The following is a 72,089-nucleotide window of genomic DNA, read 5'->3' as shown; positions in this document are numbered from 1 at the left end:
AAAAATCAATCCAGGTCTGGCATAATGCTCTAATCAGGGAATCAAGATCCTTCTACCATGCAAATTTTCCACATTCCCAAGATTATCTTATGGTCCAAGATTATTGTTGGAGCTCCAGTGATTATGACTACCTTCCAATCAGTAGGAAAAGAGAAGGAAAAAAAGATGGCATGGCCTTTCCTCTTGAGGATGCTTTTTGGAATTTGCACACATCACTTCTGCTTATACCCATTGACCAAAACTTAATCATATAGCCCAATTGGCCTGCCTAAAGAACCTGAGACACAAAAGTTTTATTCTTGATGGCACTGTGCCAAACTAAAGACTGGGGTACCATTCCTATGGAAGAAGGGGAGAACATGCCATCAGAGGCAATCAGCAAATTCTGATACAGCAGAATATGAGGAGTTCACGGAATTGAGAGGAAAACTGGAGAAGCTGGCATGGAAAAGATAACTCTGGAAGGCTAGGTGAAACCATGGGAACGGTTTCCTAGGAAGGGTGCAGTGGGATTCAAGTAAGACTTCCATCCATGTCTCCCCTGATCAGGAAACAAAGCTCTGGACAAGAACAGCATGTAGGCTGAGCTTGGGTCGCATGCTGGCCCAATAACTATGTGGAGGTGATGAGAGGAAGTGTCTGCCTGTTGGGTTTCTGTGATAGGAGGCAGCACCTGCATTTGCCATCCCACTGTGACTACACGTAGTGAGGGAAAAATAGTTTCCCAAAAGAAATGTGGCACTGCTGTGTGAAGAAGGAACGTTTCAAGGCCAATTAATAATAATGTCAATTATGACAATAATAATACAAAAGTTTTCTGTAGTCTCAGGAAGGTGACCTGAAGTGACTTTTCAAAGAAACGCAGATAGCTAGAGGCAGAGCCAGGAATAGGGCTCAGTTTTTCCAACATCCAGTCCAGTGCTTTTCCCAACTCTAACCTCTTCATAATTCATGGAGGAAGCTAAAATACTACTATTTCTACTGCTGCTTTTTAAGAGACAATATCTCATCTTAATTCTCTATTTTTGCTCTTCCAAGAGTCCTAGGATCTAAAGAGAACATATCCCAATATTTTTCAGATGAGGAGACCAATTTTGGAAAATGACTTGCAGGAGAACTTGAACCCAGATCTTTTGATTCCTGTCTCAGTGCTTATTCCACTTGGACAGTGGTTCTCGGGATGATTTTGCCACCCTTCTCCAACCCTGCTCAGGGATATTTTACAATATCTGGAGACATTTTGGTTGTCACAACTGATTGGGAGTTGGGTAGAGGCACTGCATGGTGCTGCTAAATTTCAGTTGAGTACAGTGCACAGGACAGTTTCCCACAACAGATGAATAGAGGCAACGTTGAGAAACCCTGTACTGGGACAGTGGAAGGAGAATGGAATATTTATTCTCTGACAGTTTTTCACCCAGAGAAGCTACTCCAATTCTCTTTACTGGGTGAGGGGTACAATTTATTAAGCAACTGATTCCATAAAGCGGCACTCCAGCTGGAGTTCCCTTTATCTCTTACCAGGTGATTTAGGAACCCAGGGAACCCCACTGTGTCAGTATAGAGTTATACCTTTTTCACCTCCCATTGGAAGGTAGCATAGGCAGCCTGGGGTTTGAGTGCTGGCTCTGACATTGTCTATCCATGTGACCTTGGACGAATTATAACTTCCCAACCTCACTGGCTTAACCTATAAAGTGGAAGTAATATTTTTTTACCTACCTCAGATGTGCCATGAAATTTAAATTAAATAAAACCTGTGAAGCACTTTGCACAATAAGTTCCTGATAAAAGTTATATATTTTTGTTTTTCAATAAAATTGCTTTTTCTATGTAGAAGAACATAAAATTAAACCTCTGTTCCACACTCTATGCCCAAATACATTAATGTCCATCTCCCTGTATCAAGTCATGATTTTCTTCCTGGTCTCTATAGTTCACTGCCTGATCCCCAACAGGTATATGACATAAAAATATTGCAATGTTACTATATTTTGTTGATTTTTAAAATGTATTTCTGAGGCTAATAAGCTTTTGTTGGAAGTTGTGGGGGGACACAAGTCTCATGAATGAAATCAGACAAGACTCTGTAATGTCTATTCATTTGTCTCCTTCAAAAGTGGGTAAGAGTCTCAGTGTTACCAAGCAGATTTCCCCTTAAAACAGAGAGTAGGGCTTACTGCTTTCAGAGCTTCCTATTTAACACATCAACGCTCTTTGAAGGTCTAGCCTTAAATCATTTTCAACTATAAGCAAAGATAAAATGATAGGTGAATATACAAACACTTAATTGGAACTGACACTGCTGGGTGTTGGGGCTTGTTCCCAACCCCGAAGGACTCATGGTCATGTGTGTGTAAATAGATAGCTCTCTTATAGAAAGAGCATCACTAAAACAGAAGTACTATATATAAAATAATGATAAAGGAAGACCTAGCTGAGTTTTATTTTATTTATTTTATTTTTATTTATTTTTTCTTCTTTTATTGAGATACAATTGACATACAATAAACTGCACATATTTAGAGTGTACAATTTGGTATCTCAATCTCCCAGTTCATTCCCCCCAACTCTCGCTGCTTTCCCCACTTGGTGTCCATATGTTCTTTCTCTATATCTGTGTCTCTATTTCTGCCTTGCAAACTGGCTGATTTGTATGATTTTTCTATATTCTGCATGTGTTAATATACGATGTTTGCTTTTCCCTTTCTGACTCACTTCACTCTGTATGACAGTCTCTATGTCCATCCATATCTCTACAAATGTCCCGATTTCGTTCCTTTTTACAGCTGAGTACTAGCTGATTTTTAAAGTAGATTGGCATTTAACATGGATCTTGATGGATGAGGTGACATTTTTCATGCAGAGAAGATGGCATAGGTCACACAGACAGAGGACAATCCCATGAGCTGCTACAATGTAGACTAGGCTTGGGCAGTGGCAGGGGTGAGGGTATGCAGCTAGATATAGCTTTGTGTGGTTGAGTTAACAATCACAGGGCAGTTGAGAAAGGAATGCTAGGGAGGGAAAAGAAGGGAGGGGTAAAGGCTTCTTAAGAGAAACATCATATATCATTTTGCTTCAAGTGCCCTGGAGCACCCATGGAAACTCATTTTGCATGCATGCATGCAGCATGCTGTTCAAAACTTGAGTTCAGGACTCAGGGGCTGGTAAACAAAGAGTAGGCAGGATGAACTCCACCGATGATTGCCATGCCCCTTAACTCTGCGTGTGAGTGGTCTCAGTCTTATTGTCTTGTTTAAATGAATGAAAATAATCAATAAAACACATTAGATCAAAAAAATGGATGGAAATAATATAATTTAATGTAAATAAAAACAGCATCCTTCTCTAACTTCATGATAGAAATACTTTGATTTATTTAATTGAAATAATGTGATTTAAAAGGATGGGTTAATACATGCACTTATTCATTAACAAATGTTTGTTGAGCATTTACTATATTCTGGGCACTAAGAACAGAAGAGTAAATAAGAGATAATGTCCCTGCCTTCATAGAGCTTAGATAAGTTTCTGAAAGGTGAGTACAGGGCCTTATGGAAGCATATTAGTTCTATACTGTTGCATAATTACCAAAAATTCAGTAGCTTAGAACAACAACCACTTATTAGGCCACCATTCTGTAGGTCAGAAATCCAGACATGGCAGGACTAGGTTCTCTGCCCAGGGTCTCCTAAGATTAAATCAAGGCACCGCTGGCCTGTGTTCTCATCTAAGTTAGGATTCTTTTCCAGCCTTACATGGTTGATTCAGTGACTTACAGCTAGAGGAAGAAGGGGCTCATTTTTTGTTGTTGTTGTTGGCTGTAAACTGGGGCCCCTCTCAGCCCACATGCTAGGCCATGTGTGTGGACTCTTCCATCTTCAAAGCCAGCAGTGGATAATCTCTCATGTTGAGTGTCTCACATGCTTTGAGTCTGTTTTTTTAGGAAGAGCCTGGTCCATTTTAAGGGCTCTCCTGATTAGGTCACGTCCATTCAAGATAACCTACCTTCTCAAAGTGGATTGTGCCCTGGAGAGAGCCTCATCACAGCTTCTCATGTTCAAAGGTCCTAGGGATTATTCATGACATATATGTCAGGATGAGAATCTTGGGGGGGCATCTTAGATTTCTGCCTGTTACAGGGAGTATATAGACATAAGGTCTAACTTCACTTGGAGGGCAGGTCTGGAGAGAGGGCTCATCGAAGGAGAATGATAGACTTTAGCTGTGTGTAGGGTATGTGAGTTAGGCAGAAAGCAGTGGCCTGAGACACTGCCTTCACATTTGCAAATAAGAGAAGCAGAATTAGCCAGTCTCTGACTTATCCATTTTTCTGCCACCTTGCTCTCTGCTAAGGCTAGCTTAATATCAATACCTAAATCCTCCAGATAATACTGTCCCCTCTCTTTACCTGCTTAATGTATCTGAAAACCTCAAAGGGAGACACATAATGAGGAAATCCCAAGGGAGACTGCAGAGATTGGGGTTCTCTTCCAAATCCCACAATGAGTTTGCTTTGATTCCATTTGGGAACATGTCCAAGTTGGTGCCAGTTGAAATCCTTTCCCCTGACCAATGCTTGGCCTGTGAGTCAAGGCCTGGCTGTGTCTCCTCTGCAGAGAAAGTGTCCAAATGACACAGATGCCTCAGAATTATACTCATGAGCAGTCAGATCTGACACACCAAAGCCTCACCATGCACCCAGGTCAGAACTCCTCTTCCTAGTGTTTCCTGGGTCAGTTTGGTTTGGGACACACTGGTCTGTAGAACCATGATAAAATGCCATTTCTCTTGTTGCCATATTCCATAGATGGTAGAAGGTGTACCTGCTTCCAAATGACGTCATCGCTTTAAGGAGTGTAGTGTGAGGAGTGAAAACAGAGGGAAAGGTCCTTTGTACATTTCTTTTCCACAAGGCACAGGCAATTAATTCACTTGCATTTGACTACGTTTCATAAACTCAGCCAAGAAAATGAGATGAACACAGGTGGCCCCTTTACTTTGGTGCCTTAATATACTTGGCTGAAGTACTTGCCAAACCAGCTCATATTACTGGGAGACCTTTGGAAGCATTACCTTTTGCTTTTAACTTCAGGCAAAAAAAAAAAAAGAGTAACATTTCTTTGAATATTTCCAATAACCTTAGGGGCAAAAAGGCAGTACATGATTAAAGTTTATTGTTAAATGCAGAGCAGAGTGTACCAAGGCCTTCTGCCACAGCTGGGGTGTGTCTGTCCCTTCCTGGGGGAGCTCACACTTAACCTGACTCTTTAGTTATGAACTCAGTCCTCAATATCTCATTTAACCTTCTTAGAAACCTGTGGCATAAAAACTGGATTAGCTTATCTGAAGTTGAGAAGATAGGCGCTCAGAGAGTTTACTCTGACCCTGCTCTGTCCCCTGATGTTTACCAGATTGACATCCAAAAAGCAGCTGAAATCTGTTGACTATTTACTACATGTCAGGTAGTAAACAGGACTTTACAGATATTACCTCATTTAATCCCTGCAATGACCCTTGAAATTTTGATATTCCTCTTTTTTTTTTTTTTTTTTTTAGTCATAAGGTAACTGAGTTACATAAAGGATAAATAGCTTATCTAAAGTCATGCAGCTTAGAAGCAGTGGAACTGAGTCTTGGACTCAGATAGTCTGGCTCAGAGTCTCTATGCCCTCAACAATTGTTTTGCTCTGTTTCACCCAAAATATCCTTGCTTTGGTAATTCCGAAGATCTAGGTTAAGAACTCTTCTGGGTCTCCTACGATCACTGTGTTTCAAGACCTCAAGGGACTTTAGAAACCCTCTACTCCAGCCCTACCCCAATCCTCTTGCACTCTTCAGAGCCCCTTCATTCCCTTGCTGGATTTATCACTGTTGTAGTTTCTACCTTCTGTTAAGAAGAAAACAAAGGCATACATGCAACCACTTTAATTCAAAGTATTACTCAGATAGCCTTCCAATAAAGGTAATTTCTAAGTGTATTTTCAGAGTAGTTTTATAGTAGAGATGATGAGATTTTTTTTTGTAAGTGTGATAAAACCAGATACTCTTCTAACTGTTAATGTGTTTTGGAGAATTACAGTGATATTCGATTATGCTTATTTGAACACTAATTTAATTTTAATTAGAATGCTCCCATGCCTAATTGCTTAGGATATCCACCTTTAAGTAATAAATGATGTTTGGGAACATTATTGATAATAAGCCAAATATCCTATCAAGAGCATTTTATATTATGTAAACTTAAATGCTGTGTGTCATTAAATTAAATTTAAAAAACTTATTTAAAATTAAATAAATTTACCTCTTAAAATTGAACAAAAGAGATAATATTTACTTTACTAAGTAAGCATCGGGGACATTTATGAAGTGTTTTATTCCTCCTAGTGTGATATACTGCTCTCGGCTTTTCTTTCATATTCCTGAAGAGGGTTTTCTGAGGCACACCAACTGCTTTTTTTCCTTTGAATGGCATATGAGCTTAGCTTTTTCCCTGAAAGTCTCATTTCTTCGTTCTCCTAATTTCCGTTTGTTTTTCTTTCAACTCTGTACACCCTGTTTAGATACTGCTTACTTTGCAATTATTTTTATCCAGGAAGATAAAACTTGCAAGCATAAATCCCTCTGGAACTCAGTTGAAAGAAAAACCTTAAGGTTGGGAAGCTTTTATAAAAATGGCTTTGAATTTTTTTAAGCCTGACTATTCTTCTGATCTGGTAACCTGGGGAAAACACTTTCACCAGTATATTTGGTATCAAATGTCAGTTTTGGTTTCAACTCTGCTGCCAAGTATGAGTTGAGAGATTTATGACACAACGGAAAATAATAAAATAGCAGTAGCCATAGAATGTAAGAGATTAATGGGAGTTTTTGATGTAGTGTACAAATTGAAGCTACTAAATTTTCCACAGGCAGATTCCAACAGGTAGAGTGGGTATTAGGCATTGCTGAGAGGATGGGGAAAAAAATAAAAGATCCCTTCCCTCACAAAACACATTCTGGTCTGAGCAGGCTAATGTTTGAAATGTCTTTACAGACAATGCCGCCCCCTTCCCCATGACCCCCAGCCTTCTCTTTCACGAGGAATGTAGAGCATTAGCCTTTGCCTACCTAAGATGGAGGACAATCAGAGATTGCAAATCAAAGTGATAATAATGCATTTCTTCCCCAAGGGTATATTTTCTTTTCTTTTCTATAAATTGAAGTATCATTGACTTACAAAGTTATGTTACTTACTGCTCAGTTATACATATATATATATATATATATACATTCTTTTTTATATTCTTTTCCATTATGGCTTATTCCAGGACACTGAATATAGTTCCCTATGCTCTGCAGTAGGACCTTGTTGTCCATCCATTCTCTATGTAACAGTTTGCATCTGCTAACCTCAAACTCCCAGTATATCCCTCCCCCCATGCACCCCTGCCCCTGAGAGTATATTTTTAATGGGAGAATAGTGGACTCTCCATGGAACAGGGGCAGCATCATGAAAGAGAGCACCTCTTCTATCCAAGTCAGCGCTCCAGCTTCCTCACACATAAACCTCAACATAAACTGGGAACTACTCTAATTCTCTTATGTCTGTCCCCCACAATGGTTCTTTTTATGTGTCAAGTTGTCTGGATCATGGGGTGCCCGAATGTTGGTCAGACATTACTTTGGGTATTTCTATGAAGGGATTTTTTTTTTTTAATATTTATTATTTATTTGGTTGCAGCAGGGTCTTAGTTGCAGCAGGAGGGCTTCTCTTAGTTGTGGCACGTGAACTCTTAGTTGCAGCATGCATGTGGGATCTAGTTCCCTGACCAGGGATTGAACCCAGGCCCCCTGCATTGGGAGCCTGGAGTCTTAACCACTGCACCACCAGGGAAGTCCCTATGAAGGGGTTTTTGATTGAGTAAAACATTTAAATCAAAGACGTGGCACATATGTACAATAGAATATTACTCAGCCATAAAAAGGAATGAAATTGAGTTATTTGTAGTGAGGTGGATGGACCTAGAGATTGTCATACAGAGTGAAGTAAGCCAGAAAGAGAAAAACAAATACAGTACATTAACTCATATATATGGAATCTAAAAAAAATGGTACTGATGAACCCAGTGACAGGACAAGACTAAAGATGCAGATGTAGAGAATGGACTTGAGAACATGGCAGGGGGGACAGGGGAAGCTGGGACAAAGTGAGAGAATAGCATTGACATATATACACTACCAGATGTAAAATAGATAGCTAGTGGGAGGCTGCTGCATAACACAGGGAGATGAACTCGATGATGGGTGATGACTTAGAGGGCTGGGACAGGGAGGGTGCAAGGGAGTCGTGGCATGGAGGGGATATGGGGATATATGTATAAATACAGCTGATTCACTTTGGTGTACAGCAAAAACTGGCACAACAGTGTAAAACAATTATATTCCAATAAAGAGCTGAAAAAAAATAACTGAGTAAAGCAGATTGCTCTCTCTAATCTTGGGTGAGCCTCATCCAATCATTTGAAGGCTTGAAAAGAGCAAAAGACTGACTTTCCTTCACATAGCTGGGAATATAGGGAACTCCTCGTGCCTGACTACCTTTGAGCTGTGACAGCAATTTTTTCCTACCTTTGGACTCTGGCTGAAACATCAGCTCTTCCTGGGTCTCAAGGCTATTGGCCCTAGGACTGAAAGTTATATCTTCAGCTCTCCTGGTTCTCAGGCCTTCAGATTTGAACTAGAACTACCCCATCAGCTTGCCAACCGACTGCACATCTTAGGACTTGTCGCTTGTCAGCCTCCATAATCACATGAGCCAATTCCTTATAGTAAATCTCTCTTTTCATCCCTCTCTCTCTACGTGCACGGACGCACGTGCGCGAGCACACACACACATCTTATTAATCCTGTTCCTAATACATCCCCTAAAACATCCAATATTTTAACCTATTTTTGCAGAGAAATCTCTTGCACTGAATGGCATCCTATACAACTGGATTCAAAATTGAAAGGAGGGAAAAGTGAGAAAATCATGAGGTTAAATCTAGAGACCTATACTGAGATTTTGTGTAGGGAGGAGATTTTATAGCAGGCATAGGGCTTTTCTAAAGCTTCCCTATAGTTATAATTGGCTCAGTTGGTGTGTGTGTGGGGGGGGGGGGGTGTTCCTCAGAACTCCTCCCAGTCATTAGGGCTATTTGTTGTGTTCAAGAATTTTGGGATAGAAAGTTACTCTAGTTTAAACCTTATTCTGTTACATCAATTTCATTTTTCAGAATATACTCAACAAGTATTTAATTAGAATCTTAATGTCTTCATTTAATTTTAAGATAGCTTTATAAGAATGTTTCTGTCCCTCTTCCCTTGTGGAATTAATAACTTTTATTCATTGATTTGTCAGCTATTTATTAAATACTTTTTGTTGCCAATAAGGGGAGATTTTGTTTTATATGCAAGATTCCTTAGGATTTTAGAGTAATACAGAAAAAACAGAGATATTTGTACAGCTTAGAAGACTTTTCATGAGAGCAAACAATGTGATATCATGAGCCTTGTTCAGAGGGGGAGTTTCAGGGATTTAAAAGAGGTGTTCACATTATTACAATACCTTCTCCAAGTCCTCCCAGTTTCTGTTAGGACTCCCAAACTTGCCAAACAAGCCTTTATCCATAATAAGAAGGTATATTTATTGCAGAAAGAAATAGGAGAGTCTCCTGGTATTTTCAGTTTTAACGATCTTAAATCCTTAGTAGAACTTCTTGAGATTCTAATTATGTACTTGTCTTCAGTCCTTGATCAACCTGTTCTCTTATGATCAGTTTTCTCGGGGGTGTCATCAGAGGTGAAACACTGATGAGGGCACAGTCTTGCATGTGGGAGTGAGATGGATCCTTGCCTCCAGGTCATAGACATGTCATCCTTTTGAGGCACTGAATCGTATTGTCTACTTTGATATCTCCACTCCATGCCTGTGGAGGTCTATTGGCTTCCTGTCAACTGTGTTCTCGAAGTGAAGCCCTTGATATGGATAACTGACTGTCAGTGATTCTCGCTCCAGTACTGTTATGCTTAGTTTGTAGATCTCAGAGCAGAAACTTTTATTGTTGCCTAGTAACACTTTATGTTATCTAACACTTGGAAGGCATTGATTCTGTAATCAAACCAGTGAACTATTATTCCCCACCAGATCCCATTTTATACTTTGGCAAATATTTTCTTTTCTAGGATATCAATGCTGAACAGCCACTTTTACTCAGAATAGCTGTACAGATGGCTATCAGTTCATTAGAAACTTTTCCACCAAGTGTATAGTTAAATTATTTACTCTTTAAATTAAGGTTCTAGCTCATGTTACTTCAACTTATCCACAAGGCTAAAATAAACAGTCCCGTCTAATGTCTGGCTAAAATTCAGATGCTCCAAGTTTACAGAATTAGTCAATCAATACTATTATCTTAAAAAATGAAGTACAACTTTGGGGTGCAGAGGGATACATTTTTAAAACTTTGAAAGAAGCCCACAATGATAAGGTCTGGCTGCACCTGGTTTAACTCAGACTCAATTTCATGAATGTACATCTTCATACGCCATCAGGCATGGCACCGGCCAATTTTTCTAAATTGAGATCAGTAGAATCATATTAAAAAGATATTCTTCCTGGATTCTAGCACTATGATATTTATCTTAAGTTTTAGTATTATTGAGAGTTTGTGTCTTTTTTCCTTGTTTTCATTGATGTTGTAGTAATAATTTGGGACTGGTTGCATTGGTGACACCATTCTGACCCAGAAGTACAAGTCTCCATATTTTTCATGGTGTGGTATCTTATTATGAATGGTTCTGCACAACAGAGTCAGATGAATGAGTGTTTCAGATACTAAATCTAACACTTATTGGTGATATTGAGTAAATTAGTTCTCTTGTCTAAGCCTCAGGTTCCTCAAATGGAGCTAATATTCATTTCAACCTTATAGAATCACTATATGCATGTGTGTTTGTGTGTGTGTGTGTGCACATGTGTGTGTAAGAGATTTGATTCAAGGTTCCTAACACACAGAAAACCTTCAAAACGAGGAGTCCTCAATCTGCTATTAAGTTTATTATAATTTCTTAACTTGGCCGTCAGGATTATCCTTTTGATTCAGAAAAATGACCTTCAGGGGTTACACGGAGAATCTTTGCAACATGCATGAATGCAATGCACAATGTGTGAATTCAGCAATCATTGTCCTTCTGAATATCCTTGGGTGTTTTGGAATTGGAAAGAGCCCCAGTTGCATTGCTACACTGTGGGCTGTGATGCAGTGGAATGTGCTGACTGCACTGGCTGTGCTGTCAGACTTTCTTCTCGACTATACATCAACTGTGCTGAAGAAAGCAGAGATCCTCTTGGTTGAGTAGCTTTTGGATATCACTGCATTTTGTCTTCAATTTTAGTGTCATTTCCTAAGCACACTTTGCAATCATTCATGAAATAATGGCATCTTATAGTTGTAGAACATGTCTATACATTTTTTTCCACAGTGCTTTCCCATAATTCTTATTTGCTTCACACAACATTGTTTAATAAGTTGTTATTCATTCGTTACAGATGAAAAAACTGAGGCTCTGACAAGTTAAATACTATGCCACAGTCACATCATCTGATTTTTATTGGAGATAGGATATGAAGTCTGGGCTGCATCCAAACACCATGCCATCTTCCTTCTTATTGTCCTAGGTCAAACTCCTTCAAATGGGGGGACAAGACTTTGGTAATCGGGCTTGTATGCCTGTGCCACCTTTCTACCCTCTCCCACTCTATTCTATGTTCTGAATATTTTGACTAATTTTCAATTCTGGGAATCTTTTAGCCCTCTTTCACCTTTTTTGGATCCAAATTAGATATTTTCACTCGAAAGTCTTCCCTGAACTTACAGTCTGTTAACTTTGGGTTCCACACTCCTGCCATGTGCTCTCAGAATACCCTGCACATTCCTTTTATAAACACTAGTCCAATGTATTGCAATTGTTATTTATTCTCTGGCTCTCAGACAAAGCCATCGAGAAGGGGCTATGCCTTGCTCACTGCTCTATGTCCAACACTGCTATTGTCTGAAAGTTTGTGTTTCCACCAAATTCATATGTTGAAATGCTAACCCCCAAATGTGATGATATTAGCAGGTGAGGCCTTTGGGAGGTGCTTCAGTCATCAGCGTGGACCTCTCATGAATGATATCAGTACCTTATTAAAGAGGATTTAGAGGATTTCCTGTCCCCTTCTTCTATCATATAAGGACACAACACAAAGCTAGCAGTCTGCAGTCCAGAAGAGGGCCTTCACCAGAACCTGGCCATGATGGCACTCTGATCTTGGACTTCTATCCAGAACTGTGGGAAATAAAATTCTATTGTGTGGGCTTCCTAGGTGGCACAGTGGTTAAGAATCTGCCTGCCAATGCAGGGGACATGGTTTCGAGCCCTGCTCTAGGAAGATCCCACATGCCACAGAGAAACTAAGCTTGTGCGCCACAACTATTGCTCCTGCGCTTTAGAGGCTGTGAGCCACAACTATTGAGCCCATGTGCCACAACTACTGAAGCCCATGGGCCTAGAGCCCATGCTCCACAACAAGAGAAGCCACGGCAATGAGGAGCCCATGCACCTCAATGAAGAATCGCCCCTGCTCGCCACAACTAGAGAAAGTCCGCATGCAGCAACAAAGACACAATGCAGCCAATAAATAAATAAGTAAATAAACAAACAAACAAATAAATAAATTTATTTAAAAAAATTCTATCGTGTTAAGATACCCAGTCTGGTATTTTTTTTTATAACAGTCTGAACAAACTTAGATGAGGACCTAGCACATGGTGGGTGGGTGCTGTGTACAACAGATATTTGTTGAATGAATGAATGTTCTGCTTGTCATTACTCCACTTACATTCTATTGCCTTTGCTCTTTCTCAGTGCAAACTAGTGCCTTGAAAGTAATTAACCTTTAATGAGGAGTGCAGCCGATATATACATAAGGCCAAATAGTTGGAAGATATGAGAAGTACTCTTATGCAGCTCTCATCTTCTATGATTAGATAGTGAACAAATGTGATGGCATATAGATTGTTCTTTAGACATCTTTTTTATCTTCTTTTCCTTCAGATTCACAGACTATTGGCTAAACTGTTGAAGCTGTAGTTTTGTGTATTGGCTATTCACATTTCAAAGATAAAATGCTTCTTTTCATTTGAGCTCTGCTGATCATTTGACGTTTATGTGCTGAAGGCCTAACACTTTGCCAGGCCCATATTATGTTCTCAATTAAATATCAGTTAAAGAAACAAAATAATAGTTTGAAAATTACATTTTCTTTTCTTAAATTATCTTCACATATACTCAATTTTTAACGTGCATGTTGAGTTTGCCTTCCATGATGACATTTATCAGTGTCCAGTTAGATATTTCGTAACACGCACCCATGTTTGTGACATTTTACTTCAGGACAGTGGAAGTGTCGCTATGATAGATTGGGGGATGGAATTTGCCATGTATTCCTTATCTTTTCACTTAGATTTTTGTATGTCTGTGTGCCTATAGTAGGGGTGGCATTCCGGTCTGAATATCAGGTTAAAAGAACTTTGAGGGCCCTCTTTATGAAAAGGGACACAAGATGTTGGAAGTAATTACAGGGCCTTGGGAGGGACCAGGGGTGGGGTGGCGATGAGGAGCCCTTCCTGGCTCTTGTGCTCCTGCGTTTCATTAACCTGAGCCTATTGCCTGTGTTATTAGTTTAACCTTAAATCCTTTATTCACTTGAGCAGAGGTATTGACTGATGCATTAATTTGGCTAACATTAAAAAATGTATTTTTCCAAGGTGTGTTATCTAGTACTTAACCTCCATCTTTAATGTTGCTTCACATTTTGTTAATTTTTTAACATCTGTTTACACATTTAAGCTACTTCTTAAGTGCAGGTCTGCTGTTATTCTTGAAACATGAACCAAGATGCGCTACATGATATCTTATCAGCAAGTGAATGGAGGTGGAAGGCTCCTTTTCCGAAGGTCAATAGACTTCTAAAAGCCTCAGTGGTATCTTTCAGAAAATTACTGTTTCAGTACAGCTGCTGGAGCCCATGGTGCCCATGAGTGGACCGGAAGCTATTGTTTTAAGTGTCTTCACTTGACACAGTCTATCCTTGTGGACACTGAGTTAACAGATTATATGAAAGAGTGTTTTCTGGTGGAATTTGGCCTGCATAGTAATAACTTTTAATGTTTCTCTGATTATTAAAGCTAGATGATTTTTCACCGAAAAGTGACTAGGGACTTCTGCCTAAGGTTCTCTGGCATAAGTAGCAAGTCCTTTTGGCTGAACAATTACTGACTGCCCCTACCCATGGTCCTGTGCCCCCTTCCCATCTATCAGCTTTCCCATTTGAAAGTACACTTCTAATTCTTTTCTGATTTCTGAGTAAAAGTTCTTTTGTGGGGGATATTTTCAAGATAATGTGCTAGCCCCCCTTCTATGAGGTACTCAGGTGGTCCTCAGCAATTGTACACATTTGCACCATTCTATTGGAAATATAATAGCTCACTTCCCACAAAGCCCTGGTTACATTTCCTCTCAGAAATCACTGCAAAACAAAAAGTAGAATGGGAAGCAGAAGTAAAAATTTAAATTTAAACAAACAAACTAGGTGACACCTGCAACCATGAACACCAATATATAGAGAAAGGCAGACAAATTCAGAAGAGATCAAACAGGAGTAGCAAGAATGCCAAGGAGAGTAGATGCTTTGATATGCTGCAGAGGTTCCGCTTCAGGACTGAAGGGCCTGTTTGCCCCAACTTCTGGAAGATTGCCATCAGCTGTCAATGCTCTGTGGTCAGCCCTTGAGCAGAATTAGCTGCCTCATCTAAGGTCGTGGCCCTTCCTGGGGAAGCTGGCATCCAGTGACTGATAGACCAGTGAGTATAAAGGTCTGGCTTGCACATTGCAAAGTGAGACAACTTTGATGCTCCAGCTTAATTTCAGATCTCCCTGCTGGGTTGGCTAAGTCCTTGTTGTACCTTCACCATAACTAACTTCTCCTTCTTCCTTCTCTGTGTGTACTGATCCTGAGTTCCAAAGCTAATCTCAGGCTCAGAATCTTTTGCTAGGAGAACAATCCGTGGCCCAAGAAAGAAATATATAAAACAGGAAAATGACTGATCTCATTTGAGGGGTGCAAGAGCTCCAACACCAAAAGTATCTTGAGAAGTTACTCCTTCTAAGACTCTGTACACTTTATTTTTTTCACTTCATCATTATAAAAGAGTATTTCTCTACTGTCTTTTTTTTTTTTTTTTAAGTTATTTTCTCTTAATCTCACTTCCTTTTTCTGTTTCTGCTCTTTTTGCTCGTTCCTTTAGAATCGGGCATCTTGAAATGATTTCTTATGCTCATCAAGTGTTCCTTCTTATTTTGTACTACAATATTGCTTTTGCCCCTTCACCATTTTGGAACAACTCTTTGAAAGATGAGCAAGGCCTGGGAAGCCACAGGGTGTTTATCAGTCTGTATCTTTCTTTTATTTTGACTGCATTTAACATAGTTGAACATACCCTATCTTTAAAATAAACTTTTATTTAGAACAGTTTTAGATTCACAGAATTCTTGTGAAGATAGTATAGACGTCATATCCAGTGTTCACTATTATTAACATCTTTCATTAGTATGACATACTTGTTATAATTAATGAACCAATACTAATACATTAGTACTAGCTGAAGTCCATACCTTATTCAGGTGTTTTTTCAATTATTCCCTAATGTTTTTCTGTTTTATGATCTCCCCCCAGGATACCACATTTTATTTATCTAAGGTGACCCCTCTTAGCTGTGATGGTTTCTCAGACTTTGACAATCTTGAGAAATATAGGTCAGGGATTTTGCAGAATGTCTATCAATCGAGACTTCTCATAATTAGAGTGCGGTTATGGGTCTTTGGGAAGGTCACAGAGGTAAAGTACATACTATCAATATGACTTATCATTGTTCATGTTGGCCTTGATGACCTGGCTAGGGTACTGTTTGTAAGGTTTCTCTACTGTGAATTAACTCATATGTTCTCTCTTCTCATATTGTACTCTTTGGAAGGAAGTCATTATATACAGTCTATACCTAAATAGTGAGGAATTATGCTTGGCCTCCTTGTGGATGGAGTATCTACCTAAATTATTTGGAAATCTACATACAAAGTGTTTCTACTTTCTACCATTTACTTAATTATTAAATCATTCATTTATATCAATATGAATTTATTGATATTTGTTTTATACTTTGAGTTACAACTCAAAACTACTTTATTTTCTTACTTAAAATCGTACATCTTTGGCCACTGGGAGATCTTTCAATTGTCTCCTGTATCCTTTTGTCATGTGCTCATCAGTGTGTGTTTTTTTAAATAGCTTTCTTAATTTCTGGCACTACAAAATGCTCCTGCATCATCTTGTGCATTGACTGTCCCTACCTTGCGGTCAACCATTTCTCCAAGAAGCCTGACTCTTTTTGTTGGAGATGGATATTAGAAGCCAAGATATAGGCTCTAGGTTGCCTGGCACTTCTTTTTTATGAAATATAGTCCTCTTGGTTTCTGTGGCAATATGCATCCCCTCTTTTTTTCTTGCCTCTCTGATTCCTTCTTTCTAAATCTCTTTTGGATCCTTATCTTCCTCGTGCAATCTTTAATTACTGGAATTATTTTTCTTGGTTCCCTGCAGGATACTCTTCTGTTGTCAATCTGCAACACTTTTTGAGTTATTTCTCTTAACCGTCATTCAGTTGTCCCTTACACCCTTTTAATGTGTTTTCCACAACGTGGCTAGAATGATGGTTTCATTTCCTTTAGAGTAAAGTTCAAAATCCTTAAGAGCACATAGGTCTTTCATGATCTGGCACCAGGGACCTGTCCAAGCTTGTCCCCCTGACATCACCTCCCACAATGGTGAACTTCCTTCAGTTCCCTGCACAGAGCTGATGGGTTTTCTATCCTATTATCACACTATTTTATATTTTTGACCTCTCTTGTGAACATGTTTCTTTCTTCGTCTCTTTCCTGTTTGCTGGGAAAAATCTAAAATGTCCACCAGAAAGTCTTCCTTGTTACCCTGTGTTAAATTAAATGCTCCATAAATTTGTTTCCCAATCATATTCCCCCTATTAGGATGAGGAGCCTCTTTTATGAGATCACAAGACTCCAGTTCCCTCATTAAACTGTGACCTCAGATCTCATGTTCCCTGACATTTTCTAGTGTCTAGGACACTGACTTATGGTGGCAGGTTGATAATAATTGAAAGACTGAAAGAGAACAGATGAATATGGTCAGAGATACAGCTATAGCTAGAGGCTATTGCATAGTCAGAAACAGGCTAGTAAGCAACGTAGGGATTCAGAGAAATATAAGGAGTGTTTGCCTTCAAGAAGCTTACAGAGCTTACAAAGCACAATCTACTTGTAGGAACCAAAGATCTCTCCATTTATACAGTCTGCTGTGTTCTCATGAGAGGTGCATAAGGGTTTAGAGAGAGCAGAGGTCTCTGTGGGTTGTTTATGGTAGGAAGCACCTTGAGGAAAGAGATGAATCTTAACCTTTGTCATAAAAGAGGACTAAGATTTGAGTAGATGGAGCAGGGTGAATGAGAGGAATGTAGACAAAATTTGGGGGACCATGCTGAGCTTCAAGGTCAGTAAGAGGACTGGGTTGATGGCAAGAAGGGGTCCAAGTCTGGAAAGTATTTCTGTTTGACTATTTCTTTTAACTTCCTGCAACATATTCTTAGCCTCTTAAGAAATCTCAACTTGAACATTATTTCCACATTTATAAATAATGCCTCTAATAACATTTTTTTTAAATTTTCCTTTCTTTGTTAGTGATAGAAGTTACAACTCTTGTCCCTCTGGAATAGCAATTTATCTTTGATGTTAAAAAAGGCTGATATGTGTATATGTACAACCCAGGTGTTACTTTTAATGCTTTTTATTAAAATGCAATAGTGGACTCCCTTGCATTGCTTTTTATAGATTGTTTATTCTTTTCATTTAGATGATAAAATATTTTGTGACAAGGATAATTCAAATTTGTGTCTCCACAAAGTAAGGTATGAACATATTTCATTTGGATGTGTGACCTTAAGCTGTTTTAACCTACTTTGGGGAATTATATTTTTCTTAGAAGCATTGATTGGTCACCTTAATTGCCTGTGATGGATTTGATTTCAACTCTCCTGGGAGGGATGATTGCTTAGTCCACTTAAAATTATAAATCACAATATGGAATGTTTTGCTTTAGACTTGAAGGTAGCCAGATTTTGCTGTAGATTTTGTTGTGGTTCATCAGTTAATAACATCACCACATTTCAAAAGGCTTTTCAGTTAACATTGTTCAGTTACTATGCATCTTTCATAGTTTAAAAAGTTGAAACCTGATGCTGATTTGAATGCATCTATTTTGGCATGCTTCATGATATTCATGAGGTTAGGATTTTTATACATCTGAAATTTTGGCAGAGAAGAAAAACAAGTCTGAGTATATGTATTTGTCTATGAATTTTGATAGAAAAGAGTAAGGAATGTTCAAAAAAATCACAGAAGTGATTTTGTTGTAAGCTATAAAGCTCTATATGTCTCGTTCATTCTAGAGAATAATGTATTCACTCTATTTCTGGTATAATGAAATAAATCTTATGTTTGTATATACCTATTTCATGACTTATTGAGAAATGTATATCTATTTACATATTACATTTATTTAAATATTGTGTTTATTTACATTATATATTATTCATTATTTTATGTTATAAAAATAAAATCTATAGAAGATATGGAACTATTAAAATGCGAAGAACAAGAGTTAAAAAAATCCCAGCAAGAATGCATCACAGATAATGCTTAAATGTGTTATTTTCAGTCTGTTTTCTATGCTAATCAGTGATGTTCTACTCATTTTTATCTCAAAACTCAGTACATTGTTTACTTAGTTTTATATCCTGCTTGTATCCAGTTTCGTTTGAACATATGTTCTACTGTGCATTTGTAGACCACCTACAAGACAGATGGACAGAACAAAAATTCCTAGGATTTAAGAAGTTCTTAGGACTGGAAATGCTGAGGGGAGATTTATACTTATAGCAATTATTATATCATCTATTACATCAGTAAGCATGGTGTAACTGAAAGAATGGGAACATAAATGTGGCAAGGGGAAAAAGTATCAAGGATATCATAGTTTAGTAGAACAAATGACACAACAAAACAAAGGGTGTTCATTTAATATAATATGTTAAATTTTTCAAATTTCTTAGAGAAAAAGTAAATGGATGCAAAATTAGTAGGTTGGCCTAACACAGGGTAAAATAGGTGATTGTGGGAACCATATGAGCTTTGGGCCGAGTTAGGTTACATCTGGGTTAAAGAAAAAAACTGAGAAAACCACTGGCCACCCTTGACTATTTGCAGAAGAATTCAACTACAGTAAACAGTAAAGTGCCAAGCAGAGTTAAATATTTCTAATCAGGATGGAAAATGAAAATAATGATTACTGTAGATGAGGAAGGTAGGTTGAAAGTTTATAGCAGTGGAATAAGGGAACTTCAGACCTATAAGTGCCCTTACTGTTGATGGGCTCAGCAAGCTGAAATTAGGCTCACCCAAGGGCCCATTTGCATGAAGGATAGCTTTTGTAAGGAAATGGAGGTCGTCCACCCATACAGATCACCCAAATTCAGCCACCACCAAAAAGAAGTGGGTCAATAAAATCAGACTTGCTGTTGCTTTGTTTTCTTTAATTTGCTGCTCAGTCTATTTTGTTTGCTTTCATACATTTTGGAAAGGTATATATTTATTTTTAATGTCAGTTAGGGTTATATAAACAATTTTTGTAGTATTATCATATGTAAGAGTGATCGCAACAGTATCTTCTAAATCCATCTATTTACAATGAAGACATTAGCACTCATTTCTTTAACCTCTTATCTCGATTCCAGATATTTTTTAAGCTGGGAATTTAGTATTAGATCAGTGTTCTTAAATGATTAGCTTTTTTATTATATAAATTTTCTTTTGTGCATATTCTTTATTCATATTCATTCACTTTTGAAACAAAACTTTATATTTTGCTTCTTAACATGGACATGGACCAAAAGAATTCTAGTGTGGTGAAGGATGTACCAGGAGAGCCAGTTAGGACCCCTTGGGATATTTTAAGAAAAAAGCCTGTAACAAAGGACTGGAAGACACATCTCTGCAGGCAGTCTCCTCGATTTCCCCTAGTAATTTGTGTGCCTAACTGGAAAGAAGTTACTATAGTAGATGCTTTTATTTCAGTGTTTCAGCTTCCCTAATTGTGGTGTCAGAAAGAATCTTGGAAGCACAGAGATAAATGGGAAACTAATGTGAAGGGAAGCTGGTTAATTCTTGCAAGTTCCATGAATTGAGTTTGGAACTAGTTTTTTATTTGCTACAAAAGCACACAGTGGCAGCCTGACTTCCAGGAGCAAATCCTTGCTCAAATATAAACTCAAAGAGCTTTGGCTGCCCTGAGGGATGTGTCGCCACATCATTACCCAGAATTTCACTTTCAGTATTTTGCTGCATAAGGTAAATTACTCCGGGTTGGTTGGGGTGCTCTTTGCCCCTCTATTAGGATAGGTGATTATATATGGATGAATTTGAGGAAACTCCAGGGGGCCAGTTCTCAAGGAAGAAAGGAATAAAGAGAACTTTGTAGGAAGAAAAAAATTTTTCTTCTTCCCTCCTATGTTCTTTGTCTGGCGTGATAATCAAATTGTATAAGATAAATGGGAGAAAAACAAATTTCATATGTATGGGAGTCCAAAGATATGAAGCCCTCTTATAGTCAGGCAATTGAGACTTATATGCCATGCTGAGCTAAAGGGAGGGGGCTGAGGTCTGGCGTTTCAAAGGGGAGGAAGATAATTCTAGGGAGCATGGGAAGAGCAAATATTTGGTAAACAGATGTTTGCTGTGACATGCAGATACTTCTTTCTGGTGTATTTCTGATATTAGCTTTCTTCCTGGTACAGGACCTCTATCTAAATTATTTTAGGCAGTTAAGAGAGAGATAAAAAGCAAACAAATAAAGAACAAAAACAAAATTCTTTCTGAGTTTGTTTGGCCTTGATTATCTTTAGCTCAAAATAATCCACATGACAAAGTGGCATATTTTGGGGTCATGTATTCTGCTTCCTCTCAACGTCAGTTAAAGGTAAAGGTCCTATCCGTAATGTTTTAACAGATCACCAAAATCATGTCAATTATATTCTTTGCTTATGAAAACCTCAGTCCTCTGTTCTCATGTATCTGTGAGAGGACTTCAGTTACAATACTTTGAGTCTTCTCTTTGTTTGTAACTCATGGTTTCTCAAGAAAGGAGAATTGACTTACTGGATTGCTAAAACTAGCAAAGGGAGCTATCAGGCTTGATTCAAGTATTTCTGGATTTTTCCTTTTGGAACTGTTGCCTTGAGAGGGTGTGCATTCCACCATATTCTAATGTCCCTGCTTCCTTGCAGTAAACTAACATTTAGATGCCTGTCCTCTTACTCATGTAAATTTCTCAATTAACTGAGAACATATAGTGTGAGGGATGTGACTTATTTGGCCTCTCTTAACCTTAACATTTGTCTCAGAAATATACGGTTGCCAGATCAGAGATATGTAGTTGCCATGTCTAGAAAGTTCTACCTAGAGTATTGTTCTTGTCTTCTTTGCTTTATAAAGAATCAGTACTTACTGAGCTTACTTGAATATAAAAAAAATGAAACGAGATCTGGAAAGTCATTTAAGGTGGAGAAAGTTGTAAAAACTTCTGTCTCCTCCACTCCCTACATCTTGCTCGCTCTTATTTACCTTTAGATTCTTTCTCCTCTCTGTTCCTCTTTCCATTGAACAGATTCCTATGTTTCCTCACAGTTTCTACTAATTTGTAGTTTAAACTTCTGCATAGCAGGGATTAATCTCAGAAGGTCAGATTGATCACATGCTTATCTCCAGAACTACTGACACTGGGACAACACTATAGAATGTTTTAACTAAAAATGTATGATGTCTGTGATCATGCATCCATGATAAAGCTGTGCCAGCCTGTCATCATGATTTAGTTCCAATAACTGGATTTACCACTTGGGTCGGGCCATCTCAATCGTTAAAACTGGTCAGATAGCTCATTCTAAGAGATCTCCTTGTGTTGACTTTGGGCTTCTCGGTGGTGAAGCGCTTTGCATACACATCAGTAATGGTTTGGAACCAGGAGACAGACTGAGTTCTTTGCAACCCAAATCACAAAAAAGAGGGCAAAGAAGCCTGAATCTGAGCTCTGCACACCCCTCCCAATGTATATTCTTCTTCTGCTGTTGCTGACCTATACTTTTTGCCTGCAGTAAAGCTGTTGTGTGAGTATAAACTCTGTGACTCCTTTCAACAATCAAGCACTTCAAGTGATTAATGTGCAATTAACACAGCTTGCCATGGCACAAAACTCTCCTTCACAGCATCTTCCACTTTACATCCTATTACTAATGGATCCAAGTATTCTTGGTTCAAATTTACAAAGAAGCCTGACTGGCCCACATCATTTCTTTCCCTTCCTCCCTTCCTTCCCTCCTTTCTTTCTTTCTTTCTTTCTTTCTTTCTTTCTTTCTTTCTTTCTTTCTTTCTTTCTTTCTTTCTTTCTTTCTTTCTTTCTTTCTTTCTTTCTCTTTCTTTCTTTCTTTCTTTCTTTCTTTTTCTTTCTTTATTTCTTTCAACATGACATAGACCATTATTTTAAATAAAAACAGACTGGATTGGCTTTCCTTGGATAGGCTTTGGGTAATTGCTTGTGCCCGAACATCCAAAGTCATGCTATGCAAAACGCGGCCTCCTACGAAGCAGGTGTTGTGAACCAGGCAGTGTCTCCTGATGTACAGATATATCTCTGACAGTGTTCTGAGGCTGGGCTACACAATTCAAATACCTGTCTGTACATATACATCTAATGTCAGATGCCTACCTCTTTAGCCAGCAACTGAAGGCTCATTGTCCTTTAATTTCTCATCATCTAGTTGGTTTCTTGGTTTGATAAATATTTATCAAATGAGTGAATATGCTTATTTTGTATTGTACAAAGGTCAAATGGTCTCATAATGAAACTAGATAGTCCAAGATGAGAGAGAGGTGGTCAGAGCTCATTGATTGGAGATTTAGTTTAGTTGATTGGCTGGTTCCAACGCTAAGAATTTAAGATAAGTCTGGGAATGGACAGGGCATAAGGCAAAGAGGAATGTGGTCATGGATGAAGCCAAGAACTTCTCACATGGGAATTACTAAGGGCTTTAGAGGAAGGTCTGAGTTGTTTACTGTTACAGATAAAAAGGAAGTGGAATTTGTGTGACTTAGTAGGTAACTGTGGTTACTTGGTAGCCAGGGAAACCATGTAGATGTTGAAACAAGTGGCCAAGATAAGAAAGAAAAATGAAAAGTTGAAAGTAGCCAAATAGAATAAGCATTTACTATGTGTCAGGTACTGTTCTAAGAGCTCTCCTTATATTAACTCATTCAGTACACAAAAGGGCCACCTATGATTATGGTTTCTCTTATTATTGGGTTGGTCAGAAAGTTCGTTCGTATTTTTCTGTAACATGTAGAGATCGGAATGAACTTTTTGGCAAACCCAATATATTCCTCATTTTTAATGAGGAAACTAAATAAGAAAAGATAGGAAAATTGCCCAAAGTCATATAGTCAGAAAGTGGCAGAGTGAGCACTAGGCATAGCAAATTTGGAATCAGAGTCTGTGCTCTTAACTGCTACCCTAGACTTTCTCCTAAGCCTTCTTGTAAGATGAGTTCAACTGACACATATTTTGATAAAAATAGCTCAAGAATTTTTGGTCTTAAAGGGATCCTGTCCTTTGGGCTGGAGGTATGGCAACAGAAACTTCCTTTTGAGACTATAGCAGCCTGCCTTTCACTGCCAGGCTGTTACCACACAGAGTCCAGTTATGCTCTTCTTTTGAGCCAGGTATTGTCTTTTCTGTCAGTCCTCCAGTCCTTCATTACAGTCATGTTGCCATGGTAGAAAAAAAATGGAATATTGTTGATTTAAGATAATTATTTTCTCTTGTAACTCATGTGTTTATTCTGGCTGTTTTTGCCAACAATCTTAAGTGATAAGGCTTCAGGTTTCCCTAGAGTGAGCATATTTTTCAAGATCAGTTATGTGTTTTTATTATCATCAGGTTAGACTGGTTGATTCCCTAATGTAAAGGAGGATAATATTTTTCCTCTACCCTCCTAGATTATTTTGGCTGCTTTAATAATTAAATTGACATAAGACAGATTAACAGGTTAAAAACAGATGTAATTTCATACATATGAGAGCCACACATAGACATGAAAGGGTCCTGGAAAGTCAGGCAGTTGAGGCTTAAATTCTATCCCGTGCTAAGGAGGAGGGAATAGGGGTTTAAGACTTCAAAGGGGAGAAAGACAACTCCTAGGAAGATGGGGAGAGCAAATGTTTGGTAAACAAATGTTCCTCATGCCATGCAGAGACGATGGGACACAGAGAGGAATTCGAACAAGACAGACCTTCCCAAGTTTCCTCCAGCTCAACACACCTATCTCATACCTTTGTGGTTATCTTTGGTGATAGCTCTCCTCCTGAACCAGGCCCTCTATCTAAATTCTTTTAGACCTCTAAGGGGAAGAAAAAAAGTCTTCTTGAGTCATTTGGACCTTGATTGTTTTCAGTTCAAAATAATCCGCAGGCTGAATTGGCACACTGCAGGGAGGCTCATTCTGAACCCCTTCACTAAGTTCCTCAATGACAGGGGTAATAACAGGAGGCACCTAAATTCTTAAGTCCATTCTGCTTCACTTAAAAGAAGCAAAGCTCCCAATAGCTTTCCTGTGAAGTTCAGTATTTCACTAATAAAATGATGACCTGCCTTACTTTCCAATCATGTTTTCTCTTATGATGGGGTGATGACCTCAGATCAATTTTACTGGATGAATGTGATAATAACAGCTGACCATTAAATAAGTATATTAATACTTATAGTATTCCAGACACTGTGACAGGCATTCCTCAAATTCCTGAGTAATATTTTGAGGTAGGTTTTAGTAGCTATCGTTTATAGATGATAAAATCGCCTTAGAGAGTAATGTACCCAAGGTCACACGAGGATTAAACAATGAAGCTGAGATGTGTTCTCAGGTACCTATGGCTCCAAATTCCATGATCTTTATTAAACTGCTTTCTCACCTATTTATTTATTGATGCTGCATTGGCTTGTAATAACAAGACATAAAAAAGCTAAAAACATTGTTTTATGTAGTCTCTAAAAGAGTTTCAACAATAGGCAGGGTTCATAATACAACTAAAAAGTTCTTGCTCCACTGCCTTTGGTACTGTGGGTTTAGTATTTCTATTAGAGTGCAGTCATTATGTGGAGAAACTTGCCAAAGCCATTTGCTGAAACCACAGAGATACTATCAGTGTGAAATACCCAAATATTTACAGTATTTCTTCTTTTCCTTGAATAAAATGTTGTCATAAAACATCAAAATGCCCTCCTAAAGATAGAAAACAACCCCAAAGAGGGATAATTGGACATATTATAGCCGTAAACACCTCAAGCCTAATCCAGAAGATGAGTAATAAACCATATTTTTCTCTCCTTTGAGATTTGAAAGAGTTAATTGCTTTTCAAACAGGGAATAGTTTTCTCCTATAGAGCAGAGTGATTAGATGACAGTGGATTTTAGAAGCTTTTATGCTTGAAATACTTGAATGCAATGGAATTTTATCTTCCTCTTACAAATGTATTTTTCCCTCTTTTTTTACTTCTCTCCTTAAACATGAATGATGGGCTATTAAAGGTTTTCTTTGGGGGAAAATATTTTTGACTTGCAAGGCTTTGGAAACTTGATTTAATCAACAAGATGCCAAGCTGATAACCACTCTCATTTCCTTGTCATAGAAAATAAGAGAAATACATTCAAAAGAGTGGGGAATTATAGGAGAATTCTTCTAGATCCTTTGTCAGTAACATAGACATTTTTAATAATGTTTAACAGTATCTCCCATTAGTGGTTAGAATCGAGAACATGACTGTACACAATGTTTTCTAGATAGATTATTTTATGCAACCTGCCTCTAAATAGTCCCCATCCTTTGACTTATTTAATTACCTAGTGGGATTATTATTCTTCCAGGCTAAGAATTTATTACTTTTAGGAGCTGAAATTGGTATCTCAATGAGATATCTGTACTCTCATGGTCATTGTAGAATTATTCACAACAACCAAGATATAGAAACAATCTAATGCCCATTCAATTGAGGGATAAATGGATAGAGAGAATGTGGTATAAACATACAATGGAATATTATCCAGTCTTAAAAAAAGAAGGCAGTCCTGCCATTCGCAACAACATTGATGGACCTAGAGGACATTATGCTAAGTGAAATAGGCCTGGTACAGAAAGACAAACATTTTGTGATCACATTATACATGGAATCTAAAATAGTCAATCTCAGAAGCAGAAAGGATGATGGTTATTGCCAGGGGCTGGAGGGAGGGAAAAATGAAGAGGTGACCGTCAAAGGGTATAAAGTTAAGTTACAGAAGATAAATAAGTTCAGGAGATCTACTATATATCATAGTGCCTATAGCTAACAATACTGTATTGTATATTTAAATTTTGTTAACAAGGTAGATTTAATGTTAATTGCCCTAACCACACACACAAAAATAAGTGATAATAATAATAAAGAGGATGGAAGAAAACTTTTGGACATCATGCATGTGTTTATGGCCTTGATGGTGGTGGTGGTTTCACAGGTGTATACATATTCCTGAACTCACTGATTTCTATTCATTAAGTATGTACAGCTTTTACATGTGAATCGTACTTTAGAAAAGCCATTTTTAAAAATATAATGTGTTAGTTTTACAATATCTCACATCTGTGTTTGGAATCTCCTACTCCTGAAAAGCATGTTGTGTTCCTCAGTGTGAATTTATTTAGTGGACAATACCGAAGGCTTTTCATAGCACAAGACATAAAGCAAGTGTTCAATATATACTTGCTGAAGAAATTAATGTAAGGGGCTTGATGGTCAGGCAGACAGACAGAGAAAAGGCAAAACAAAAGCGAGGCCTGAAGGCTCTGCCTAATTGAAATGTCGCCTGGGTCTAATTCTATTTCTTATAATCACTCTAAGGATACAACTCTCTAAGCATTTAAAAGAAACAGATAGGACTAAACCCTGGCAGCATTTCAGTTAGATAAGGGCAGACTAAATACAGGGAGATAAGGACAGAGCCAAAGTTATGGAAAGAGTGACCCCAGACATCCAAAGTATTTTTATTTCTTTAAGATTTATTTATTTATTTATTTATTTATGTATGTATGTATGTATGTATGTATGTATGTATTTTTGGCTGCACTGGGTCTTCATTGCTGCTGGTGGGCTTTCTCTAGTTGTGGCGAGTGCCCCCACCACTCTTCGTTGGGGTGCACTGGCTTCTCATTGCTGTGGCTTCTCTTGTTGTGGAGCATGGGCTCTAGGCTCATGGGCTTCAGTAGTTGTGGCACACCGGCTTAAATGCTCCACAGCATGTGGGATCTTCCTGGACCAGGGCTCGAACCCATGTCCCCTGCATTGGCAGGTGGATTCTTAACCAGTGTGCCACCAGGGAAGTCCTCCAAATTATAATTAAAGGAAAATTGTATCAGATCGGTTAAAAAGCAAGAAAAACATTACTCAAGATGAATAGAGGTCAAGACTATTTCAGTAGGGGAGAAAAATTTAACTCTGCTGAAACAAAAGAAGGGAACATTTTTAAATGCTGGGGCAAGTTAAAGGAAAAGTGCTGGGGGACATTCATGGGGAGGCTGGTCAGTGGGAATAGGCCGTCTGTATTTGCAAATTGTCCCTCATCAAAGTTCAGCTCCCACCCTCTCTCAGAAGCTGGTGGATAGTGGCCCTAGCTTTCTAGATGATTGCATTTCAAAGGGATGACTATCAGCAGCTTGAGAATGACGTTGCCTGGGTTGTAGAAGATTTATATCTCAAAAGGGCAAAAGAAAGAACTTGAAACTACAAGTTATCTAAAGTAAATGCTCTAAGAAAAGGGAAATCAGGGGCCTATAGTCAGGAAGAGCTTGTGTAAAATTTAGTCAAACTGAAGTTATCTTTAAGATCATCTTGGTTTCCTCCCTCCCTCCCTCCTTCCCTCTCTCCTTCCCTTTCTTCCTTCCTTCCACCCATCCTTCCTTCCTTCCTTCCTTCTTTTAAATTGTAAAGTTACTTTTAAGTACCCATAATGTAAAAAGAAAATTTTACTAACAAACCAGAGAGGAATGGATACCACATTGGGTCCTCAGACAGCATTGGCCCTTGGATTTCTGTTCTCCTTCATTGCTTGGTAAGAATCTCTTTACATTCAATAGACATGGTCTTAGAGGCCCCATGCTGTGCCTCTACAGGACCTGTTACTAAACAAGGGCCTTAACTCATCATTACTAAAAGTAATACATTTAGTTTACAGGTGCAAAAATATTAACTAATCTCTTCTCGCCCTTCTTTTCTCACTACCACCAACTGAGACAGAAAGACGGGAGTGTAGCCATCTTGGTAAAGGATGGTAACAACCTGGAGCAAACAGGTCTAATAAGCCCAGTAAAACAAAGTGTGGACAGGCCTGGGCTTCTGAGACAATAACCAAAGACCCACAGGAGGAAAGGATTAGCTCTCTGTTCCACTGATATATGTTCAGTTTCCAAAGGAAAAGAGTGGGACTAGAAATCTACCACATAGCAGATCACCAAATTCCCAGCTCCCTGAAAGATATAGGGAAAGGCCTGAAACACATTCCTAAGTTGTTTTTACAGGAAGCAGACCCCCACCAGATGAAAACTGCTGACTGCAAGCACGTAGACCCCAGACCAGTTAAAACCAGAAGGTTGATGATGGTCAAAACTTTGCCTTGATTCCAACCCATCTGAGAATTGAGCACATTAATGAGGCACCCTGTGGCCACTTCCCCCACACTGCCTTTAAAACCCCTTTGCTGAAAGTCCTTGGGGAGTTGACACTCTTTTCCACCTCCTCCCTTGTGCACGAGCTGTCCTTTCAATACAAAGCTTTGCTTGCCTAAGAGTGTCGTGGGAGCGATATTCATTTCCATGGTATTGCTGTCCAAGAATCTGGAGAGGACCTTCCCGCAACACACACCTACTCATTGCTACCTCCCCCTCTGCCTTGAAATGTACAAAGTTTCTCTGACTGAGTTTGGACAAATTCTCCTACCTCAGTATCAACAATTTTTATCCATTCCTAGCCTTGGAGCAGACGAGGCAGCTCTCTTCATTGGTAACCACAGTTTATTCTCATGCTGCTGTCGCTGCTATTTGTAATCAGTACTCCTTGAATAATAAACAAGTATAAATGGCTAAACTTCAAAAACTCAAATAAAAATGTGTGTCTGTTCATGTGTACCAGGGGGGATTCAAAGAGAGAAAGAGAGAGAGTGAGGGGAGGGAAGGGGGAGCAGCAGGCTTGGGCTGCTTGTATGCACATGGCAAAAGTAAATCATGAGGGTGAGTCAAAAATCATCCACTCCCTGGTTATATTAGAACTTCTGTTGGCCACAGTGTCTTATCATCACTATCTGTTCAAGGCTACTGTCTCCCCAGTCACTTCTGTGCAGGTGTGAATGTGCTACATCACTTCGTTTGTAATTGCGGTGCAAGCAAAAATGGATGCCCCACTTGTGATAGAGCAGCATGCAGTGATTCGTTTTTTGTGACCACTATTTATCAAAGACTTTGTGCACAGTATGGAGAAAGAGTTTTGACAAGAAGAAATGTGTATGAATGGATAGAGAAGTTCAAGGAAGGTTGCACAAGTGTTAGCCATCAAGAAGGAGCTGGACGCCCGTCCAAGTCCATGGCTAATGACAACATTGAGCGTATACGTGAAATGATTCTGTCAAATAGATGAGCAACAGTGAATTATGTGACAAACCATTTGCAAATGAGCATGGCTCTACCTATGAAATAATCCATGACAGACTTAGGTTTTGAAAAGTTTGTTCTGATGCCTAAACTTTGGATAAAATGCAGAGGACTGCTATCCAAAGGCAATGTGATCCTGCATGACAATGCACGTCCGCACACTTCTGCCCACACTGTTGACACTGCAAAAACTTCATTTTGAGGTGTTCAACCTATAGTCCTGATCTTGCTTCATTGGACTTTTCCTGTTTGGTCCCCTGAAAGCAGCCCTACAAGGATGAAGATTCACTTCTGATGAAGAAGTGAAGACAGCAGTGTATTCATGGCTCACAGCTCAGCCTAAAACATTTTTTAATGAGGGAATATGAAAGCTTGTTGACAGATAGACAAAGTGTATTGAAAAGCAAGGAGATTATATCAAAAAATGATGTATTTGTCTTTTCTGAAAATTAATTAAAATAAATTCTACAGCCAGATTGTGGATAATTTTTGACTCACCCTCGTAAAAGAAAGATCAAAAACACACATGAGTAACTCTGTTTTATTTGGTCTTTGGAAGTAAAAATCAAACAACATGAACAGTAGCAAGCTATATTTTTCTGGCTCTTTATTTCCATCAGATATTGCTGAAACTTTCAAAGCTCCCCTCGACAACCCCTATTCTCTTTAAAGGGATAACTTTGCCTCTTTGCCTTCACTCTCTTTTCTTTGTCCTGATGTTGTGGGAACTGTGTGCACTGGGCATCCCTGTGTGGCCTGCACCCCTTTTCCTCCTGGGAGCTGAGTTCCATCCTGGCTGGAGCTGAGCCACTTCAGCCATTGGTGTGTGAAAGCTGAGTATTACAAGGCTCTCTGCTGAGGACTGAATCCCCAGTGCCAATGCCAATGCTCCAGTTTATGCGTCCTCATGTTTATTTCCTCTGAAGAAGTCCGACATCATTTCATTCTTTTTGGAGCTGTAGCTTCTTCCTCTCCAGAACCAGATCCTAGCCCATGGGGCTGGACCAGAGCACAGATCCAGTGATACCTTCCATCCCATCATCAGAATCTCCTCTCTCCTCAAGCAGCTCATAGCGAGCTCTTCCCTGAGGATGACTTTTTACTAGGAGGCTTCTGCATCTTTCCTGCAAATACATTCCTAGCAGAGATTCTTGCAACAGTCCTTCAGATACTACCAGCAGGGAAATTGGTTAACACTCAAGATAAGATTCCAAGGGCATACTTATCCTGAATTGTTCTATAGCCAAGTTAACAGACATAGGTCTGCTTTTGTGTTGGTGCAAAGGTCACAATTTAGCAGTTATTGTTAATGATGAGATTCAAAATGGGGACAGGGAGGGAGCAGGCCATGTGCTTGAAATGTACTGTTTCTGGTGTGTGCAATACCACTCAGGGGTGCAGGGAACAGAAGAAAGGTTGAGGATACCTGTTCCAATGAGTCTGTTCTGGAAATTTTAGAATCTCTCAGTGATTTTATTATTAGATACCACATCTTGTTCTAAGAGTGGTACATATAATAAATTCTTCAGAACAGAAAGAAAACTTGAATATTAAGCAAAATGAAAATCAAATATTAATAGTCATATGGCAGTAAATGAGAACTACTTTCCTGGAAATTTATTTTAATGGAAGGATATAGAAAATGGAAAATAAATTTATGTTTGTCTTGCTGACAGAAAGTTCTCCACATTTTTTTCTTTTACATTTAAATAAATTGTAATCTTCTACCCTGGATCCTGGTATAAATATGTGTCAGAACTCTTAGGACTTCCTAGGTGGCGCAGTGGCTAAGAATCTGCCTGCCAATGCAGGGGACATGGGTTCAATCCCTGCTCCAGGAAGATCCCACATGCCACAGACCAACTAAGCCGGTGTGCCACAAACATTGAGCCTGTGCTCTAGAGCCCGTGAGCCACAACTATGGAGTTTGTATACCACAACCACTGAAGCCCGCGCACCTAGAGCCCATGCTCCACAAGAGAAGCCACTGCAGTGAGGAACCTGCGCACCACAATGAAGAATAGCCCCCACTTGCCACAACTAGAGAAAGCCCATATGCAGCAATGAAGACCTGAAGCAACCAATAAATAAATAAATAAATTTATTAAAAAAGAGAACTCTTTATGCAAGACATTCTATTGGTTTCTTTTTGTTGCTGTAACAAATTACCACAAATTTAGTAGCTTAAAACAACACAAATTTATTATTTTAGAGTTTTAGAGGTCAGAATGAAACCAAGCAGGACACTGTGGGGCTCCTGGGTATTGGAAGCTTTTCTGTGTCACTCATTTCTTGTTTGTAGGAAATAGACTTCAGCCTCCATGAATTTCCCTGAGTTCCAAAGGGCAGGTTCAAACAGCTGATAATCAAGGAAGGGAGAGGATGCAGAGACAAAGGAGGAGCAACCAAGAAACAATAGTGCAGCCTTGGGGCAGGATCCTGGTTCCCCCTTAAGGGATACACGTAACAATAGCTTTGAGCTCTTCTGCAGAACTAAAACCCCCAACAAATGAAAGAAGTTAACTACTTGATGAAGCAGTTTTCATTCCAGAGAGATGGTCACAGCTTGATAACATTGAGACCCAGAGAAGCTCACCAGGAGACCACCTGAGGACAGATTAAAGGAGTGCAGGCCCTACACACACCCTGATCCTTATCAACAACCCCACCCTTGAAACACTGCTATAACACTCCTCACCAAATTCCCCAGGTGTTGGGACACACAGGTTTTGAAGGCAGGAGCCCTCTGTGTCCCCCTTTGCCTGGCAAAGCAATAAAGCTATTATTTTCTACTTCACCCAAAATCCGGTCTCTGAGATTTGCTTTGGTGCCAGTGCACAGAGGCCAAGTTTTCAGCATCAAGAAGGCTAAAATGTATTGGCAGGGCTCCTTGTAGTCTCCAGGGGAAAATCCATTTCCATGCCTTTTTTGGGCTGCTCATCATCCAACATCACTCCAACCTGTTTTAGTCATCACATCTTCTCTGACTCTAACCCTTTTGCTTCCCTCTTATATTCTTATAAGAATCTTTGTAATTACACTGGGATCACCCAGATAATCTCCTTATCTTAATCACATCTCATAAGTCTCTTTGGCCGTGTAAGATAACATATCCACAGATTCTGGAGATTAGGATCTGAACATCTTTTAGGAGGGGGGGGACCATTTTTCTTGGACAAGCCTAAGACCCAAATGACTCTAAATCAACTGCAGATGGAATTTAATGGCCTTACGTAAACTGATAGATCCAAAGAAAGTGTATCTTAACTAGGAATCCAAAATAGCTCGCAGATCCAGTTTCAGCCACCTTCTTTTTGTTCTGTATCTTACCTCATTGTTTTTACACTCAACCTCACATGGCAAGATGATAGCAGCAGCTGCTCCAAACCTCATATCCTCACACATTCAAGTCCAAGGAGAAAAATAAGTTGTCTTCCCAGGATTCCCAACATCTCATCCTGTTTCATTGGCTCTGACTGCAGCACCTGCCCTTCTCTGGACTAGCTCCCATGTCTAGATGAATGTTTTGTATTCTTTGTCTTCTGTTGCCTCATCTTTAAGAGGAGCATAATATTCAAGTTTGGATCCCTATGCACAAGGGAGCACAATATTAAATAGCAAATTGAAAAAACACCATGGCAAGGCGAGAGAGAGAGAGAGAGAGAGAGAGAGAGAGAGACATCTGCCCTTCTTGAACAAAGGGCTCTGCATATCCATTTTGCATTGGGCCCTTCATATTATGTAGCCAGACCTGATAACAGTTATAAAGATTAGTGAAAACTAAAAGAGCTAATAGAATTAGAATATTGAGAAAAGTGTTTTGTGCTTCACTCAATAAATTCTAGTTATTGCTGCCATCATCATCAGCATCATCATCATCATCAAACAACTTAGGGCCTTTGTAAAGCAAACATCTGATTGGAATTTTCTCAGGCCCCACTTGTCAGCATTACTTAGGCTGTTTTCTTTCCTTGGGTCACGTTAAGTAAAGGAACTCATTATAAATCTGAGAGAAGGGGTTTAGATTGCAAAAGAAATTTTACTGTTTCCTCAGTATCCAACTGTCAGGCCAGCTGTTTTGGTTGAGGCTACCAATGAGAAGCTACTTAATGAAGTTGCTTATGGTTTAATGATTTGAGTGGCATAAATTATTTGTCTTAATGTCGTTCCTGGGGCATTTTCCAATTGTTTCAGAGAATACACTGAAAAAAAAAAAAAAAACACAAAAAAAACCACAAAACAAAAAAAAAAAACAGGGGAAAAAAAAAACCTACATTGTGATTCCATAGTCCCATAGCACCTGGTGAGAAATAGTCTTCTGCTTCAATTGTGGTTCCATCACTTGTTTTATCCCAAATCTCTTCACAGCAAGCCTCCTCCGTGCTTATTTACTTATTTCATATATGCTAAAGATCCCAATAATTGCACATCCAGCAAACAATTGATTTTCCTCAGAACCCTCATTACACCTCTCCAAGTTCCAGTAATGAAAAAGTTAGCATGAGCTTTAATAAGCATTAGGGAGTCAAGCTTTCTTGGGGAAATAATTTAACTATTTATGGAAACAAGTTCAAGTGAATGATGCACAAATACAGCATGATTAACCAAAGAGCTGGGGATTAGAGAAGATGAGTGCATCACAGGGACGTGGTGAAGGAAGCCATTATGCTTTAACATGACAAATAAGATTAACTTGCTCTTTAGGACTTACAACACTGATATTCCTTGTAATAGCTGTTGAATTCTAGGATTTGTTATGCTTGACCCAAAACATAAACTTGTCGGTGTTCTTCCCTGTTCATTTTGTGGCAGGTCATTGACTTGATAACCGAGAGAATAACATATTTGCAGTATTTCACATTGTACTGGTAATTATGCTATAATTATTTTGAAAGACATTTTTTTTTGCAGTTAGTATATGGACTATATTGCATGTTCTGATTATCTGATTTCACATATCTTATTGGTTCAGAATTGCTTTTCAGATTTTCTTCAAGTATGTTTTATTCCTGACTAGCTTACGTGCTTTTTCCAGGCAAAAACAAATGTCATGTTTTCATCTACATACTGTGGTAAATATAGCACTGGAGACTGTAGGTTAAAAAGTGCTTCATTGAAAACACAAACAACCCTTTATAAAACACTGGTCAGATATTCAATCATACTTCAGTGAAGGAAATAGAATGAACTCTATTAATATATGCCTAGCATATCTTATTAAATTAGAATTCATTACTTTCCTGAAAGCCTTTAATTTTTTGAACAATAATGACTTTCATATTCTCTCACAAGTAATGAGTTCTACCTTGCACAAAATAAAAACATTAAAATTCCCCTCATTTTAGCCTTTAGAAAATAAATTACTAAGTACCATTAACACTAATACTTTATAAAGAAGCCTAAGGCTCCTCAGAGAGAAGTTCTTTCTTTAATTATTTTTCTTAAAACTCAGTCAAATGTCCAGGAATCCCTGTTTACAAAGCAGAAATATCTTTTCTGCTGTTTCTTTTGACAGCATAGCAGAACAATAAGTGAAAGTTCTTTTGGAACCAGGGAGGCCAGATTCAAACTCTGATTCTATCAGCTGTGAAAGGTGGGCAAGTTATTTAGTCTCCCTAAGTCTCCTTCTCCGTCAAGCACAAATAATCACATGAATGCATTTTCCTATATGTGTGTGTGTGTGTGTGTGTGTGTGTGTGTTTATTAGTGAAATAATGAATGTAGTATCTACAATATAGCCCTGGTCATTATTACTAGTTCTGCCTAATCACAGGTTGGAGTGGACTGAGTTCAGAACTTTACTTTCTGGGTAAAGAAAGGTGAAAATATGACACAATTTCAGTTCACTATTTTACAGGTGCTAAAAAGTGAGGTGAGAAGTAAGTCACAGAAAGTATATTGTTGTCCTTTTAAAAATATTTTATAGTTTTTTTTTTTTTTTTTTTTTTTTTTAATTTTTGACCACATTGTGCAGTTTGCAGGATCTTAGTTCCCCGACCAAGGATTGAACCCAGGGCACCGCAGTGAATGTACCAAGCCCTAACCACTGAATCTCCAGGGAATTCCCTAAATATATTTTAGATTATCAGAAAAACCTCAGAAAAAAGCATTTAACTTTTTTTTGTGTGTGTAGATCCTGGGCCAATCATTTTATCATTTTTCTTCAATTGAAAAAAAATGTGTGTGTGTGTGTGTGTTTTCTCCAAGGCTGGAAGGAAGAAATTGAGATGCTCTCAAGGATGCTTGAAAAGGCCACTGGTGAAGATCTTTTCTGTTTAATCACTTGGATCTCCCTGTCAATCTCCCTTTCTTTATCATCAAGATTATTATGGGCAGAAAGATATGCCCATGGGATCTTTAGCCCCCTTCCCTTTATGCAGAAGAAGAGAGGGCACTGGATCGCTTATATCTGGTCTTTAAGGTTAAAAAACTTTGTGGGCTAAGGGCTCTCTGTTAACAAGCAGATGGTCTGCTGAGTGAATCTCTATGCCAAGGTGGCATATCAGCAGTTACTGTCCTTTCTCAGTGCCTTTGCTGGGACCTGAGGACAAAGGGTTTGCCCAGGGCTGAGGGCTTTAGTGGGATTCTTGTAAACAAGCAGAACTCCATGGGGCCTTCCTGTGATGAACCCCTTCCACCATGTCCTCTGTCAGATTTGTGTTTGTAGAAAAGCTGTAGTCTCCCAGGCCTCCCTGAATCACAAAAGCCTGGCTCAAGAATTGATGACTGAAAGGATGTGAACATGTAGTGACAAAAGTAGCAGTTGGGCCAGAACTGGTAAAAATTCAAACAGTAAAGGAGCCATATGGCAGACAGAGAATCTTTAGTTCCTCTCTGAAATATACAGATAACAGTATCTGATGCACATTTCTTGAGTTGTTTTATGACAAATGCAAGAAATTAACTACTCAATGACCATGGCCCATAGCCCCAAGCCTAACTGGAGCCTGATGATTGATAACGTTAACTCCTGTGACACCACCCTGTTACCACACCATTAACCAATCAAAGAATTATATACCAGCTGATCACATACCCTGTGACTCCCCTCCCTCACCTGCACATTAAAAATGCCTTCCTGAAACCCATTGGGCATTTTGGGTTTTTTGAGCATTAGCTGCCCTGGAACGCTTGTCTGGTGCCCTGAAATAAATGCTGCATTTTCCTTCACCAAACCTGGCATCAGTAGATTAGCTTTACCGTGTGCTGGTGAGTGGACCTAAGTTTGGTTCGTGACAGTCTCAGTGCAAAAGCTATGACAGTCCCCACATTAGTTTTGCCTTCACTTTCCTTGGTTCATCAGTGTGAATTTGACATTTTTTTTTTTTCCTTTAGCTACTGGCAAGTAAAAACCTGTTTCTCTCCCTTGTCAACTTCTAAGAAGGCACATGAGATTTCCTTAGAATGGTAAAGCATTCAATGATGCTTTATGGAATTCATCTACCTTCCTTTCATTCCTCCCTTCACATGTGCAGAATATAAGAGTTATTCTCAATTATATTTTCTACATCTCATATTCCATTTCTCTGGCCATACAACAGTTCTTTTTGGAATATAAACATGGAAAATAATATATTTCGCTTCCAACTTCAAATTGGTTGCATCAATCATGTTCTTACTAAAATGATTTCTGACAATCTTTTCTTCTACTTTCATTTAGCTTCTTGCTACACCTATTGATGAAGCCAAATATGTTTTCATGGCTCTCTTCTTCAAACATCCTGTGATTCGAATGAATTCTCATTTAATTTTATTCCCTTTCCTACTTTGGTTATTGCGTTTGAGATAGTGCATGACTTCTAATGCTTTCTTTTCCTTACATGGGGTCTTCTTAGCTTGATGATGATGATTATTTAGCTTATTATTGTTTGCTTCCTTAAGTTATTTATTTTTGTTTGTATCTTTTCCTCCTTCTTCACTGGTAACTCCATGTTGGCCTCCTTTCTCCTTTATTATCTTTGACTGTCTTTAGCATTCCTCCCAAAACTTCTCAATGACCAGAGTTACTGCAGACATAAGTTAAATGAGTCTAGGTAGCTAGATTTGCCTTCTTTCCACTTGTAAAAAGTTCTTTGGTTTATTTTAAATCATAAAACATAGAGGACTACTGTGAAAATTTCAGAAAATATAAAAATACACAAAGAAAATATATCATTTGTCATCTCTCAGATTGAATAATAATCTATTGAATTAGAGATTCCTACATACTCTGAGACTGGCAAATAGCAAGCACTTATTGGATTTTTGTTGTTACTACTATTATTGTTGTTAAATAGTAATGATAAAAGATGATTTTTGAAAATTTTACAATTTAAAATGTTTTTTTGTGAATAAAAGATGAGAGATAATCTTTATTTTCATGGTGCATCTTTTGCTAATAATGATTTGATAGTTTAATCACAAAGTTCCTATTTTTTATAGAAAGAAATTCCTATATTATTACTTTACATGTTCAGTAGTTTGGGGTTTTTCAGTAATAATAATGACTTTGCTTAATTATTCAGACTGTCTGACTCTTTTTATGTTAGTGGCCAAAACTCGCAAGAACTCTGGCCACATAGAGTAATTATTGTTATTTCTAACTTCAGTAACTATTTTTCAAATTAGGACAATATAAATTGATACTTTATGTACCAATGTCCCTTCTGTAAGCAAAATTCTAACAGCAAAAGCTGATATTTTCAAGACCCAGATGCCAAGATTCTTTCCTTATACCCTAGAAATAAATTTTTTCTTTAAGAAACCAGGTAGTACAGTCTCTGTCACAACTACTCAGCTCTACTATTGTAGTTTGAAAGCAGTCATAGATGATACATAGACCCTGGACTTGGTTGTCTTCTAATAACACTTTATTTACAAAAGCAGATTGGGCCAGATTTCTTCTGCAAGCTGTCATTTACCAGCCTAGAGAACCCTATCACCATCATGATTTTGTTCAATTATGGGGACTATTTATTAAGCAATTCTTTTATACCAGGTATTGTGTTATGGTGCTTTACTACCTTATAAATGTGAATCTTTACAACAACTCTATTATGTAGGTATTATTATCCTCCTTATATTGTTAAAGAAACCGAAGTACTGAAGCCTAAGTTAATACTAAGTGGCAGAGCTGCCCTTGGAATCAGGCTTCTAACCCAAGTCTCCAAAGCCTCAGCCTTGCTCTTTGTTCCTAAAAAAATGTTTGAGTCCTTCATTAGTAAGATGACTACTCACTAAATCTGTTACCATTTCCAAGGGTATTTAAATGCTTAAACGATTTAACATTTAAAGGATTGATGTTCTCACTCATATGTAATTTTAGCAGTAGTGAAAGAGCAGGGTTTCTTTTTTGCACTCTTAAAAGTATATTATGGAATCTGAGACCCAGACTGATAGACAATCTAGTCTATCTCTCTGCAGTTTATAAAATATCTCTAAATGATGAAAATAATGAACGAATTTTCTTTTATTTTTATTATTTTCTGGCTCTTGTGAACATCAGACAAAGTTTTCTCAAAAAGGCTAGAATGAAACAGAATTTATAGCACACCTGGATCCAATTGAAAAATAGGTTAAGTATTCACAGGTTAAAAATAACTAAATTCAGAGAGGGGAAAAAAGATGGCGGCAAAGTAGAGGGACGTGGAGTGCATCCCTCTCCACAGATGCATTGGGAATGCACGGAAGGAGCAGTGATTCCCACAGAGAACCAGCTGAACACCAGCAGACGGCCTCGGACACCAGAAAGGACCGCGGGGAGCCCGACATAGCCGGTAGGGAGGCATCTACGATGGCTCAAAGAGGGTGAAGTGGCGGAGCTGAGGCAGACGGGAGGGAGTGAGAAACATACGGGGTCCGCAGCGCAGCTCAGCGTTCCCGGACCCAGAAGTCGATCCGGCTGAACGGAGGGTCCGGGAGCGGGAGCGTGGGAACCGGAGAGCTGGTTCAGGGTGAGAAATATTGTTGCTGGTAGGGTGACGGACCAAGAGGACAGGAGGGAGGAGGTCCATGGAGTGGAGTGCCCGTCCCTGAGAGCTGCCCGGCCAAGATGGTGGCTGGAGGCTGCAGGCTCACGGGTGGGGGGGTGGGGGGGAGCCGCGAGCATAGCCTTTCTCTCTCTTTCTGTGCCTCTGCAACAGGCAGTGGAGAGACGCCCGTGGGCCACCTAAGGTGCTCAGGGATAACAAGCACCCTCAGGCGCTCGGGCGGGACTAGATTAAAACCCCTTGCAACGCCAGCAGCAGGTAGGCTGCCAAGAGAAAACAACAACAACAACAGCATCAAAAAGAAAAAAACCCCGAGAGAGGCCCAACTCTAAGACTTTCTGTTTACGCCTGAGCCACCAGCATCCCTCTGCAACAGGCACCTCCAAGCCTGACTGAAACAGTGCGCCACTGCTCACTCACTCCCAGGAGAAGGAGCCAATATTGTACCCTCTCCCTCCCCACACACCCACGCTTACAGACGAACAATAAAGCAACCTTGGCTGGTCACAGAATAATGCAAAAAAACCCAAGGCGAGGAGAAGGACACTTACAGCTGAGACGCTAAGGAAACAGAAATAGTAGTATCAATACCTATTGAACTGGTCCATTCTGGGATCAGTTCTGGATTTTTTTTTTTTTTTCTTTTCCTCTCTCTCTTTTTTTTTTTTCATTATTAAATACGATCTTAGCCCTAAGGGATCTACAAGTTTTATAACATAACTTTTTATTCTTTTTTTTTTTTTTTGCCTTTTTATATACTTCTATAGCTAAGTTTTTGGTAGTACGGACAATATATCTCTCATACTTTCCTTTCATCCCTATCTTTTATACATTTCTATTCCTTTCTTTTTATTTGCATATTTCCAACCATATTAGGCTCTTCTGTTCCCCCTTCTTCCAGCCTTTTTAAGTTTATTTTATCTTAACATACTTATAAGCAACACTATCGGTCTGCTCAGACTCCTTGCTCTATTCTCCAGATGATGCACTGCCTTGGTATTTAATATTAGGCTTTTGTCTTTATCTTAGTTCTTAGTACAGTTGTCTAATTACATTCTGAGAATCTCCATTCTCTCTGGTGGTACTCTGGCTCTTTTCTATATTTGATCCTAGCTTACAAAATCTCCCTGGATTAATGTTTGTATGTGTAAGGTGTTATTTGTTTGTTTGTTTGCTTTTGCTTTTGTCTCTGATTTGTTCTGTTTCAGTTGTCAATTTCTGTTGGGTTTCTCTTTGAATATCTGATAGCACACTGGGGTTCCGTCAGGTCTTTCCAGAACCTTATGTCCTAATGGATTCAGTAATTGTGTGTCTTATACATGTATGTGTTTCCTAGATTTAATATTTGTGTAATCCAATACTTGGACATTAGTCTGAGGCTTGGACAGTCTTCTATAAACACCTCTATCACCAGGACAAGCAACCCCAAAAGTTTGGACAACCATGAGGAAACAAAGAAACATCATGCAGGCAAAGGAGCAGGAAAAAAACCCACAAGACCAAATAAATGAGGAGGAAATAGGAAAAATGCCTGAAAAAGAATTCAGAGTAATAATAGTAAAAATGATACAAAATCTTGATAACAAAATAGAGAAAGTACAAGAAACAGTTCATAAGAACTCAGAAAAACAAACAGCAATGGATAACAAAATAACTGAAATTAAAAATACTCTAGATGCTATAACCAGCAGAATGACTGAGGCAGAAGAACGAATAAGTGAGTTGGAAGACAGAATGGGGGAAATAACTGCCACAGAGCAGGAAAAAGAAAAAAGAATAAAAAGAATAGAAGACAGTCTCAGAGACCTCAGTGATAACATTAAGCATACCAACATTCGAATTATAGTCATCCCAGAAAAAGAAGAAAACAAGAAAGGGTCTGAGAAAATATTTGAAGAGGTTCTAGTGGAAAACTTCCCCAACATGGGAAAGGAAATAATTAACCAAGTCCAAGAAGCACAGAGAGTCCCATACAGAATAAACCCAAGGAGAAATACACCAAGACACATATTAATCAAACTAACAACAATTAAACACAAAGAAAAAATACTAAAAGCAGCAAGAGAAAAGCAACAAATAACATATAAGGGAAAACCCATCAGGATAAGAGCTGACCTTTCCACAGAAACTCTGCAGGCCAGAAGGGAATGGCAGGATATCCTGAAAGTCCTGAAAGAGAGAAACCTACAGCCAAGAATACTCTACCCAAAAAGAATCTCATTCAGATTTGATGGAGAAATCAAAAGCTTTCCAGACAAGCAAAAGTTAAGAGAATTCAGCACCACCAAACCAGCCTTACAACAAGATGCTAAAGGAACTTCTCTAAGTAGGAAACACAAGAAAAGGAAAACACCTACAAATACAAACCCAAAACAATTCAGAAAATGGTAATTGGAACACACATGTCAATAACCACCTTAAATGTAAATGGATTAAATGCTCCAACCAAAAGACACAGACTGGCTGAATGGATACAAAAACAAGACCCTTCTACATGCTGTCTACAAGAAACCCACTTCAGACCAAGGGATACATATAGACTGAAAGTAAAGGGATGGAAAAAGATATTCCATGCAAATGGCAGTCAAAAGAAAACTGGAGTAGCAATACTCATACCAGACAAATTAGACTTGAAAGTAAAGACTATTAAAAGAGACAAGGAAGGACACTACATAATGATTAAGGGATCCATTCAAGAAGAACATATCACAATGGTAAACATCTATGCCCCCAACACAGGAGCACCTCAATACATAAGGCAAATGTTAACAGCCATAAAAGGGGACATCGACAGTAACACAATAATAGTGGGAGACTTGAACACCCCACTTACATCAATGGACAGATCATCCAAACAGAAAATAAATAAAGACACACAAGCTGTAAATGACACATTAGACCATCTCAACTTAATTAATATTTATTGGACATTCCATCCAAAAACGACAGACTACACTTTCTTCTCAAGTGCACACAGAACATTTTCCAGGATAGATCACATCTTGGGTCGCAAATCAAACCTCAGCAAATTCAAGAAAATTGAAATCATATCAAGCATCTTCTCAGACCACAACGCCATGAGACTAGATATCAATTACAGGAAAAAAAATGCAAAAAATACAAACACATGGAGGCTAAACAATTCACTCTTAAACAACCAAGGAATCACTAAAGAAATCAAAGAGGAAATCAAAAAAATTGTAGAAACAAATGACAACGAAAATACAACAACCCAAAACCTAAGGGACGCAGCAAAAGCAGTTCTAAGAGGGAATTTTATAGCATTACAGTCCTACCTTAAGAAACAAGAACACTATCGAATAAACAACCTAACCTTACACCTCAAACAACTAGAGAAAGAAGAACAAAGAAACCCCAAAGTGAGCAGAAGGAAAGAAATCATAAAGATCAGAGCAGAAATAAATGAAAAAGAAAGGAAGGAAACCATAGCAAAAATAAATAAAACTAAAAGCTGGCTCTTTGAGAAGATTAACAAAATTGATAAACCATTAGCCAGACTCATCAAGAAAAAAAAGGGAGAAGATGCAAATCAACAGAATTAGAAATGAAAAAGGAGAAGTCACAACGGACACCTCAGAAATACAAAACATCATGAGAGACTACTACAAGCAACTATATGCCAATCAATTGGATAACCTGGAAGAAATGGATACATTCTTAGAAAAATACAATCTTCCAAGACTGAACCAGGAAGAAATAGAAAATATGAACAGACCAATCACAAGTACAGAAATTGAGGCAGTGATTAAAAATCTCCCAACACACAAAAGCCCAGGACCAGATGGGTTCATGGGCAAATTCTATCAAATATTTAGAGAAGAGTTAACACCTATCCTTCTCAAACTCTTCCAAAATATTGCAGAAGGCGGAACACTCCCAAACTCATTCTACAAGGCTACCATCACCCTGATACCAAAACCAGGCAAAGATGTCACAAAAAAAGAAAACTACAGTCCAATATCACTGATGAATATAGATGCAAAAATCCTCAACAAAATACTAGCTAACAGACTCCAACAGCACATTAAAAAAATCATACACCATGATCAAGTTGGGTTTATCCCTGGGATTCAAGGATTCTTCAATATCCGCAAATCAACCAACGTGATACATCATATCAACAACTTGAAGGATAAAAACCATATGATCATTTCAATAGATGCAGAAAAAGCTTTTGACAAAGTTCAACATCCATTTATGATAAAAGCTCTCCAGAAAATGGGCATAGAAGGAAATTACCTCAACATAATAAAAGCCATATATGAAAAACCAAAAGCCAACATCGTTCTCAATGGGGAAAAACTGGAAGAATTCCCTCTAAGAACAGGAACAAGACAAGGGTGTCCACTCTCACCACTATTATTCAACATAATTTTGGAAGTTTTAGCCACAGCAATCAGAGAAGGAAAAGAAATAAAAGGAATCCAAATTGGAAGAGAAGAAGTAAAATTGTCACTCTTTGCAGATGACATGATATTATATATAGAAAACCCTAAAGACTCTACCAGAAAACTGCTAGCACTAATTGATGAGTTTAGTAAAGTAGCAGGATACAAAATTAATACACAGAAATCTCTTGCATTCCTATACACTAACAATGGAAGAGCAGAAAGAGAAATTAAGGAAACTCTCCCATTCACCATTGCAACCAAAAGAATAAAATACCTAGGAATAAACCTGCCTAAGGAGGCAAAAGATCTGTATGCAGAAAACTTTAAGACATTGATGAAAGAAATCAAAGATGACACAAACAGATGGAGGGACATACCATGTTCCTGGATTGGAAGAATCAACATTGTGAAAATGACTGTACTACCCAAAGCAATTTACAGATTCAATGCAATCCCGATCAAATTACCAATGGCATTTTTCACAGAACTAGAGCAAGAAATCTTACACTTTGTATGGAAACGCAAAAGACCCCGAATAGCCAAAGCAATCTTGAGAAGGAGAAATGGAGTTGGTGGAATCAGGCTTCCTGACCTCAAACTATACTACAAGGCCATAGTGATCAAGACAGTATGGTACTGGCACAAAAATAGAAAGGAAGATCAAGGGAAGAGAATAGAGAACTCAGAAGTAAGCCCAAACACATATGGGCACCTTATCTTTGACAAAGGAGGCGCGAGTATACAATGGAAAAAGGACAGCCTCTTCAATAAGTGGTGCTGGGAAAATTGGACAGCAACATGTAAAAGAATGAAATTAGAACACTTCCTAACACCACACACAAAAATAAACTCCAAATGGATTAAAGACCTACATGTAAGGCCAGACACTATAAAACTCTTAGAGGAAAACATAGGCAGAACACTCTATGACATCCATCAAAGCAAGATCCTTTTTGACCCACCTCCTAGAATCATGGAAATAAAATCAAAAATAAACACATGGGACCTCATGAAACTTAAAAGCTTTTGCACAGCGAAAGAAACCATAAACAAGACTAAAAGACAACCCTCAGAATGGGAAAAAATAATTGCCTATGAAACAAAAGACAAAGGATTTATCTCCAAAATATACAAGCAGCTCATGCAGCTTCATACCAAAAAAGCAAATAACCCAATCCACAAATGGGCAGAAGACCTAAATAGACATTTCTCCAAAGAAGACATACAGATGGCCAACAAACACATGAAAAGATGCTCAACGTCACTCATCATGAGAGAAATGCAAGTCAAAGCCACAATGAGGTATCACCTCATACCGATCAGAATGGCCATCATCACAAAATCTGGAAACCACAAATGTTGGAGAGGGTGTGGAGAAAAGGGAACTCTCCTGCACTGTTGGTGGGACTGTAAGTTGGTATAGCCACTATGGAAAACAATTTGGAGGTTCCTTAGAAAACTACAAATAGAACTACCATATGATCCAGTAATCCCACTACTGGGCATATACCCACAGAAAACCATAATCCCAAAAGAAACTTGTACCATAATGTTTATTGCAGCACTATTTACAAGAGCCAGGACATGGAAGCAACCTAAATGCCCATCAACAAATGAATGGATAAAGAAGATATGGCATATATACACAATGGAATATTACTCAGCTATAAAAAGGGATGAGATGGAGCTATATGTAATGAGGTGGATAGAACTACAATCTCTCATACAGAGTGAAGTAAGTCAGAAAGAGAAGGACAAATATCGTATGCTAACTCACATATACGGAATCTAAAAATGGTACTATGAACTCAGTGACAAGAACAAGGATGCAGATACAGAGAATGGACTGGAGAACTCGAGGTATGGGAGGGGGCGGGGGGTGAAGGGGGAACTGAGATGAAGCGAGAGAGTAGCACAGACATATATATACTACCAACTGTAAAATAGATAGCCAGTAAGAAGTTGTTGTATAACAAAGGGAGTCCAACTCGAGGATGGAAGATGCCTTAGAGGACTGGGGTGGGGAGGGTGGGGGGGACTCGAGGCAGGGGGAGTCAAGGAAGGGAGGGAATACGGGGATATGTGTATTAAAACAGATGATTGAACTTGGAGTACCCCCAAAAAATAAAAAAAGATAAAAAAAAACTTATTAGTTTAAAAAGAAAAAAAAAAAAGAACTAAATTCAGTTTACATGAAGTTGGTCTTATGACACTCTTGATGTCCTTGACTTAATGGGGTGCAGTGGGAAGAATGTCAAGTTATTTGGTTTCCAGCTTCATCACATACTAGCACCATGGACAAGGCTAACTTTCTTAGCTGGCCTGACTCTCAATATCCTTAGGCACCAAATAAGGCTAATAATAGCAACCTTATATGATTATGGTGAGGATGAAATGTAAAAACTGTTACATTACAGAGATGCTATGCCAACGTTTATGTAACCCAATTGTCCCTAAATCTTCCAGCCTTGCTGGAATCACCCTGTCTTGTAAAATGTAAATAAAATGGCCCAAATCCTCACATAAGAAGGGCCACTCACTTTTATCTTAGCATTACTATGGTTTATTTGTTGTTGCTGTTGTTATTTCTGTTGTTTTGAGAAGGCTTATGTTGCTTTTAGTTTCTTTCTGTTATTTACCATTTGTGCTTTTTTATTGTTTTAGTATTGACCGTCCTTCTGGTTACTGTTTCCTTTTCTTTGTTTCATATCAAACTAGGTGGACACACAGCCGAGTTATGTGCATTAAACTTTTCTGAAGAGAAAAGGACCCCATGTGCATCTCTCACTACCTGCCTCTCTTGCCTGCCACCTTTTAAACTCTCCCAAGTCCATTCCTGATACTGTTTTAGGAAAAGCAATTCAACTCACTCTTGCTGTCTCCTTCAACACTATGCTCAGAGCTGGTCTTAGTTTCTGCATCCAAACAGCTATTTTTTTTCCCACTATGAGATACCTTTTCTAGAGAGGAATTTCTGTTTTCCTAGCAGACAAAAGTAACAGCAATCACAAACTAATACCCACTCCCTTTCTTTGTGATTTTATATTAATGTAAGAGAGTAATTTTTTTTCCTGTGGTTTTTGGTTAACAGCAATTGAGGTTAAATAGGGCTACCATAAAATTCCTGTTAGCCAGAACTTTACTAACTTGTCCTTTCAAATAGATATATGCATTCCATTTTAAACCTTTGTCTTATTGGAGTGTAGCACATCTAATGAATAGTAAACAAAACAATACATGCACAGTTAATTTAATTATAGTGAAATAAATTCCCTCAAATACATCATCCAAGTCAAGAAATAGACACTGGTATCAACCCAAAAACCTTTCCCAAAACCTGTCTCAATCACATCCACCTCAAAGATGGCCACTGTCCAAACTTCCAGCACTACAGATTTCCCTGTTTTGCAATTTTCTGTAAGTGGAACCATATAGTAGGGATTCTTTGGTATCTGATATCTTATCTTTACTATTGTGTTTGTCAGATTTACTCATATTGTTGTATGCAGCTCTAATTCATGAATTTTAATTACTAGATATAATTTTATTGCATGAGTACACTACTATTTCTCTCTGATCTGTGGATGCATATTTAAGTTGTTTTCAGTGTTTTGGATATTAAGAATATGCTCTGAACCATATGTCAATTGTTCACATATATTTGGGAATGACTATACTCAGTCTTAGGTCATATATTTGTACAACTGCAGTGAATACTGACACAGTTTTTTCTTGGTCACATACCTAAAGTTTTTTCCTCTCTAAAAACCTCAGCTTTGATGTTTTGTCTTTGTGCTTTTGGCTTTATAGCTCTCATGTTCAATTACCAGCTTTCAATTCTGTCTTCTCCTGCTAAAAACTGACAGCTCTCCACTACACAGCTCAGTTAGGCAACATTCCATTAAGCTGTGATATCCAAAGCAACTTGCCTTTGCTAAATGAGTACATTTAACTTGTTTGGAAGTCTCTGTCATTTTACTTTCTAAAGCTTACTTCCTAGGAAATGGAGAACTATTGTCCTCTTCCGTGAATTTGAAATTTTCATTTTATTGTATAACCTCAATTTAAGAAAATTTGCAAAATTGCATGCAGGCCTTGTACTACACCTTGCTTCCCTGCGGCTAGCAAAGCAAAATCCATCCCCTGCATGGTGCATGCAATTGTGAAGAAGGTAGTTAGGGAGAAGGCAACACACTGCTGTAGTCATAACCAAGGCGTGTGATTTAGAGAATCTATATTAGAGGGAACCACAGGGAGTCAATTGCCATCTATCTGCCTCATACACATTTTAATTATAGCACTAACTTTGGCAGGGAGATGTCATCTAACCCTCTGCTAAGACACATTCTTTGTAAAATTAAAATTGTTCTCCTAGGAGGAGATATATGCATAGTGAGATGCAAACACAAAGACAGTCATTTATTTGAAAGTAACTACTGAAATAAGATGAGTCAGGAGGATATGTACCTATATTCACTTTATTTTTAAAAAAGCCAAAACATTACTATGACTTTCAACATCAGGAAAATAAATTCCAGGCTATTTAAAAAAATTAAATAGAAGAAAGCAAATTTTTATAGAATTTCTACATGAAAATTACCTTCCCTGTCTTCTGTTTAGCTTTTTTCATTCCTGGAAAAAATTTCAATTTCAACATGGCAAGTTTTTCATAACACTATTTCAAAAATTGAGAAATGCCTAACTAGATGGGTAAGGTGTTAGCTTATACAATTCAGTCCAAATAGGACCCACTGTTGAGGTCGTATTCAAGGAAAGATTTGGAGGAATCAGGGTAAGTAGCCACCAGGCCTTCTGTGGGTAAAGAGCTCAAGGCAGAAGAAACAGTAAGTGGAAGAATCTCATACAGAAAATTGTATTCAGTCTATCCCAGAAAAAATCAAGAAGGGCAGTGTGGTTGGGCAGAGAGAGCAAGAAAGTATATGGTAAGATACGACATAAAGAGACATAGTGGGGATATCATGCCTTTAACTTGTTTTCTGGAGTCACTGGGAGATTTTAAAGATTTTAAAGCAATGTGTGATTCTAACTTATATTTGAAAGGATCAGTCTTACTATGTGTGAAGAGTAAATCCAAAGGGGCAAGTAGTAGATGGAGTGGTGTGAGAAGAGGTCTTCTTTATAGTCTAGACAAGAGGCGATGGTGGCTTTGACTGCATTGGTATGATCTAAAGAAGAGCCTACTTGATGACTAAGTGGAAGAATGGTGATGCTATTTGCAGATGAAGCAGTAAATAGCATCTTTATCTTGATAGCTATAGCTTGGTGGTCATATCATGTAGGGAGAACCAAACTTATAGGCATCCTAACTCCCTAGACATTGACTGGTCTAGGAAATGGGACAGCCTCTCAGAGGAAAGTTTGAACCTAAGTAAAATTGCTTACCTGTGTGGCTGCCTCTTAGGCTCAGGGGGAAGGGGGAAATCAAATGGATTGGATTACAAACCCATTCACTACAATTTGTAGAAGAATTTATCAAGTAAGGCTGGAGACCAGGTGCGTGTTTGATTTAATTTTTTTCCTCCAGAAATCAAGAGAATGGAAGAGGCAATCCAATATAACATAAAATGAAAGTAGGAATGTTTCCTTTCATTATTATATTAAATAACTCAAAAAATTTTATTTCTAATTCCTGTACCTTTGAACTTTGCTGGCTTAGCTGTTTGGGTCCCTAAAAAGAGAAAAAGATTTTCATAATAGCACACAGTAGTGATTCAATTTAATTGTAAGATGGAGATTGTCATCTGAGTTCTTTGGATTTCTTTTTCTACCTGATAAACAAGGTAAAAAGAAGATGAGGATGATGACTTGCATAGTCCAATGAGCCTGAACATCAGTAGATGAAAATCAATGATGCAACATAATGTAGTAAGGAAATAGTATCACCTGAGCCTGGGGCCTTCCCCAGGGAAACTTTCTAGTTTACTTTTGTCCAGTGATCAATGGGAATGGAAAATTACTTCAAATTCAGAAAAAATTACAAAAGGCACAGACCCCTCAGGAATGAAGTTTTGAGTCACTTCATGTGTTGAGAGCTGTTTTCTTCACAAAGCCATTTTCTCCTTTGCCTTAAATGCATGATAGCGCAATATTATTTCCTGGCTATCATTCTTATCAATATACTGGGAATGAAAGTGATGTCTTAACTTCTGCATTATGTATTTAAAAGGAAGTCCTGTGCCCTGAGTTTCCCCAATTTTTCTCCCTGCCAGCCAGAAATGGCAGTGGCTGGACCATCTTGGAAGCCACAAGTTGCAAGATGCTCATCAACATTTTTAGGCCAGTGACTTACTCTTGGCTCTTTTTGTTACAGAAGCCTATTCTTACTCTTACTAATACAACACTTTAGGCAAATAACCCTGGCAAGCTTAGGGCAGAGGGAGTGTAGAAAGGTAGCAGAAGAAGTAAGTCATAATGTTATCACCTATGGTCTTGCAGAAAAAATATCCATATTTTCTTCCTTTCTGCATAATGTACATATTTTTGCATTTTAGCTAATAACTCTCCTTTCCTCTCATTTCCCCAACTATTTCTTATAGCACATGTTGGTGTCATTAGCTTTAAAGTTTGCAAAGTGGGACAGTAAGATGAGATGAGAGGGAATGGCAGAAGGAGAAATGGCTATCATCCAGAGATTCAGATTTAGATTTGGGTACAATAGCTGATGAGATTTCAGTTTTTCTCCTTTCATGAAGAAAATTATTCCCTTTCCTTTTTTATATGAGATAGCTGAGTTATGCTAGAAATGGTTGATTTGTGCTTTCATAATTGATGTCATTATTTATTTTTAAAGCATAGTTGAAAGAAATGGGTTTTTTCTGGGCATCCAGGAGATGAATCCTAATAAAACTTTTGGTCTGGGGAAGCAGATCCCAAGAAGGAATTAGACATGTTAGCTATTTGTTAGGGGAAATATCAATATCTATGGAGAAATGGAGCAATACTGGGGAAGTTGGCAAAAACCTCAAACCACAATCTCAACGCAAATCTGACCCCACTGAAGAGAGACAGAAGGAAGGAGGCTTGGCTAGGAACAGTTTCAATCTGTAACATAGCTCTAATAAAATTTTGTCCAGGCCAATTAGAGTCCTCTGGCCAAAGATGTCAGCCAGTAGAAGAGTCCCACGTCTTACAGAAATAGCTCTGCTTTGGTATCACTGCATCACTCAGCCATTGGCTGGGAAAAGTTCAAGGCTGTGAACGCAGTGTTGGATGCAGAAAGGCAGCTGCTGGGGTCTTCAGTCAATTATGCTCCCACACATTTCCGTGGCTGCCACAGAGACTTTGTCCAAGCTCCTTTTTTGTGCTGTGCCAGTGACAAGCTCTCACCTTCCTGCTGACTTTCTGCCTGGCACGGCTGTCAGGTGAACCTAGGCAACACCACTCCTTTCAAATGCTGTTTTTTCTCAGCAAAATGAGGGCCAGTGACTCTCTCTGACTTGGGGCTATTTTTTCTCCTCACTACCATACTCTTGCATCTTCTGGTGACAGTCTATCATCATCTTCTCTAGAAGGAAGATTCAAATAGTGGCTACAGTTTCTGATTTACAAATCTTAACTCTGTCATCCACCAGTTACTGTGACCTTGGCCAAGTTATTTCATCTCTCTAACCTTCATGATTACTGTGTTTAAAATAGCTCACAAAACCTCTTAGAGTTGTGAGAATTAAAGGAAATAATGAGTGTATTAGCACTTTGCACAGAGTAAGCATTCAATAAGTGTTGCCTACTATTACTCCTTAATACTTTTACTTTTCTTAGGATGAGTGGTCCCAAAGGAGTCTGTGGTTCTTTCTTTTCATGTTTTCATTTGTACTGCATCTATTACAAGTGCCATCTTCTAAAAGAAGTTGGCTAATATCATTTATACTAAGCAATAAGATAAGAGATTTGGACATGGGAGTGTCAAAAAACAAAGTACATCCTCCTAAATAATATTATCTTTAATGCCCCTTTAGTTTTTGTTATGTGGATAATAGTATTTTTTTTCCAGATCACTGCCATGCTTGCCCCCCCTTTCCCCTCCTCCCCACCACCTTCACACTCTGTGAGCCACATCAGTGGAGACTTGGAGCAACAGTACTTATATTCCTGACCTCATCTTATCTATGAATGCTGAAGTCCTTTAGAACAGAATATCTGAATGTCAAATAACCTTTTCTACATTTCCACACTCAGTTTGGGGGCATTTTCTTGAGATTTATTAAGATCTAGAGCAATATTACTCATTTCAGTTGCAGGTTGTGCAATATGTTTCCACAGTTTTACTTTTCTAAGACATCTAGGACTGGCCAGGTCTAACATAAATAACATCCTAGGTGATCAATTCCTTGATGGAAGAGATTATGTAGATCATTATTTCTCAAATAAGAGCTATTGACATTTTGGACAGTACAATTAACTTTGTGTGACTGAAGAATGTTGCAACATAATTAACATCCTTGACTCCTACTCACTAAATACAAGTGATGCTCTCTCCACTCTGCTCCACAAGTTACTATCCCCATACATTTCCAACAGCCCCCATGGATGAGTGGGCTCTGGCTCCTACTAGTGTCAATGAATAGGTGAAGCAATCTTGAAGTTAGGGGAGAGTTTTGAGAGGGGTCAGCAGTTTAAGACAGTCTTACATCACTGATGGGAGCCAAGTTAGATAGTCCCTGAGATAACAGATGCATTTTGAAGGAGGTCATATGATGGAAGGAGTTAGAAAGAAAGTAGCATTGTCATATATTAAGGGTCTGATTTGTTGGTAAGATGCAAAAATGTTTCCCTGCCAAGGAGGCATTGGGCAACATCTGGGCAGAAAAGGAAAATTCTAGGGCAGATCTGTCAGCAAAAATATGATTTTATGTGATTTTTGTACTATATGGACTATGTTACAAGCCTGTTAAACTTCCAGTAATCACCTCCATCTTCTCTCTAAAGATATGAATATTTCAGGTGATTACTGTGGTTTGGGAATCTAGACTGTTCATTCTGAAGCAACAGTGTTTTGTCAGAAAATTTTAAATTCCCTAAACTTCAGGTGTTGTTTAAAAGAAAAAGATCTATAATAAATGTTTGACGTTTAGTTATGAGATTCATGCATTTAAAATTCCTTATTGTTCACTCTATTTGTCTGAGCATCTGTGTGGGGTAATTGTCCTTGGAGAAAGAAAAGGAAAAATATTCTTTATTAAAATGGAAAAATGTCCATGTTTACATTCGTATTTACTTGGAGACCAAATATGAAAAGTTTTAATGTTGGAGAACTTTCTACCAGGTTTTTATGAGCAAGTGAAACAGGAATATGAAATTGAGTTGTAACCTTAACTATAAAGTTGACTGTTGCAAATGCTATTATACTGGGATTCTGTTATATCAGTGCTTTATTTCCACATTCTATACTGTATATTAAAACCTACCTTTTCACATTGTGCTTATCTCTTACTGGTAAATAGTTTCAGAATATCCTAGCAGTTAATAGCAAAAGTTTATAGCAAATCTTCCTCCCCCAGATTGATGTGGTAAAAGTAGTTTCATTATCATTAAGTCTGCTCATTTAAAAAATGTTGGAATGCTTGATGATGGTGGTACCAGGTAGGTATCAGCTTCACATCTTCCCTTCTTAGTTCCTTGGCAGAATTTCAATTGTATAAGCTTCTTATTTGAGAAAGGTTTCACTTCCTCGCAAATTTAAATTGTCATTGAATGCTATTCTATTGATGAAGGCCACCTGGAAATCATGCTCATTTCATGCTTAGTTGAATGGCTGCATTGCTGCTGCTGCTGCTGTTTAGAGAGGAAGGAACCGATGTTATGAGACTGTTCTTTAAAAACCTGGGCTAAGGGTATGACTGTGTTTTGCTCATTTCTTTCATTCTTCTCTTCTCTTTGATTTTATCCAAATTATATGCTTTTGGCTTTCTGAATATTATGGTAATTTTAATTTTAGTGTCAGAATCTTGGTTTGAACTAACTGATATAAACAACATGTAGAAGAACTTTTGTCTGAAATATCAGCTTCTGCTGAGAAACATTATGACATTTTATCTGTGTTGTTTTCTTACTCCTAAGGGCAAAATATTTCCTAGTCAGTAATGATGTTATTGGGAGAAAGACAATGGTTTTTATAAGTTTGGTGAGTTAAAACACCAGTTGGATTAGAAAAATCATCCCTTTTATTTAAAATAAAATAATGTATAAGTTTATATTACTTCAAAACTGACATCCCTTTAGTATGGCATCGTTTTGAGTGTTGTGGGATGAGAAAAAACTTTAAATGTGTACTTGTAAGAAATCAATGAGAACATACACTGAGTTTTATTCTTCTGTGGTCTAATTGTATTTAAACATGTTCAATAGGAAAAATAAAAGTTTACTTTATGAATATTTCAGAAAAGACACACTTATTCCAATGTGATATTACAAGGTATAGGGCTTGCAATAACAAAATCTAACTGTATGATACACATTGAATGATAAAAAGAGCTTACAATTTGTCATCAAGCACAAAATTTTAACCAATATAAATAGGAAAGAAGAAAAGTTAGAACTCTTTGTTCACAGCTACTATGAATCTCAACTTTAAGACTCATTATCAGAACTAAGAAATTAATAAACTTTTGATCTGATAAGAATGAGGAGAATTGCTAAATAATCCTCTTGAAATTCCATTGCAAAATTTTGGAATATCATTACATCATCCATGGCACAAGTAGGTGGGTAACACTAGGAAGCAACTCAATGTTGACTTGCGTTGGTAAGAACTAAAGACCCACAGACAAGCACTGATAACTACTTTTGTTTTATATTCAAGTTCAAGTTTTGTTTTTCTCCCCATATTTATCTAAAATAATAATTTTGAACTTAATGTTTACCTTATTATTTTGTGGTTCAAGCCAGTAGTATAGCTGCCACACTTTCTTCTTCTCAAAATACCACTTAAATCACATAAATTAAATAATGTATATTTTGGAGATTAATCCCTTGTTGGTCACTTGGTTTGCAAATATTTTCTCCCATTCTGTAGTTTTCTCCCATTTTTTTCATTTTGTTTATGGTTTCCTTTGCTGTGCAAAAGCTTTTCAGTTTAATTAGGTCCCATTTGTTTATTTTTGTTTCTATTTTCATTATTCGAGGAGGTAGATCAAAAAAGACCTTGCTGAGATTTATGTCAGCGTACTCTGCCTAGGTTTCTCTCCAAGAGTTTTATAATACCTGATATTACAGTTAGGTCTTTAGTCCATTTTGAGTTTATTTTTGTGTGTGGTGTTAGGGAATGTTCTAATTTCATTCTTTTACATATAGCTGTCCAGTTTTCCCAGTACCACTTATTGAAGAGACTGTCTTTTCTCCATTGTATATTATTGCCTCCTTTGTCATAGATTAGGTAGCCATAGGTGTGTGGTTTTATCTCTGGACTTTCTATCCTATTCCATTGATCTATAAGTTTGTCTTTGTGCCAGTACTATACTCTTTTGGTGACTGTAGCTTTGTAATATAGTTTGAAGTCAAGAAGCCTGATTCCTCCAGCTCTATTTTTCTTTCTCAAGATTGCTTTGGCTCTTTGGGGTTTTTTGTGTTTCCATACAACTTGTAAAATATTTGTTCTAATTCTGTGAAAAATGCTGTTGGTAATTTGACAAGGATTGCATCAAAGCTGTAGATTACTTTGGGTAGTACAGTCATTTTCACAATGTTGATTTTTCCAATCCAAGAACATGGTCTATTTCTCCATCTGTTCATGTCACCTTTGATTTTATTCATATTGATTCTTCCAGTCCAAAAATATGGTATATCTGTTCATGTATTTGTGGCATCTTTTATTTCTTTCATCAGTATCTTATAATTTTCTGTGGTTTTTGTTGCCTTAGGTAGGTTTCTTCCTAGGTATTTTATTTTTTAGATTGTTTCTTTAATTTCTCCAAAATATACAAACCGCTCTTGCCTCTCAATGTTAAAAAAAAAAAAAAAATCAAAAAATGGGTGGAAGATCTTCTCCAAAAAAGACATACAGATGGCCAAGAGGCACATGAAAAGATGTCAGAATCACTAATTATTAGAGATATTCAAATCAAAACCACAATGAGGTATTACCTCACACTGGTCAGAATGGCCATGATCAAAAAATCTCTAAACAATAAATCCTGGAGAGGGTGTGGAGAAAAGGGAACCCTCCTACACTGTTGGTGGGAATGTAAATTGGTACAGCCACTATAGAGAACAGTATGAAGCTTCTTTAAAAAACTAAAAATATAGCTATGATCATTGCATATGATCATTGTATACGATCACATATATATCATATCATATTGCATATGATCCAGCAATCACACTCCTGGGCATATATCCAGAGAAAATTGTAATTCAAAAAGATACATGTGGGGGGAGGAAAGATGGAGACAAAGTAGAAGGATGTGGAATGCATCCCTCTCCACAGATGCATCAGGAATACACCAAAAGACACAATAATTCCCACAGAGAGCCAGCTGAATACCAGCAGATGACCTTGGACACCAGAAAGCACTGCAAAGATCCCAACATAACTGGGTAGGACAGAGGGGGAAAAAAAAGGAGCAAGGAGAAGAGAAGAAAGGAAAGGGATGGGTCCCACACCCTGGGGTGGGGGGTCTGAAATGAAGGGGAGATTGCCGAATTCAGGGAAATGTCCCTTATCTGATGGGGAAACCCCTTCTCCAATGGGGAATTTCCCTCGGTCAGAAGGAAGGCACTTGGGACTGTTCAAAGAGGGTGAAGCAGCTGATCTGGGGTAGACAGGAAAGAGTGAGAAACACATGGAGGGTCCGCACTATGGCTCAGCGTATCTGGATTGGGACGTTGGTTCATAGCTGAACAGGGGTTCTGGGAGCTGGAACGTGGGAACCGGAGAACTGGTTCAGGGTGAGAAATATTATTGGCAGTGGGGAGACGAACTGAGAAGACAGGAGGGAAGAAATCTGCAGTGGAGAATGCCTACTGCAGAAAGCTGGGTGGCCACGGCAGTGGCTTGATACTGCTGACTCACAAACAGGGGGGAGGAGCTGCAGATGTAGCCTCTCTCTTGGCACCTGTGATGGACAAAGGAAGGACCCCTCTGGGCCTGGGTAACACACTCAGGGATAAAAAAGGCCCCTGTGTGGGGCTGGCTTACAGTGTCTGCAGCCAAGAGCCAAAAGCCTGCAAAATGGCCCAGCTCTGGAGACAATCTGTTTACACCTGAGGCAGTGGCACCCCTCTGCAACAGGCACCGCCATGGCTGACTTAGCCACTGTGATCCAGGCAGCGTGCATTGGCGGAGTCAGTGAGGGGGGAGCCACAGTAGGTGTCACTCTCTTGGCCTGAGGTGCCCAAACTGCCATGACACAGGCAGGGTGTCAATGCTCACTCACTTCCAGGGGAAGGAGCCACTATTGTACCCTCTCTCTCCCCACACACTGGCACTTACAGACGAACAATAAAGGGAGCTCTGCTGGTCACAGAGTAACACAAAAGCGCCCAAGGTCGGCTTTTTCTTACATCTGACAGCCCAAGGAAACAGAAATATTATTACTAATTCTATTGATCTGATCCATTCTAGGGTCAGTTCTAGATTTTTTTTTTTTTAATTAATTGCAATCTTAGTCTTAAGGGATCTACACATTTTATAACATATTTTTGATTCCTTTTTTTCTATTTTTATTTTTGGCCTTTTTTGATATTTCTATTTCTAGCTAAGTTTTTTTTGTAGTGCTCACTGTATCTCACTTCTTTTCATCTCTATCTTTTATACATTTATAATTTTTCTTCTTCTTTTCATATTTACAGTCACACTACACTTTTCTGTTGCCCTGTCTTCTATTCTTTTTTAGTTTGTTTTATCTTAATATACTTATAATCAATATTATGGCTTGGCTCTGTTTCCTTGTTTTATTCTCCAGATGACACACCACTTTGGTTTTTATTATTAGGTTTGGTCTTTATCTTAGTTCTGATTATAATTGTCTGATTTTGTTTTCAGAGTCTTCAGTCTGTCTAGTTGTACTCCTGCTCTTTATTATATTTGATCCTAGCTTTCAAAATTTCCCTGAATATGTATTTGTGTGTGTGGGTTTTTTTTTTGTTGTTGTTGTTAATTAATTACAATCTTAGTCCTAAGGGATCTACATGTATATAACATATTTTTTAATTCTTTTCTTCTATTTTTTCCTTCTATTTCTATATTTAGATTTTTCACATATTTCTATTTCTAGCTAAGTTTTTTGTAGTGCTAACTTTATCTCTCCTACCTTCTTTCCTTCTCTATCTTTTATACATTTCTATTTTTTTTCTCTCTTTTTCTTTTCATATTTCCGTCACACTATGCTCTTCTGTTGCACTGTCTCCTATCCTTTTTTGGTTTATTTTATCTTAATATACTTATAAGCAATATTATTGGTCTGCTCTGTTTCCTTGCTTTATTCTCCAGATGAAATAATGCTTTGGTTCTTATTATTAGCTTTTGTCTTTATCTTAGTTCTAAGTATAGTTGTCTGATTTCATTCTGAGAATCTTCAGTGTGTCAGGGGGTACTCTTACTCTTTATTATATTTGATCTTAGCTTTCAAAATCTCCCTGGATTTGTGTTTGTGTGTGTGTGGTGTTTTGTTTTGTTTTGTTTTGTTTTGTTTTGGGTTTTGAATTTCTGTTGGTTTTTTCTTTGATTGTCTGATTGCATACTGGGGATCTTCCTTCAGGTCTTTCTAGAGCCTTATGTTCTATTGGACCCAGTATTTGTGTGTCTTATACATTTATGTGTTTCCTTGATTTAGTATTTCTTTAACTCAACACTCTGCCATTAGTCTGGGGCTTGGACAGTCTTCTTTAAACCCCTTTATTGCCAGGACAAGTGACCTCTGAAGTCTGCACTACTTCATCAGAAGTCAAGTAGGAGGCTCTGGGGAGGGAGCACTGCATCCAGGATGCTAGACTACTAGGGAGTCCTGAGACACAGGGAAGATTAACTGCAAAGAACGCTCATGGAGCCCTGTATCACAGTCTAAGACCCGGCTTTGTCCGACTGTCTGCAACTGCCAGTGCTGGACACCTCACACCAAACTACAAACAAGACAGGAATACAAACCCACCCATCAGCACACAGACTACCTAAAGCCATATTAACCTCACAGATACCCTAAAACATAAAATCTGACATGATCCTACTCAACGGAGAGAAAAGACACAAAGCCACACATGTGAAAGCAGACACCAAACCCCCCACAATGAAGGCAAATCTAGACACTGGACAAACCCCACCAAAGGGGGAAGAGGGCAGAAACAAGAGGAATTACTGTTAGGTGGCAAAAGGAAAGGAGACAGAAAATCCTATAAATTAGACAAAATGAGAAAAAAAAGAAACACAAGGCAGGCCAAAGGGGCAGGAAAAAAATCCACAAGAACAAATAAATGAAGAGGAAATAGGAAAATTGCCTGAAAAAGTAGTCAGAGTAATGATAGTAAAGATGATCCAAAATCTCGACAACAAAATACAGAAAATACAAGAAACAGTTAATAAGGACTCAGAAGAACTAAAGTGCAAACAAATAGTAATGGACAACAAAAACAATGAAATAAAAAATACTCTACATGGTATAAACAGTAGAATGACTGGGGCAGAAGAATGAATAAGTGAGTTGGAAGATGGAATGGGGGAAATAACTGCCAAAGAGCTGGAAAGAGAAAAGAGAATAAAAAGAGTGGAAGACAGTCTCAGAGACTTTGGTGACAATGTTAAGCACACAAACATTCGAAACATAGGCACCCCAGAAGAAGAAAAAAAGAAAGGGACTGAGAAAATATTTGAAGAGGTTACAGTGGAAAACTTCCCCAACATGGGAAAGGAAATAATCAATCAAGTCCAAGAAGCTCACAGAGTCCCATACACAATAAACTCAAGGAGAAATCCAATGAGGCACATATTAATCAAACTAACAAAAATTAAACACAAAGAAAAAATATTAAAAGCAGCAAGAGAAAAGCAACAACAAAAAAAAATATAAGGGTAAATCCATAAGGATAACAGCTGATCTTTCTGAAGAAAATCTGTAGGCCAGAAGGGAATGGCAGGATATATAAAGTCCTGAAAGAGAAAAACCTACAGCCAAGAATACTCTACCCAAAAAGAATCTCATTCTGATTTGAGGGAGAAATCAAAAGCTTCACAGACAAGCAAAAGTTAAGAGAATTCAGCACCACCAAATCAGCCTTACAACAATTGCTAAAGGAACCTTTCTAAGCAGTAAACACAAGAAAAGGAAAAGACCTACAAAAACAAACCCAAAACAATTAAGAAAATGGTAATCAGAACACACATGTCAGTAATCACCTTAAATGTAAATGGATTAAATGCTCCAACCAAAAGACACAGACTGGCTGAATGGATACAAAAACAAGACCCTCTATATGGTACTTACAAGAAACTGACTTCAGACCAAGGGATACATATAGACTGAAAGTAAAGGGATGGAAAAAGGTATTTCATGCAAATGGAAGTCAAAAGAAAGCTGGAGTAGCAACACTCATATCACGCAAATTAGACTTTAAAGTAAAAACTACTACAAGAGGCAAGGAAGGACACTGCATAATGATCAAGGGATCAATCCAAGAAAAACATATAACAATCACAAATATCTATGCACCCAACATAGGAGCACCTCAATACATAAGGCAAATGCTAACAGCCATAAAAGGAGACATCAACAGTAACACAATAATAGTAGAAGACTTTAACACCCCACTTATATCAATGGACAGATCATTCAAAACAGAAAATAAATAAGGACACACAAGCTTTAAATGACACATTAGACCATCTTGACTAAATTGATATTTAAAGGACATTCCATCCAAAAACGACAGAATACACTTTCTTCTCAAGTGCACATGGAACATTTTCCAGGATAGATCACATCTTGGGTCACAAATCAAACCTCAGTTATTAAAGAAAATTGAAATTATATCAAGCATCTTCTCTGACACAATACCATGAGACTAGATATAAATCACAGTTAAAAAATGGAAAAAAAGACAAACACATGGAGGCTAAACAATACACTATTAAACAACCAAGAAATCACTAAAGAAATCAAAGAGGAAACTAAAAAATATCTAGAAACAAATGACAATGAACACACAACAACCCAAAATCTATGGGACACAGCAAAAGCAGTTCTAAGAGGGAAGTTTATAGCAATACAGACCTAACTCAAGAAATAAGAAAGATATTGAATAAACAACTTAACCTTACACCTAAAACAATTAGAGAAAGAAAAAAAAGAGCCCAAAGTGAGCAAAAGGGAAGAAATCATAAATATCAGATCAGAAATAAATGAAAAAAGAAAGGAAGGAAACAATAGCAAAGATCAGTGAAGCTAAAAGCTGATTCTTTGAGAAGATAAACAAAATTCATAAACCATTAGTCAGACTCACCAGGAAAAAAAGTGAGAAGACACAAATCAACAGAATTAGAAATGAAAAAGGAGAAGTAACAAATGAAACGGCAGAAATACAAAAGATCATGAGAGACTACTAAAAGCAACTATATGCCAATCAATTGGATAACCTGGAAGAAATGGATACATTCTTAGAAAAGTACAATCTTCCAAGACTGAACCAGGAAGAAATAGAAAATATGAACAGACCAATAACAAGTAGGGAAACTGAGATTGTGATTAAAAATCTCCCAACAAACAGTAGTCCAGGGCCCGATGGATTCACAGGTGAATTCTATCAAATATTTAGAGAAGAGTTAACACCTATGCTTCTCAAACTCTTCCAAAATATAGCAGAAGGAGAAACACTCCTAAATTCATTATACGAGGACACCATCACCCTGATACCAAAACCAGGCAAAGATGTCACAAAAAAAGAAAACTACAGGCCAATATCACTGATGAATATATATGCAAAAATCCTTAACCAAATACCAGCTAACAGACTCCAAAAGCACATTGAAAAGATCATATACCATGATCAAGTGGGGTTTATCCCTGCAATGCAAGGATTCTTCAATATACACAGATCAACCAATGTGATACATCATATCAACAAATTGAAGGATAAAAACCATATGATAATGTCAATAGAAGCAGAAAAAACTATTGACAAAATTCAACATCCATTTATGATAAAAACTCTCCAGAAAATGAGCATAGAAGGAAATTACCTCAACATAATAAAAGCCATATATGAGAAACCAAGCAGCAACATCATTCTAAATGGGGAAAACCTGAAAGAATTCCCTCTAAGAACAGGAACAAGACAAGGGTGTCCACTCTCACCATTATTATTCAACATAGTCTTGGAAGTTTCAGCCACAGCAATCAGAGAAGAAAATGAAATAAAAGGAATCCAAATTGGAAAAGAAGAAGTAAAATTGTCACTCTCTGCAGATGACATGATATTATACATAGAAAACCCTAAAGACTCTACCAGAAAACTGCTAGCACTAATTGATGAGTTTAGTAAAGTAGCAGGATACAAAATTAATGCACAGAATTCTCTTGCATTCTTATACACTAACAACAGAAGAGCAGAAAGAGAAATTAAGGAAACTCTCCCATTTACCATTGCAACCAAAAGAATAAAATACCTAGGAATAAACCTGCCTAAGGAGGCAAAAGACCTGTATGCAGAAAAGTATAAGACACTGATGAAAGAAATCAAAGATGATATAAACAGATGGAGGCACATACCATGTTCTTGAATTGGAAGAATCAACATTGTGCAAATGTTTATACTACCCAAAACAATTTACAGATTCAATGCAGTCCCTATCAAATTACCAGTGGCATTTTTCACAGAACTAGAACAAGAAATCTTACAATTTGTACAGAGATGCAAAAGACCCCGAATAGCCAAAGCAATCTTGAGAAGGAAAGATGAAGTTGGTGGAATGAGGATTCCTGACTTCAAACTATACTACAAGGCCACAGTGATCAAGACACTATGGTACTGGCACAAAAATAGAAAGGAAGATCAAAACAGAAGAGAGAACTCAGAGGTAAACCCAAGCACATGTGGGCATCTTATCTTTGACAAAGGAGGCAAGAATATACAATGGAGAAAAGACAGCTTCTTTAATAAGTGGTTCTGGGAAAATTGGACAGCAAAATGTAAAAGAATGAAATTAGAACACTTCCTAACACCATACACAAAAAGAAACTCCAAATGGATTAAAGACCTACATGTAAGGCCAGACACTATAAAACTCCTAGAGGAAAACATTGGCAGAACACTCTATGACATACAACAAAGCAAGATCCTTTTTGACCCACATCCTAGAATAATGGAAATAAAATCAAGAATAAACAAATGGGACCTCATGAAACTTAAAAGCTTTTGCACAGTGAAAGAAACCATAAACAAGACAAGAAGACAACCCTCAGAATGGGAGAAAATACTTGCCAACGAAGCAATGGACAAAGGATTAATCTCCAAAATATACAAGCAGCTCATGCAGCTTAATACCAAAAAAGCAAATAACCTAATCCACAAATGGGCAGAAGACCTAAATAGACATTTCTCCAAAGAAGACATACACATGGCCAACAAACACATGAAAAGATGCTCAACATCGCTAATCATCAGATAAATGCAAGTCAATGCCACATTGAGGTATCACCTCATACCTGCCAGAATGGCCATCATCAAAAAAACTAGAAACAATAAATGTTGGAGAGGGTGTGGAGAAAAGCAAATTCTCCTGCACTGTTGGTGGGAATGTAAGTTGGTCCAGCCACTATGGAAAACAGTTTGGAGGTTCCTTAAAAAATTAAAACTAGAACTACCATATGATCCAGTAATCCCACTCCTGGGCATATACCCAGAGAAAACCATAATCCAAAAAGAAATGTACCATAATGTTTATTGTAGCACTATTTACAATAGCCAGGACATGGAAGCAACCTAAATGCCCATCAACTGATGAATGGATAAAGAAGATGTGGCACATATATATACTAGAATATTACTCAGCCATAGAAAGGAATGAAACAGAGCTATATGTAATGAGGTGGATAGACCTAGAGTCTGTCATACAGAGTGAAGTAACCCAGAAAGAGTAAAACAAATATAGTATGCTAACTCACATATATGGAATCTAAAAATAAATAAATAAATAAATAAAGTTACTGATGAACTCAGTGACAGGGGAATAATAAGGATGCAGATGCAGAGAATGGACTGAAGGACACAAGGCTGGGGGCACGGGGTGAAGGGGAAGCTGGGTCTAAGTCAGAGAGTAGCATAGATATGCATACACTACCAACTATAAAATAGATACCTAGCAGGAAGTTGCTGTATAACAAAGGGAGATCAACTTGGTGATGGGTGATGCCTTATAGGGCCAGGGCAGGGAGTGTGGGAGAGAGTTGTGGGAGGTATATAGGGATATATGTGTAAATACAGCTGATTCAATTTGGTGTACCTCAAAACCTGGTTAAAAAAATCTAAAGCAATTTTATTCCAATAAAGAACTTAAAAATGAAATAAAATAAAAATAACAGAGGATGAGCAGAAAAAAATTGAATACATTGAAAGAAATACACTTAAATACAAAAATTAAAATAAAAATTACATTCAGTTTGTATATATATGTGTGTGTGCATATAACTCAATCACTTCCCTTATGGGAGAAATTAGCACAACATTTTACATCAACTATAATCTAATAAAATAACTTTTTAAAAAAATTACATTTAGGCATGAAATAAAGTTACTTTATTTTTCAAAAAGAAATACATGTACTCTAATGTTCATTGCAACACTATTTACAATAGCTAAGACATGGAAGAATCTAAATGTCCGTTGATGGAGGAATGTATAAAGAAGAGTTGGTACATATACACAATTGAATATTACTCACCCATAAAAAAGAATGAAATAATGCCATTTGTAGTGACATGGATGGACACAGAGATTGCCATCTTGAGTGAAATTATGTCAGACAGAGAAAGACAAATATGTGATATAGCTTATGTGTGGAATCTAAAAAAATCTTGTACAAATGAACCTATTTACAAACCAGAAATAAAGTCACAGATGTAGAAAACAAACTTATGGTTACCAAGGGGGAAAGGGTGGGAAGGGATAAATTGAGAGATTGGGATTGATATATATACACTACAAAACAGATAAATGATATGAACCTACTGTGTAGCATAGGGAACTCTACTCAGTAGTCTGTAATGACCTATATGGAGATAGAATCTAAAGAAGAGTGGAAATATTTCCTTACAATCAAAAAATAATAATAATGCAGAATAGTGATAGCTAATGTTTATCCATTATATACAATGTGCCAGGGAATATTTTAAGTACTTAATAGTATTAAACTACTAAGTATGCCTATTATCCCTATGAGAGGTATTTTATTGGGTTGGCCAAAAAGTTTGTTCCATAAATCTTATGGAAAACCTGAGTGAACTTTTAGGTCAACCCAATACTATTATCCCTGTTTTGATAAAATGTTTTATCATGTACAAATGAGAAAAGTGAGGTAAATGAAAGTCAAGTAACTTTCCTGAGATTGCACAGGAACAAAAGGCAGAGTCCAAGTTTAAATTTAAACCTATAGTCTTAACCACCATGCCATAGTGTTTCTCCGAGAAAAGAAAATAAACCCATAATGAAGCTGAAAATTAAAGGGTGGACCATCAGTAGACCAGATATTTGATAAGAAGATAAAATGTGAGTACAATTTTAGTGTCAGAGGGAAAAAAATAAACAATGTCTCAGAAGATACCAGTAGCAGAACAGATACCAGATACTCAGAACACCAGTGGCAGAGATGGAAGCTGTGTCCCCAAGAAGTGCCTAGCTTTACATTGATTGATATATGAAAGTTTTAGATCCAGATGTACTAGTGAAGCCCTATCTTATTCCCTTCAATCATTTTCACAGAAAGAGTGACTAATAGAGTGAGTAATATTTAATCCCAGGCTAAAATTAGACACTGATATTTTTAAGAAATTTAATAATCTATAGAAGAAAGGCAAGGACTTCAGGTTTGGGCATGAATACAACAGAATAAACCTCTCCTTTTTTGGCCAGCCTATCTAATTTTTCCCAGCAGTGATCTGTAAATAACTACATATTGACATGCCCAACCAGCACACTTTGAGGCTTCCATGAGACATTCACAACCAGGGGACATATCCATATAATATACCCAAGCAATGTACTATACGACATCTCAATGAGTGTACATAGAACCCTACCACACAATAGAAACCTACCATACAATAACCCAAGCAGTACAGAGCACCTTATTGCATGACATACTGAAACAATGTAAACGGAAAACTTCATATGACATTTTCAACCAATGGACATGGAAATCGAGACAGATCCTTGTGTTTTCCTATAATGTATTACAGGTATGGAGACACAAAAGACCCCAAATAGCCAAAGCAATCTTGAGGAAAAAAACAAAGAAGCAAACAAATAAACAAAAAAAATGGAGCTGTAGTTATCAGGCTCCCTGACTTCAGACTATACTACAAAGCTACAGTAACCAAGACAGTTTGGTACTGGCACAAAAACAGAAATATAGATCAATGGAATAGGATAGAAAGTCCAGAGATAATCCCACTCACCCATGGTCATTTAATCTATGACAAAGGAGGCAAGAGTATACAATGGAGAAAAGACAGCCTCTTCAATAAGTGGTGCTGGGAAAACTGGACAGCTACATGTAAAGAATGAAATTAGAACAATGCCTAACACCACACACAAAAATAAACTCACAGTGAATTAAAGAGGTAAATGTAAGGCCAACCACTATAAAACTCTTAGAAGAAAACATAGGTAGAATACTCTTTGACATAAATCACAGAGAGATCTTTTTTGACCCACCTCCTAGAGTAATGGAAATAAAAACAAAAATAAACAAATGGGACCTAATGAAACTTAAAAGCTTTTGCACACAAAAGGAAACTATAAGCAAGATGAAAAGACAACCCTCAGAATGGGAGATAATATTTGCAAACGAAGCAACAAAGGATTAATCTCCAAAACATATAAACAGCTCATGCAGCTCAATACAGAAAAAACAAACAACCCAATCAAAAAATGAGCAGAAGACCTAAATAGGCATTTCTCCAAAGAAGACATACAGATGGCCAAGAGGAATATGAAAAGCTGCTCAACATCATTCATTATTAGAGAAATGCAAATCAAAACTGCAATGAGTTATCACCTCACACTGGTTAGAATGGGCATCATCAGAAAATTTACAAACAATAAATGCTGGGGAGGGTGTGGATAAAAGGGAACACTCTTACACTGTTGGTGAGAATGTAAATTGATATTACCACTATGAGGAACAGTATGGAAGTTCCTTAAAAAACTAAAAACACTACTCTCTCACTTCAGATGAAGTGAGAGAGTAGCAGTGACATACATACACTATCAAATGTAAAATAGATAGCTAGTGGGAAGCTGCTGCATAACACAGGGAGATCAACTCAATGATGGGTGATGACTTAGAGGGCTGGGATAGGGAGGGTGGGAAGGAGTCACAGGAGGGAGAGGATATGGGGATATATGTATAAATACAGCTGATTCACTTTGTTATACAGCAAAAACTGGCACAGAAGTGTAAAGCAATTATATTCCAATAAAGAGCATAAAAAAAAATAGAACTACCATATGACTCCCAGCAATCCCACTACTGGGCATATACCCAGTGAAAACCATAATTCAAAAAGACACATGCACACCAATGTTCACTGCAGCACTATTTACAATAGCAAGGTCATGGGAGCAACCTAAAAGTCCATTGACAGACCAATGGATGAAGAAGATGTGGTACATATATACAATGGAATATTACTCAGCCATGAAAAGGAATGAAATTGGGTCATTTGTCAAGACATGGATGGACCTAGAGACTGTCATACAGAGTGAATTAAGTCAGAAGGAGAAAAACAAATATTGTATATTAACACATATATGTGGAATCTAAAAAAATGGTACAGATGGACCAGTTTGCAAGGCAGAAATAGAGACACAGATGTAGAGAACAAACATATGGACACCAAGAGGGGAAAGCAGGGAAGGGGGGATTGAGGTGGGATGAACTGGAAGATTGGGATTGCCATATATACTTTGCTAATAAGAAAAAAAATATCAAATTGTACACCTTAAATACATGCAGTTTATTGTATGTCAATTATATCTCAATAAAAATCTTAAAAAAAAAATCACTCTCACATAGAAAGAGAGGAATCCGGCTATAATTTAGTCAATCTAATCCTTGATACACAGGTGTTGAGTGAGCAATAAGTACTCAAGAAAAAGAAATAGAAGAACAAAGAAGATCCAAGATAAGCAAGCATAGTACAGACCCTGGGGAAATGGGTAAATCACGCATTGGATGATATCTCTCAAAAAAATCTACTTAGTATCTTTAGAGATATGCAAGAAAACAGTGCCTTTTTAAAGAAACATGGACTGCTAGAGGAAAGGAGACAATATGAGATTAAGAGAAAATTCTTACAAATTAAAATATGTGACTGTTAAAGGAAGAAAAATCAACAAATTCAATAAACAAATTCCATAAAATCCAAAAATCTGCTAGAAATAAAAAAGGCAAAATATTCACTGAAGCAGCATTGCAATCATCGCATTATCATGCAATGTCTTCAAAGTTTTCAAAGAAAGTTATTTTGAACTATTATATATCCAGTGTAAGTAACAACTAAGTATGAAGACAAAATAAAGTCATTTTATGCATAGACTATTTCAGAAAGTTTATCTTCTGTGTACTTATTTACTGAAAAAATAATTGAGGATATACCTGGAATATTAAAATAGAAGCCAAGAAGGAAGAACAATGATATGTAAGTACAAGACGAGGGTAATAAAGATAAGGTGTACAGTAAGCTTAGATAGCAATTAGTAAAATACAAAGTGAAATTGTATTTGCTTTAACAAATTATATGGTTAGGAACTGAATGATAAGTGATAAGCTAAGGGTATAGTATATATTTATGTAAGTCAAAAAAAATCAACAAGACATTGTAATGTCAGCAAAACCCAAAAGCTACTTGAGTAATTGATGATCACAAAACTGAAAAGAAATGTAAATGTATAACCTTAACAGTATATATCCATGGTAGAGCTAAAAGAAATCGACAAGTGAAGGGGAAAATGAAAGGAGGTGGAGAATTATAGAGCCACTGATTTTCTCATATTTTATGGTGGGGAGAGAAGATGTACTTTCTAAAGTTGATGGATTGTTAAAGAGAAGTTGAATTATCTCACTTAATGCCCTAAAGATAGAAGGAGATCTAAATATATAACATAACTTGCCAAGACTGAAGGAGCACTGTGGGGGATAGAAATAATAATGTGGATGAGCTACATTTTTATATATCAAAGCAAAAAGGCAAAGCTATTATTAGATATTGACTAACCAAAAATATATAAGTTGAGGAGAAACATTTGAAGATGTTTACTTCCAGGGAATAAAAACTGGGAAGAGGAACAGAAGAATTTTGGACTTTTCTGCTTTATTTGGAAGTATAATTTTTTTTATCATGTGCATTTATTTCTTATTGTAAAAGTCAGTCTTGTTATGAAGCAAAGCCACATTCAACTGAGTAATCAATGAAGCATTTAATAAAGGGACCACTTATAATAATTTTGGTTCCTCCCCTCCTACCAACAGTAGAAATGTTGTACCCTGGCTAGTAACAGTAGGGAGCCACTACACCTCCTAATTCTGAAGGAGAGCAAGAGGGAGTGGTCACCCAAACAGGAAAGGTTAGCCGGTTAGAGCAGCCTGACAGGAGGATAGCCTGTGGAAGAGAAATGTAGCCAATCCGTGATGATGTAGAAAAGAGGAAAAACACCAAGAGAATAAATACCCCAACTCATTTCACCTTTTACTCTTGACATCTTGTAGGTTCTTCGCATTGGCTAACCTATCAGAAGTCATAGGTCGAGGAAGCCCATCAAGCAGTCCATGGAGATCTACCCTGGGAGCAAAATACAAAAAGATGTAGAAAGGTGAAAGTATATCTAGAGGGAAAAAAATGAAGATATCCAGTACATTTACATGAACAAAATGTGTACATTGTCATTATAATGTGTCATATTCATATAGAAAAATAGTTTTGGAAATATTCCATATATTATCATCAACCTGTGGTGGTGTTTTATGCTGGTTGTAGCTTAATTACCTGGTAACTTGAGGATTTGGGTTCAAATACTTTTTTTTTTTAGATGCTCAGGAAATAATTATAAAGGAATAAGCAAGCGGTACCTGGAAGGTAAGGCAGATGATAAAGAGTGTGTTATTTTAAGCCCAAAAGCTTAATCCTGTGGGGAAACTGAGAAATGCCTATGATACATGCATTAGAATCACTGCAAGGATGAGGGAGATAAGGATACTTAGCTCCCTGAGAGCCACTGCTTGTGATCTGCTAGTGAAGGCAAAGAGGTCCTCCTAAGATGTAGGCAAAAAAAATCTCCAGGCAGCAAGGTGTAGACCCTGGCTAATGGATGGGCCAGAGTACACGAAGTTTGAAGGATAGAGGTAGGACACAGCTTGTGTTCGCTTCTTTTGGCTGATATGCCACAAGTACACAAACACCAGTTACAGAGTTGAACATGTACTGCCTGAGATTTAAAATTAGCTTTGAGAGTATGGGTGTTAAAGAAATTTTTAAAAGTCTCATCTGATCATAGTGACAGCAGGCATCATAATGTCTATTATTATTTCAAGCAATTAGAAAAAAATGTTTAGTAATTATTTGATTCACTTTTCTTTCTAATATTTTTGACAGTCTAATTTTAAAATGAACACACTCAAAGGCATCAATTTCTGTATTTTGACACATTGGACTTCAACAATCTGTTTACCAATGTGTCTGGGAGAAATTGGTGTTAGGAAAATCTCAGAACAAACGTTCTTTGCAATCTCCATGCATAAATCTGAATTGATGGGAACACATCCTTGATTAGGAAATGTGTGGCTCTGCTGTGTTTTTATATTTGTACATTTTAAATGTAGGCTTATAAATGCCTATACCCATAAAATTGTACACTTGAGTTATCACACTGTGCTAGGGCTTCTCTGTCCGTGCTCAGTGCAAACCAGATAAGGCTCAACGGCACCCTTGCCACTCATCTGTCACTTCTGTGTGGATAAATGCATGGCATGTTTCATCATATCCTCATAAGACTAGAGTTTGTTTGATTCTTTCTTTGCAAATTTAAATGTTTGTGTTTAGACTTCCAAATTATTGTAGTAAGTTTTGATTGCTTCTTTTTGTAATGTTGTATTTTAAAAAGGCATTTTCCAAGTGAGTTGATAATCATACTGTTATTCAAATATTCCATAAATATATATTGAGTTCATACTATGTGGAAGTAACTGGTCTAGTGCTTGGGATAGCTCAGTGAACAAAACAGGTGAAGATGCCTGACCTGCTGCTTACATTTAAGCAATGTAAATAAACCAACAAATTATAAATACATATAATATGCCAGAAGGTGCTATAGAAAAATGAGAAAGGAGGGCACAGTAAGGAAGATTGGAAATGCTGGCATCAGGGAGCAGGGTGTAGTATTAGAAGGTCGAAGTAGCCCTCATTGAAAAGGGAAAATTGTGCAAAGACATGAGGAAAGTGAGGAAGTTAGGTTTGTGGTCATATGA

This window comes from Hippopotamus amphibius, chromosome 7 (genome assembly GCF_030028045.1).
Source record: "Hippopotamus amphibius kiboko isolate mHipAmp2 chromosome 7, mHipAmp2.hap2, whole genome shotgun sequence".
In the NCBI taxonomy this organism is placed as follows: domain Eukaryota; kingdom Metazoa; phylum Chordata; class Mammalia; order Artiodactyla; family Hippopotamidae; genus Hippopotamus; species Hippopotamus amphibius.
The sequence above is the reverse complement of the archived record's forward strand: the minus strand, read 5'-3'. Positions refer to the sequence as shown.